Source organism: Malaya genurostris, chromosome 3 (assembly GCF_030247185.1).
Source record: "Malaya genurostris strain Urasoe2022 chromosome 3, Malgen_1.1, whole genome shotgun sequence".
NCBI classification, from domain to species: Eukaryota; Metazoa; Arthropoda; class Insecta; order Diptera; family Culicidae; genus Malaya; species Malaya genurostris.
In genome coordinates this window covers 4672151-4744239 of record NC_080572.1, presented here as the reverse complement: position 1 = coordinate 4744239, position 72089 = coordinate 4672151, and the positions used below count along the sequence as shown (strand labels likewise).

Genomic DNA, 72089 nt, shown 5'->3' with positions numbered 1-72089 from the left:
TCAATATTGTCTATAAAAAATTCGAAAACATCATGCTGTAAACAATGTTGCGGCTCGCGATTAAGGTTCGTTTCCAATAGTTACCCCATTTAAAATTCTAGAAGAGAGCAGCTTTGGTAGCAAGAATGGGTTGACTCAGCAAGCAGTGATGCGGTGGAAAGTGACTCAGTAGAAGAATTCACTATTACTCTGACCAACGAACGAAATTTTGGTTTATATAACTTTTACGTTTAAGTAAACTACATTCAAATCATTAAAAATATTTAGATGTATTGCGCCAAGTCACTCCTTACCTCTTCAACAAAAATTAGGGATAGGTTACTAATAATTGATTGTAAAAATGTATGCACCGGAAACATCTTATTTCTCATCAATATTTCGGAATGAGTTCTGCTTGATATTCGCCGTTGGTTATCGTCCAGTGGCAACACCGCATCCGTTCTTCGAGATGAGCCCGAGTCGAGCTATAAAAGAGGAAGAGGCGAAATTCTCTGATATAATTTTGACACTAGTATGGTTCGGAGCGTAGGGCAACGACGCGCGGGTGATTGAAGGATCAGCAAAAGTTACGATCGGGCTTTCTAAGTGTGGAGGTGGAATCACGGAGTGGTGGACTAAGGTCCTAGTGTCGCCGAAATAAGATCGGAAAAGTGAACGTTAGAGATCGACTTTAAGTGCGATTGTCCGATGTACGTTAAACTGTCTTTCACCTCCTAAATCAAACCCACTCTAAAGTGCATGTAGATACATAAAGTCAAAGTCCTGGGATTACATTCCTTTTGTGGAATTTGGCCTTTCTGTTTCAACAGACTTCGCAGCCGATTCTTAGTGTACAGAATCATTGCATGGCATGTAGATACATATATAGAATATAAAATATAGAAAATCTAGTGTCGCGAGTCGTTAAAGTTAAGACTGTCCGTCAACATACAGTCCCCGTTCTGACCAACATATTTTGAACTCACCATAAGGTGTTCCGTGCCATCGGTGCAAGTGCGAGTGCTAGTGACGGAGACAGCCTCAAGGGAAAAGGACCGCGGTCATTGGTTGGTCCGGCAAATGAACGGTGCGACAGCCATAGCACGTGTTCACTCATCAAGGTATGTCTCTTTCGCCATCTTTCTCGCTCGGAGTGTTCGTGCTCGGGATCGTCAACAGTAGTTGTTCGGGTATCGTCGAAGGCGCCCAACCGTCCGACGGCCGCAACGTGTATGCATGCCAATGTTTTGTTACCTTTTGCGCAAATATAAAGTTTGTTGTACATGAATTTCCAATATACATACGACTTATTTTACTATGGGGCGCCTTTTCAAAATTTACCCTCTGAGAGAGTGATAAGTTTTTGATCGTGAATATCTCCTGTTGTATCTAATGGATCAACATAATTCTTGCTACATGCCATCGGAAGTATGACCACAATTTTATGATAAAATTTTCGGTTGTGTGACATAATCTCAAATGGTACAAAATTATTAAATTTTTCTGAAATGTTTGGTATAAACGAGTATCAAAGAGGATAATTCATAAGGCGCGTTTGCCTTTCTCGTATTTTGAAAGCTCATAGCTCAGTGATCTGTGGAAGGAACGTTGAAAATAGCCTCATTTAAGTTAATGCAGCTACTCTGAACGTACGAGACACCGTCAGCACGATGGCACCGAAAACCGGTAGAAAGGCAGCCAAAAAGTCCAGCAAGGGCCATTCAAAGCACTTTTCATTGCTAAAGATCATCCTAAAGAACTAGTTGAATTTTGTCGCTTTCCTACCATTTTCTGAGTAACTGTTGCCGAAACAAGACACAACCATCTCAGATCTTGTTGATTGTGACATTTCAAGGCGTTTTTTAGTGTCACAGATAGTCATTAAAAGTTAATTAAACTTTCAATATTTCCTTCTTCTTCGTCTTTTCTGGTTGGCGTCACCTCACTTGAGATGACGCGGAATTGATGGCACAGCAACTAAGGCTAAATTGCCAGTTAATTTTCGTTTATAGTCCAATGGACTTTCTTTTCACTTGACTACAAGCGAAAATCTCGTTGTGTGGCTGGATCGAATCGTCAAAGTGCGACTGAAAATCCTTTTTTTCTTGCGAAATACTCGAATTTTCTCCGGACTAACACGATGCACCGTGCTCACCTGTTGAGAGTTTCACTGGAAGTGTTCAATATTTCCTACCACCAGGGATGCCAGGTCATTTTTTTCAAAAATCTGTGATCAAACCCAAAACCTGTCTGTGAAAATCTGTGACCGTTTTTCGTACCCCAATAGCAGTTCAAAATCAATTTGGTGAGCAAAAAAAAAGTCTCACTACCAACACGCTCTGTACCTTTTTCCTCAAACCGCTCTGTACTTTTTTGGGGCTAAACTGTTCTCCTTTTCCAAAATCTGTTAAAATCTGTAATTTATTCAAGAATCTGTGAAAATCTGTGATCATTTTCAGAAAACTGTGAAAATCTGTGTCATTTTTAAAATCTGTGCAGAAAATTCAAAACAAACACAGATTAATCTGTTAACCTGACATCCCTGCCTACCACAAGATTCATCAAGATGGAAGTTAAAATAATTTGCACCGTCACTAACACTAACACTAACACTAACATTCAATTACGAACGGCAATGCGAAAGCGGAAGTCATGATGTTGAACACATCTTTATACTAGTATGGGGTCGTGTGAAAATATGCCATGCGAAACTGGGTTACCATATATACAGATTAATCTTTATAATAATAATAATAATAATAATAATAATAATAATAATAATAATAATAATAATAATAATAATAATAATAATAATAATAATAATAATAATAATAATAATAATAATAATAATAATAATAATAATAATAATAATAATAATAATAATAATAATAATAATAATAATAATAATAATAATAATAATAATAATTATTATTATTATTATTATTATTATTATTATTATTATTATTATTATTATTATTATTATTATTATTATTATTATTATATTTATTAAAATTACTCTTGCATACCAAAGATCGTCGATACATTTGAGACCAGGCCATTGAAATTGTCTCGTACTGAAATTTCGAGAAGAATCAGATATCTTCGAACTTCATAGCTTCAATAAAAATAAACTACAAATTTTTCGTGCCTAGCCTCCTATATTAGCAAATTAAAAAGAAATTGTTTCAAGTTTGGAATATATAGTTGTAGAATAGTAGCTGTTGCTTCAAACTCTAGTAGTGAAAAAGGGGAAAGCTTGCACAAATCACACAATCAATCAACTAACTTATATTCAGAAAAGTGATGGGAGCGTGCCAGTTTTTTCGCATTTACGGCATCCGGTTATGTCTCTGACACTACCCACCCGCCTTTTTTTAACAAAATTTATTACAAACTATAACATTAGACGTTATTATAAAGTGTTTTCTTTTGCTTTAACAAATAAAATAATATGATTAGCTTTCAAAGTGATCCGTCTAATTACTTGGATCAAAAGACAATTTGTAAAACTTTTGAGTTTCGGGTAAGTGGTATTTCGTTGATCGTTCCCCTATTGCCCTGAGAGTTTTATACAGATTCAATGAGATCTAAACTAACTAGTAAGCTAGAGTGTAAAAAGATTTTATTACACGGTTTAAAATTAAAAATGATGTAAAAATCGCAACAAAATTTCTTTTTGACTCAAACTAGTTGAAATGTCTAAATAAACTTTTAGTTAATTTAATTATCATGTTATGAGGGAGGAAAATATTACGAAGAATTCTGCTGCAATGTAAATGAGAATATAAGTATTATGAGAAAGGCATGAGGTGTAGGTAGATTAAAAACAAGTTTTTCTTTTTTTACTTTCTATTTCAGTTCGGTTAAAGTACTGAACTTTAACCTTGTATGCTTTACATATATTTTGAGGAAGTTTGTTCTTGATAGGATATTTGTTATCTGTGATAGAACGAGGTCGATAGTGTTCTTTTTGCCTTCTGCAACACAACAGGAAACATTCGCTACGGTTAACAACGACGTCAAGAACAACGAAAGCAAGCAACAATGTCAATGAATCGATAAACGAAGGCATGTTTAGCGAACCAAAAGGAAACGGGTATCGAAGATTGCAGCGAAAGATCATGAAAATTAAATCGGAGATTCAATGAACATGCCCTCAATTCGAAACCAAATTTAAAAAGAGTCACAAACATATTCAGTTATTTTTTACTATGAATACAAATTTGCTCAATCTATTTTCCAAGTAATTCAGTTTGTTTTTGTGCACAACAAATACTAAGTAATATTCCTTGAGTAATCTTTGAATAAAGGGTGATTTTTAAAGAGGTACAAGATTTGATTTAAAAAAAAATCGAATGGAATCGATAGAACAATCAATATAATCTGTCAAAAACAGTGTTGCAAAAAAAAAATACCAACATAAAATCACCCTTTATTTGCATATTTAATTTTAAAACCATTTTCTCATTCCTAATAAAATTAACTTCCTATGATGTATCGTCCGGGTCGGAGGTTCAGAATATAATGCGCTGGTCTTACAAGCCAGATATCGCATGTTCGAGTTCTGACATTTTAGCATGTAATGCAGTACCTTTACTGCTTTGCTTTTTATGTATGAAAGCTCATAATCGGGATTGAAATGTTATATGAATTTTTATTCAGTCTGTTCAAGCAGACTTCCACAAATGCTTTTTAATTTAATTTTAATTTATGAGCAGAATAAATAAAAATAAAAAGTATAAAGTTGGATCGTATGGATACAATTGCCAAGAAATGATTTGGACACAAATTTTCTTATTGGTTTGACTAACATAATGAACTATTACTAGGTTAGTATAGAAAATTGACTTTTCATATAGTGGCAACAATATTAGGAAAAATAAAAAATCTGCGTCATCAGGGCGCTTTCGCATTTTGCGAAAGTGATTTAGAATGAGTCCAAGTTTCATAAAGCAATTGGACGGGATTCATTTTACTTTAATAAGGCTTGTTCGCGAAAAAACCTGGACGCCGTTAAATACGTGTTTCTCTGGAAGTACCTTACTCTCGCGTGAAATATTTCGCAGATTGATGAACATATCTGTTCATTGTGTGAAATCGATTTGGTGTCGAAAGAAGAGGAACTGCGAAAAACTATAGTGTGCGGCCGCAATGAAAATCAATCAGCAAGAAAACATGCAACAAAAAGCTTGAGTTTCTTGCAAGTACTGCTAATGTTCTAGAATCTTTCGATACACGGTGGACAACAGCCAGGAAGGCTGAGAGCGGAACATAAACGGATCTCAGGAACCATCAGAAGGACGCGAAGGTAAAGAAAATAATGTAGACCAGATCTTTCGGTACGTTATGTGGTTAGAAAAAAAAATGTCTTCAACTTTCGTGCCAACTAACAAGCACCGGAAAGGAAGTCGCTGAAGGTGAAAACTGTACCGAACCGTGATGATAAACCGAATATGACTGCTAGAACTGGGCGCACAAGTTTTACCGCTTTAACGAAGTTTTCCTGCGTTATAATGGACGATAAAACTTATGTGATGGAAGACTTTAAGTAGTTTCCCGTAATATGTTTTTATACTGTCATGCAACGGAACGAAGTAGAGGAGCACTTCAGGACGAAGAAAAAGACCAAGTTATTTGGTTAGACAGGCAATGTGCAGCTATGGTCGAGCAATCCAAAGCTTCATCACTACCGGAACAGTAAACAAGAAAATATATCGTGCAGAATGCCTAAAGAAGCGATTGTTATCATTCCTACGCAGCCTTGACTCTCCCTCGCCAAACCTTGTCACTACGCTAAAGATGTTTTGGAAGGGAGCGTGTAAGTCGTTTCGCCGAATGCCATTTCGCCGAAAGTCGTTTCGCCGAAAGGGTCATTTCGCCGAAAGGGTCATTTCGCCGAAAGGGTCATTTCACCGAAAGGGTATTATCTCATGCATGTTATGTCTTCTGTATAACTGATGTGGCGCAGCCACATAACCGAAGCCAAGATGGCTCGGTGGCACAAAGCCGCCGAGCCGTCGCCAGCTGAGTCGGCCGCCGACCCGCCGTCGGAAGCGGCGGTCCCTTGCATACAAACCTGTAACCGCCTTGTTTGCCCAGTCTACTCAAAGCTAGGTTTCTTTGCTGTAGTTAGGTCCGAACGAGCGGTAGCGAGGTCGGACAGCACATGAACCAAAACGATGTGACGTAGCTGCATTATATATTTTTTTCATTTTCACTTAACAAACGGAAAATACTACCTACATTTGCCTGGTAGATACACCTATACAATTGCTTTGATGCTTAGTAGCTAATAGTCAACAAGTTTTCTTGGGAACTACAATGATAGGTCAACAAAAAAGAGCGTTAACGCTCTCATCTTTCGTTTGTCTTTAATTTAAATCAATTCTAATCACGAGTTCAAGACGTTTTCAGGATTCGGTGAAATGACCCTTTCGGCGAAATGGCATTCGGCGAAGTGACCCTTTCGGCGAAATGTCTTTCGGCGAAATGGCTTTCGGCGAAATGACCCTGATCCGTTTTGGAATGGTATAAGTGAATCGAGTCCATGTTGCACCGAAAGAGTCAAATTTTTCTCACTGTCCGAAGTTGCGACCTATCGAGCGGTATTGGGCTCTCGTGAAGAGAGAACTCTATAAACAATAAGCTACAACTATAGAAAAATGGACTCTTGGACAAAAGTAGCTAAATCGGTTGGAGAGAAGCAATCAACTAACTATCAGCAAATTCTTTTCATTCCAAATTTAATCTGTCCAAATTTTGTCGCGAACTAGCCTTGCCTCGTTCGACACAGTTAACAGAAAAATCCGCTTACGGTTGGAACGTCAGAAACAGAGAACAATATAGTACAATAAGACGATTTTATAAGCAAGTCTGACGAACAAAATGAACCGTGGCAACTTTAAATCTCTGTGACAACCATAAATTCATCTGTACTGTCTATTGTACGACATAATGAACCGATATTATTTTTCGTCGACAAAATAATTTCCTTATTTTACCTAGACGTATTTGTTTTCAACATTCAACTTCGAAATCAGTATACAAATAAGAATACAAAAAAAAAAGAGATTGCCAATTAACAGGAAAAGGCACTACTTTCGTTTTATGACTATTCGATACTTACATTGTAGCTGATACTGATGCCTGGTAGAGACAAAAGAATCATGTTCATGATGTCGATTTTATTCTCTCCAAATCGACTTGCAACACGATGTTGGTCATGGTTTCCAAGCTGAAATGGTTCGACATGTCGTTTTGAATGTACTTAATTTTACATGAGCTACATACCACCCAATTAGCTACTGCTCCATCGTTGGGCATGTGGTTTATCCAGTATTTAATTGCATTCTCAATATCCTGTGTGGATGAATCTTTTCCCAAATCGGTGATAAACCTGAAGTTGAATGGAATATGCGAACCAGGCACAGTTGCATTCCCGTAGTACTTCATCACAATGTCGATGTTCGAGTATGACTCAGTCATTATGATTCTGGCGTCTCCGCCATTGTCTTTTTGAAAGTTATCTACAACGGCACGCCATTGATATACCATGTCAAAAGTTTCGTTGCGGTCTTGTGTATAAACATGAATAGTGTACCCAGGGTCGTTCGGATCATTAGTGTTGCCACTTATGGGTTCATCTATATAGTTCCCTTCGGCATTTTTATCGATCTCAAACAAAGTCGGAACTGCATCGATCCGATAACCGTCGACTCCTTTTTTCAACCAGAATCGCATAACGTCCTTCATTTGTTCTACGACCTTCGGATTGCGATAGTTCAAATCCGGTTGTTTGACTGAAAACTGGTGCAAATAAAATTCCTTTCGTTTTTCACTCCACTGCCAGGCACTTCCACGGAATAGACTAACCCAATTATTTGGTGGAAGTGGTTTCGAAGGATTAACTGGATTAACTTTTCCCGGATGCCACACATAAAAATCTTCGAATCCTTCTTGGCGACGTTCCGATTTTTTGAACCACTCATTCTCATCACTTGAGTGATTGGGAACAAAATCTAAAATGACCTTCAATCCCAGTTTTTTAGACTCGCCAATCAAAGTGTCAAAATCGGCCATCGTTCCATATTCCGGCTGAATATCATAGTAATCAGATATGTCATAACCAAAATCAGCCATAGGAGATTTGAATATTGGGGACATCCAAAATCCGCTGATGCCGAGTTTTTGCAAATATGGTAACTTCTGTATGATTCCTCGAAGATCTCCGATTCCGTCACCATCACTATCTTTGAATGATCGTGGATAGATTTGATAGAAGGCTGCGGTTTTCCACCAGGTATTATCCGGGGGTGGATTTCGCTTCAGAATTGCAAGAGCGCTCCTGATATCTTGGAATGGTCTTCTAGTGTGAACTAACCCGATTAACAACGGAAAAAATATGATCGTAAAGACTCGATTTCTTGCTAACATTATGATCGCACTGTACGGCAGTACTCGATGAACTGATCTTCGTTTACTGTTTTGTGAGCTCGGTTGCCGTCAACTATCGGAAAATCGAGCGATTACAGGATTATCATATTACACTTTGCTCCATTCGTTTAGCTCCAGTACTGTGTAGCTATTTATTCTACCTCCATGATTTGCAGTGAATCAACAGAATTGTTTGAAAACAGTCTCATTTGCCACTAACGCGATAAGATCTATTTTTGGTTACAAAGAATGAACTTCATGTATCTCGCGACCGGCTTTATTCATTGTAGACAAAATTAGTTACTTGACTGACAATTTCGAGAAGAATTGATAGATTCATTATTGACTCTGCAAAACTATATAATAGAAAAAACCGTTAACTTTTCTTAATAAATAAGTTAGAGTTGTTTTCAATAATTTGGTTCTTGAAATTTCTTAGACGGTAGCCAATTCAACTTATTCATAAATGCTGTTTCTTTCAAGGTCTTTATTGTTACTTAGTGAAACCGATTAATTCTTTATATCTCATAAACGGATTATATTATGTTAATATTTTTTATCATGGTATCATTTAGGAAAAAAGCTTAAAAAATCCGTAAATTTCAGAATTTTTTTTAACTTTGATAAAAATTTTCAGGAGATCTTAACATGTATCAAGGAAAAAACGCATCGATAATTTTCTTCTATGCTTAATTTCGTCAAAAAAATCTATTTCGATATTTACTTACGATTTGATGAATAAAAGACTTTCAAGCAATTGAAAATCTACAGTAGCTTATAAAATCCATCTTCAAGTTCATAGAAAGTTCGGTTTTAGCTCCGTCTATTGCACATTCAAGTGTAACTGTTTACTTGAAATACAACAGTAAACCAGTTTACTTGAGTTAAATTATTTTATTATTTCTTTGATTACTTTTGGTTAACAACAGTGATTTTTTTTTCTTTCGATTATTACCTACATATACTTGACAGTAGGGATGTTATCGCAAATTTTGAATTTAGTTTTTAGCCTTTATGTTTTTAAGTTTCCTAATAATTGACTTAATTTCATTAAAATTCGCCTCAATAATGTCATCTTGTAATAACACTTGAGTTGAATCATATTTCAGTGAGACTTCATTTTCAATAGGACTCACAACGTTCAAATTAAAATTGTGGACATTCTCGAACTGCTGAGTAAGTTTTGGAGCTTTTTCGCCATTTGTAAGAAGTATTTGATTTCCTTCCTTGAGAGTAGGAATTGGTTTCTGAGGTTTCTTAAGAACCTTAGATAGTTTCCAGAAAGGTTTAGAATAAGGTTTAATTTGTTCAACTTCTTTTAGGGAGTAAATCTATGTTTAATTTTTTTTTGTAAATCCTTAACTATGTTTTTCATAGCAGGATCACGAGAACGTTGATATTGTCGTCGACGAACATTCTTCAACCGAATGAGCAGTTGAAGATTGTCATCGATGATAGGAGAATTTAATTTAGTTTGAGCTTTGGGAACTGAAAGATTCCTAGCTTCGATAATGTAATGATTCAAATTACCTATTGCTGTGTCGATGTTCGCAGAGTTTTCTAAAACAATTTCATGATCCACATGATTTTCAATGTGAGATCTGTAATCCATCCAATTAGCACTTATTGGATTAATTATAGCTTCGTTGGAAAGTCTGAATGTTACAGGAAGATGATCTGAGTCAAAGTCAGCATGGGTAATCGGTTCACTACAAATGTGACTTTGATCTGTTAGAACCAGATCAATAGTAGAGGGGTTTTTCACGGAAGAAAAACAAGTCGGATTACTGGGATGAAGAACTGGAAGTAACCAGCTGAGAGTTGATTATGAAGTATTTTACCATTGCTGTTATTTTGCCTACAATTCCACTGAAATGAGACTGTTACTTCCGGAAAAAAAGTAGAAAGCTCAGTTCGGAATGCTTTGAAGTCGGAAATCATCACCGTCACTGGAGGCATAGATTGTTGTTGCTTCCCAGAACGACAAGCGTCCATTTTGGGAATTTTCTTCTATGTCGCTACAATCGGATTCAGGTAGAATCTCGTAATTATTATTATCTTGTGTCTTTTATTTTTACATTCGGATACTATAAGATCGTGAATGTTATTAGAAAAATGTTGAATAACAGATTGTGATTTATTCCGTATTGAATTATTTTTAGCCTTAGGCTTGTTGCCTTTCCGGTTGGACGCAGACATTTTCGAAATGAATGAAATTTGAAATTAAGTTAATGTTAACAGATCGGCTGAAAAGTTCGTATCGTTTCTATGAGAGGGCGCCACTAGAATTAAATCCATACTATTTTCAGTTAGTACCAACCTTCAAAAGATACGTGTATAAATTTGACAGCTGTCTGATTATTAGTTTGTAAGATATTGCATTTTGAGTGAAGCTACTTTTGTTATTGTGAAAAAAATGGAAAAAAAGGAATTTCGTGTGTTGATGAAACACTACTTTTTGATGAAAAAAAGTGCCGCCGATACCAAAAAATGGCTTGATGAGTGTTATCCAGACTCTGCACCGGGCGAAGCAACAATTCGTAAGTGGTTTGCAAAATTTCGTACTGGTCATATGAGCACCGAAGACGATGAACGCAGTGGACGTCCAAAAGAGGCTGTTACCGATGAAAACGTGAAAAAAATAAAAAAAAAATGATTTTCAATGACCGTAAAGTGAAGTTGATCGAGATAGCTGACACTCTAAAGATATCAAAGGAACGTGTTGGACATATTATTCACGAATATTTGGATATGAGAAAGCTTTGTGCAAAATGGGTGCCGCGTGAGCTCACAATCGATCAAAAACAACAACGAATTGATGATTCTGAGCAGTGTTTGGAGCTGTTATATCGAAATAAAACCGATTTTTTTCGTCGATATATAACAATGGACGAAACATGGCCCCATCACTTCACTCCGGAGTCCAATCGACAGTCAGCTGAGTGGACTGCACGCGATGAACCGAACCCAAAGCGTGGAAAGACTCAACAATCGGCCGGTAAGGTTATGGCGTCTGTATTTTGGTATTCGCATGGTATAATTTTCATCGACTACCTTGAAAAGGGAAAAACCATCAACAGTGACTATTATATAGCGTTATTAGAGCGTTTGAAAGACGAAATTTAAAAAAAAACGGCCTCATTTGAAGAAGAAAAAAGTTATGTTTCATCAAGACAATGCACCGTGTCACAAGTCGATGAAAACCATGCTGAAATTGAACGAATTGGGCTTCGAATTGCTCCCTCATCCACCGTATTCTCCAGATTTGGCCCCCAATGACTTTTTCCTGTTCTCAGACCTCAAGAGAATGCTCGCTGGTAAAAAATTTAGAAGCAATGAAGAGGTTATCGCTGAAACTAAGGCCGATTTTGAGGCAAAGGACAAATCGTACTACAAAAATGGTATCGAAAAGTTGGAAGATCGCTATAATCGCTGTATCGCCTCTGATGGCAATTATGTTGAATAATGAAAACGAATTTTGGCAAAAAAATGTGTGTTTCTATTAAACGATACGAACTTTTCAGCCAAACTGTTAGTCTTCTGGAAGAAGACTTTTTTTGGAGTTTGGAAAAGTCTTGATAAAGACTGATTTTGTGGTAGTCTTAATAGAGACTGATTAGTTCGAAGAATAGTTTTTTTATAACAATTTTTATTCATTTATTTTAAGCTTTACGTGGCCGATTGACCCATGTTTTTTTACACAATATTATTTTTTTATTGATGGACTTTCTTCTAGGCGGAGAGGAGCTTCCATTTCCTTCTAGCGAAAATTGGAGGTCACTTTGTCCTTAGCTCATATCATCCATTGCTACATCGTTGGAGTTGTGAGTGGCTTCCGTTTCCTTGTTTTCATCGCCGTCTTGGGTTCATTAGTAGTTGCTGTAGATGCGCTTTGTACATTGATTGAAGTTGATAGTTGATTAGATGGATTGAAACAGGAGCACTGCATTCACTAGTTTTCGTTGTTGAGCGGTTGTCCTTGTTTTTGTTTGAAGATGTCCTTTTCGCAGTTTCAGTGCAAGGTCGAAGAATAGTTCTTTGAATAGCTAGCCTTAAAAAAGGCTGATTAATTTCTTAGTCTTGAAAAAGACTGATTATATTAGAATATCACTCTTTGTATAGCCTTGAGAAAGGCTGACTAATTGTTAGTCTTTAAAAAGACTGTTAGTGATTCAGGTAGCCTTGAAAAAGACTGAAGCCTTGAATCAGTGAAACTCAAGGTAGCCAGAAAAAAATTCCAGGAGCCAAGAGCTATACGAGTGCGGTGCGAACGACTGTTCAACACCGACATGAAAGTTTTAATCTGGAGAATCTGAGCTCAGTATATTTTCATATGTTTCGGTACCAAAACAATGCTTTGTACTTCATTATTACTTCAATTACAAATTATAGCAAGCAATAATCAACTAAAAACACTTAGCTTCTTCCACATTCAAAACAAAACCAACCGCTGCCGGTGATACTGATTATTGCACCAATTATTTCAAAGTCACTTGGTTTTGCCAATTTCAACCAATCATGAGTTGGTTCTATCTTGCTCTTGGTGGAAATTGGTTGCTCCAGAACGAGAATGTCCAGAAGGTTTACTTTCAACGGCGTCAACGAAACTTGTCTGTTAGCAGCTGTAACCTGAGCTTTATTTCTTCACGTTTCGTCTTCGGCTCGTCAGAGCTTAAAGCAGCTTAAATTGAACTGCCTTCTACGACTAGCACTTCAATTCAAACCGCTAAACAGAAGCATTGTTTACACTATTTATGAAACATTGTAATACAGACCGATGTGCATTTCTGACGTAAACGAGGGACGTTAAAGTTATGCACTGATGAGCCAAATGCGAAACGAGGAAAAATCGAGACATAAAATGTGCTTATTGTAAAAACCTAAAAACCCATAAATGCTCAAATCCTGTGGCTAGCATGCATTCAGTATTTGCATTATTGATCAACTTACAAGAGATGAGCTTTCCGATTACTGATTTAGAGTTAGTAGATTGTTTGTGCTCCTAAGAAGTAACTTTACTACTCAATATAAATGTATATTGATTACCTGGGGTTAGTTCAATATATGTAAATAAAACTATAATAACTTAAATGTAATTTATTCATATATTCAATGGCAATGTTTGTGTACATGTAACTTAATGCAAAAAGAACATTTTTATTACTACCATCAGAACTATAATTTTACTGAGAATTAAAGCTGATCCAGCACTAATCAAAACTAGACCCTCATACGGTAGTAATTCCACATTTTCTGAACTCACAGAGTCTCTGCAAAAAATACAAATCAATTATAAGGCCAAGTTATCATAATAAGTTTCCATCAATACCCTTCAGATCTTTTGGACGAAACACTAGCCACTTCGACGCGAAGCTGATTCACGGATGAAACTGAAAAGCTTTGGAACAGATTTTGAACGTTTACTTTCTCTTGCTGGTTAGCTAGATTAACCAATGTGACATAAATCGTGGGCTTAGATGAGCTCACGGGTCCAGAACGTAAAATCGCAAACACGTTATCTCCCAGCGTGCCAGTTCCATATTCAACATTATGGAAATCATCCTTATCGCGTAGTTCCATAAGTCGTTTAAACACTTTGATGTGGCTTTTGGTAGCATTTAATTCACTCTCCACATTGACTGTAGTGTACTTCGGATTTATAGGAAGCCAAGAGGAGGAGCCAGTCGTAAAACCTGCCATTGTTCCGTTGTTCCAATGAAACGGAGTACGTGCGGGATCTCTGGTATACGTTTGGTAATCATCTGGAGAGGTTTGACAGGCGGCCGGATCTTTGGTCTCCGCCCAAGTTAGTTCGTAGTCTGTCATACCGATTTCCTCGCCTTGGTAAGTAACCGTTGCACCCGGCAGCGATAATTCGACCAGTTCCATCAGATCAACCATGTGTTCTCCTCCCATTCGAGATGCTACGCGTCGTTTGTCGTGATTTCCGAGCTACAGAAAAAACAAGAAATGTATATGGTGAACATGTATTCATAAACGTATATATATATATATATGTATTGTATTATATTATGTTATGTTGTATTATATTATACTATATGTATTGTATTATAGTATATAATATTGTATTATATTGTATGATATTATAATGAGTTATATTATTTGATTTTAATTATATAATACTGCTGCTGTTATATCATCGCGGAGGTACGGAATGTAGGCATCTTTGTTCGTCCAACCACTATAGTCAACATATTGATAAGAGATAGCTTATGTCACTATAATTGTCAGTTTTAGCGCATGAGTTGACTAGCGGAGGGAGATGAAGGATGATAACGGAAACCCTTCTATAGTATGGTATATTGTATTATATTATATTATATTATACTATGTTATATTATATTATGTTATATTATATTATATTGTATTATGTTATACTATATGTAATGTATTATATTAAATAATATTGTATTATATTATATTATATTATAATGAGTTATATTATTTGATTTTACTTATATAATAATGTTGCTGTCATTACTTCGAGGAGATACGGAATGTAGGCATCTTTTCTTCGGACAAACACTATAGTCAACATATCGATAAGAGATAGCAGTTTTTACTATAATTGTCAGTTTTCGAACATGAGTGGCTAGCGGAACGGAGATGATGGATGATGACGGAACCCTTCTATAGGATAATATATTGTAGTATATATGTTATATTATGTGATATTATATGGCTCTATGTTATATTTTATTATGTTATATTGTATGACGATTTGTGGTATTGTATTATATTAAATGATATTATATTATGTCTTATTATTTTACTATATTGTACTTCGTCACAAATATTATATTATTTTATTACAATGGTGAGGGGCAGGGAGTGCATCAGGGTATCTTACAAGTGAATGACTGGATGATGGAGTGGATTGCCAACCTGAGTCACATGGGAGAAACTTCGTGTTTCTCCCTGAAGGTCTGAAATGAGTAAGACGCGCCCTTCTAACAAACAAACCATCAGGCGGGTTTAAGCTGGTACAGCGAAAATCTTTATTATATGGCTGGATGTTATTGCTGGAAGGCGCCGGGTCCAAATAACCCATTTTGGCCTTCTTAACAGTAATAATATGAAAGCTATCTGATAATTAAATTCGGATCTACTGTAAGTCTACCCGCATACATTGGTAATGCCTTGAACTGATGGTGGCTTCACATATACATACATACATACATACATGTATTCATAAACGTAATTAAACTTACAACCCAGTTTGGTATGTGACCTACAGGTACAGTATTCAACCATGAATCAATAACGGTTTTAAAATCAGCTGCTTTGGAATTCTGGTCCAAGCGCATAATTAGCTGGAAGTTGAACGGCATTTGCGAACCTTGACGTTTGTTTTGATCTTGGAAATAAGTACTAACAATATCCAGACCTGACCATGCCTCGGTCATAAGAACTCGCGTGTCCCCGCCGTTCTTTTTTTTGTATTCATCCATAAGCTCGCGCCACTGGTATACCATATCAACGGTTTCTGGTAAATCCTGTGTGTAAATGTGATTGAGATATTCTGGTCGTAATGGATCATCTGAATTTCCCGATACAGGTTCGTCGTTTAGGTTGGGATTCTCAAACAACCATGGAACTGCATCTATGCGAAAACCGTCAACTCCCTTATCCAACCAAAAGTTAAGAACGTTTTTCATTTCGGTAACCACCTGGGGATTACGATAGTTGAGATCTGGCTGTTTATAATGGAACTGGTGCAGATAGTACTGCTTCCGTGTTTCACTCCATCGCCAGGCACTGCCACGAAAGGCTTCTACCTGAAATGACAATGTTGTTTTGATAGAATAGCTTAATTTTTTCAACAGCAACAAAGTCTGACAGACGGTGGATTGGTCAATGTGGAGCTTCTAACTTTTTAGCTACTGGCTCCAATCAACTGGATGCAATTTAGTCATTCATGAATGAAGTTACATTACGAGTTGTTCTATCTGTTTGTATACATAATTGAATATTTATGAGGACGAAAGATTTCTTACTATCTCAAGCTCTACAAAACAATTTAATTGTTTCACTGTACATTATTTATTCACAAGCGCTTCAACCGTACGTTACAACTCTCATTCATCTTTTTTAATTTAGATCGTCTTCTTCACTCTGGCAGAAAGTCACCATTAATTTAGCTTGAGTTTCATCAAAGTCACTAAACTATGTACTATCTAGTCGAAGCTTTGAACCATTTATGACAATAAATATTTTATGTTATTCCTAATACGAATTTATACACACTGTTTCATCATACTGAGCTGGTTTCAAACAAAGTACGGAATTTGTACTGGTCTGACAAGAATAATTTCACTCTTCAAATAAGGTTTTTACATGGAGTTCACCAAACATATCGATTTAACTATCTTATTCTTCAACAACCCTTGATGATAATTATTTTAAATAGTCTGTTTGTTTCATCGATCTTCATATCAGCAACCTTTCATTAAGCATAAAAAAAACTTTAAATTTTCTTGTCACAGTTTTTCACTTACCCAATTATTCGGTGGATCGTTTCGATTTGGATCACCACCCGGTTTTCCGCTATGCCATACGTAATAATCCTCGTACCCTGACACATTGCGCTCACTGTTTTTGAACCATTCGTGCTCATCACTTGAATGATTGGGAACGAAATCTAGAACTAGTTTCAATCCAAGCTCGTTCTTTTTCTTAACCATATTGTCGAAGTCCGCCATCGTACCGTACTCTGGCTGTATAGCCCGGAAATCGGAAATGTCATAACCGAAATCGGCCATCGGACTCTTATAAATGGGTGACAACCAGAAAGCCTTGATTCCGATAGATTTAAGATAGGGCAGCTTTTCAGTTATTCCGTTGAGATCGCCGATGCCATCACCATTGCTGTCCTTGTAGGAGCGCGGATAAATTTGATAAAACCCGGCTTTCTCCCACCAATCACTAACCCTCAGTTGAGATAGATTTGCACCGAATGCATACTGAATATGCACCATGCACATCAAAATAAACACACAGGAAATATTGTGATTGCTTTGCGGTTTTTTCATTGTCTCTCGTATGGTCATTACCTGTCACACCTGAACAAATCGCTTGTACCGGACTATCTAAACTGCCAGTGGAAAATGTGATGAGAATATATATGGCTTGCGACAGTAGTAATCTAATCATTGAATCAATCAGGCATAATTCAGTATTGTTTACATAGAGATTCAATATTTTATCGAGTCAACATGTGTACCTTCGAGATTGTTCTTTCTTTTTAAAAACTCCTGCGAAGATTGCGAATAACAAATAAATGTGTAATTAGATTGTGGCTAATCCGTGAAATGTTTTCTTAAAGTCAATGAACAAAACATTTAAAGCCCTTCTATAGCTGTCCCAAAATACCGTAACTGCCTGCCGTAAACGTTGTAAAATTGAACATCACCGGCGAAAATTGCAAAATCGAGTTCATACCCATCCCAGAGTTCATCGAGTTCATCCCAGAATTTGATTTTTTTTTAACTTAATTTCTATATCTGTTGTTTGGATTGTTATGCATAAAATGTTCTTCGATCCACTTCTGGATACTTTCATCTAACAATTATCATCAAATATATTTCAATTTGAGAAAGAAGATTATGCAGGGGAACGGGTTTTGTGCGATGGGTAAGTCGATGCCTTTCAAGATGCCCACCTGGGATCGATTCCCAACCCCGCACATAGGACCAGAAAACTTTTCTGGCCCGAGAAGGTGAATGACCACAATGTTAAAACCTCTATAATCGAAACAAAAAAAAAAGATTATGTTGAAAATGCTTTTAGTATGATTAATCAAAGATATTCTTGATTGTAATAATTTCGAAATTTTACCTCTGTAAAATAGAAATATTTCATTGAACAAACTCATTAAGATGATGGTACTTTGCAATGTTCAAATACCAAGTTCTTATTGGCTGTGTGGTAGGAAGCGAATTGATTGAACTCGTCATTATGGCTGAAAAGCATTGTATTCAGCTAGTTGTTTATCCATAACAAATATTTCAAATGGTTCTCATTTGCAGAGGGATTTGCTTCGTTTACTTCCCGTTTTGATTATTATAGTGTAAGCGTAAAACTTTCCCTTAATTCTTTAGTACAAATCAAAAGTTGATTGTTTTTTATTAACTTTTTGTTATGAGAAAAGCTATTACTATTTTTACTTTTTTCATAAATATAAAAAATAGGCATAGATTTCGCTCAAACTTTAGAAAAAAATTATGAAGCCCGGAGGGCCGAGTGTTATATACCAATCGATTCAGCTCGATGAACTGAGCAAATGTCCGCGTGTGTTTCGGTATGCGTGTTGTCAACAAAGAGGTTGAAATCTCAGAGATGACTGGACCGATTTTGATCAAACTAGTCGCAAATGAAAGGTATCCCTGTCATCCTGAATGCTATTGAATGATTTTGAGATCAGATGTTTACTTTTTGAGTTATAAGAAGTTTCAAGTCAAATTTTTTTGTCAATATCTGTCACAATCGATCTTTAAAATAGAATATGTTTTTAGACTTAGATTCCGCATGGTAATAGCTATCCAGCAAGCCATAGATTGTTAAAATCCGTCAATTTTTAACGGAGATATTTATATTTTTGTGTAAACGACTTTTCGCCTTATTCCAGTAGTAAGAGTGTTACGCGCTTGTTGATAAAGCGATGTTTCGTAGCAAAGTGAAACACGATTTTCAATACTGTTTTATGTAATTGTTTGTTAGAACCTAAAAGACCAAGCACCCTTTTTCATGACGTTTCGATTTTAGCACGGTTCGTTTTTGGCAACATAAATTTCAGTATTTTTAAAAGCAAAACAATTTCAAATTTATATTGATTTATACTGCTTGCAACAATAATTACTGGAAGAACACAATTTCTTACACCCTTATACCATTCGAAGAAGTTCGTCGAGATAAGCAGTGTATGAGAAACAATTTCATTATTTTTCTCGGAGATGACCTAACTGATTTCCACAAACTTTGATTCATATGAACAGTCCTATGCTCCCATATAAGGTTTCTGAATTTCATTCGTATCCAACTTCTGGTTCCGAAACAACAGAAAGATATATATTATGAAATTAAAATAATGTAACTCATTTTGCTAGTAGATGACTGATCCGATTTCGTCCATCGAACATTCAAATAAAAGGTCTTAAGGTCTGCTAAAAACTGCTTGTTTTTTTTAATCAGATCCGACTTCCGGTTCAAGAGATACAGGGTGATTAGTGTAAAAAATTCACATAAATTTATCGGGTTCACAGATTTTGAGAGTCGACGACCAAATAAATTTATTTCAGTTTTACCGGTATTCAGTTTTCGTTTCTGGAAGGTACCCAAAAATTTATTTGGAATGCACTACGATGTCTCTAAGGCTATACTGATTTTTAAACATTTCGAATCTAATGAAATGGTTTACAATCCATTAGGCGAACTTATCTGACGTCGGCTACACCGATTTTTGAATTCCGTGGCCGAAAGTATCGAAAATAAAGAAGCTAAAAGAAGGCCAAGGCAAATATCATAAACAAAAACTCAAATTAAAATAAACTTATGGTCCCATACATTTTTTTCCGATTCCGACTTCTAATTTTGAAATTATAAATTCATGGACATACGAACTATTTTTGGTTATGTTGGTCTCTGAATACCGTTCATGGAAGTATCATATATAATGACAAAAACTTTAAAAAGGAATTCTCTTCTACAACTCATGGAGAGCTTAATCGATTGTCATGCATTTAGATCGAAATGAATAATTTTATGGTTTCATACAATTTCTATCTTCGATTCGTCTTACATCGAAGAACATTCACGCAAAAAACATATGCGGATTGAAAAAAGGGTACTATCTCACTGCTAGGTGGATTAAGCATGTTTTGTATGAACAAACGAACAGTTTCTTCTACAAAAAAAATTATTTGCTCTTGTTGTATTATATTATTGAAATTTGTATTCTAGATTTTCTAACTATATTCCGAATTCAAATAAAAAGCCAATTTATTTAGTGAAAGGCTATAGCAGGATAAGCATGTGAAATCTGCCCCCACAGGGAATTCATATTGTTATACCACATTCGATAGGTCATAGAATGGAAACAATTTTCTCAAAGTTTCAACCCTTTAATTGCCATATTGACGATGCTAGGGTGGTTCTTTTGATTTTTATTTTATTTGATTCTCGAAAAAACCTGGCTTGGAAGGCCAGTGTCATATGTACTGAATCGCCATTCGGGACAAACCCGGGAATTCACATGAGTGCGAGTCAAAGGTTTGGTTATACTGAATTCGAACTATTACAAAAATATGCTAACAAGATATATCAATCATACGCTTACAGATATTTGAGATAGTTTTCTAGTTTTAGTTGAGCGTTTTTATTTGCTCTCAAAACTTATCAAACTTATGTATTTCTTTAAAACAAATCATCTATTGAATTTGTACTGTTCGATTGAAATAAAGTACAACATTCAATTTAACTCGCTAGAACTAAGAAAACTTCTCTCAAACTGTACTGTAGATTTTTTTGTTATCACTGAAAAACAATATGCACCTTTCCGTTTGTGGACCTTATTTTGGGGGCGAAAAAACTACGATAATCGATCAAATTTTAATCGCATATTCACGAGCGCGCGGATACACCTTTGTTTTAATTTATAATAACAATTTAAAAAGCAAACATACCTTCGACAAGCTTGTTAACCTCCTTTCTAAATGCCGATAAAAGTTTAACTAAAAATATGAAGAACAAATTTGGATAAAACAGATTAAACTGTTACGTACGATTACTCTTGCTCTCTGTAATTCAATCGCTAAAGTTTTCTATATAGTATTCACTGCTTCGGTAACGTAAATTTCAAAATTCAAGTAAAAGTAAAGCTCTGCCAAAGGGGCTATTCCCCAACATATTACGCCTTACAAGTACTTAGTATTTCTTCACAATAGAAAGGCGCATTGCTTCCTGCAAATGGCCTGTAATGATTGCATTATCTTATGTAAAATTCTGTAAAATTACTTCAAAAGACTGTATTGAATTAAAATGCAACAGACGAAAATGATACAAAAAATCCTTAATAATTGAATATCGGATATCTATTGATACTGATATTGGATATCTCAGAAAACTGTATTTGAACCGAACAGAACTAACATTTTTATTGACAGATAGCTTGGTTTTTATATCTTCGGTGGAGCAAATATGTAGGTACTGTACACAAAACCTATTTCAATCCACCTAGTGGTGTAATGATGCCTTTCTCATATCAATCATATTCTCATATTCAATACTGTGGCATTTTCCGAAATAATTTTCTTCAATTTTTGAATGAAACCAAAAATATTGTTTGTGCATCAAGAAGTATAGCCTATAGAATGAAACAGTTCTCAGATCTGTTAGGTCATCTCTGAGAAGACGAAGGGAGTTTCTCTATTGCATATACTTCCGGGAACCGGCATAATCGAAGTTGTTTCGTATGACCATCAACTAACATGACGTTCACACTCCAAATCAAATTTTTATGTATATTTTACATATTTTTTATGTAAATAAATTTCTCTTTATAAAATAGTTTTTCACCGAGGGTACCAAGGATATTTTATACGAGTTTCGCATCGTACAATAAACGATGGTGTAAATGTTTGTTACATCCGGAAAAAAAAGTTTTTTTTTATAGGAGCATGAAACCTTTCATTTGAACCTAAGATTGAGAATATTGGTTCTACCATTTGGGAGTAAATTGAGTGAGATCCTTTTTACTTTACTCTATAGAAAGGTAATAGAATTGCTGCGAAAACCGACCTTTGATCGGAGCTTTTGATACCACTCGAGACAGCTTGACGAGTTCGGAAAATGACTGTCTGTGTGTGTGAAATATGAATTAAGTTTGAAAATCACTTACGTTCTCTGAGATATAATGGCTAAACCGATTTTCACAAACTCGGGTTCAATTGAAAGGTCTTGTGGTCTCATACAAAATTCCTGAATATTATTTGGATCCGACTTCCGGTTCCGGTGTTATGGGGTAAAATGTGCAAAAAAATGAAAATATGTGTTCTAACTTTTCTCATAGATGGCGCGACCGATTTTCACTAACTTAGGTTCAAATGAAAGGTCCTGTGGTTCCATACGTAATTCCTGAATTTCATCTGAATCCGACTTCCGGACCCGGAAATATAGGGTAAAGTGTGTTAAAACTTTTATACCATCACTGAAAAGGGCGAAAAATCGTTAAAAAAATCTAAATCGACCTCAAATCTTCTCCAATTGATAGTTTTAATCAGAAGACGGTCAAACAAACCGATTTCGGTTATTCTTTTAAGAATCGAAGAAAATTATTTTGAAGAACACCACAGTATTATATATGATAGTATGATTGATACTGAATAATCAATGGAAGAGAGCAAAAACAGAATGAGGATTGAGGATGATGGACAAGCTGTAGACCCACCCACGCTAGACGAAATACGAAAAGCGGTTAGACAGCTTAAAAATGGAAAGGAGGCTGGGAAGGACGGCATCCCGGCTGAATTTCTCAAAGTCGAAATCGAGCGGCTGTACTACGCACTCCACCAAGTAATTGCAATGATCTGGGAAGGAGAGGAAATGCCTTCGGACTGGCTGGATGGTATCATATGCCCTGTCTACAAAAGGGCCACCGACTTAATTGTAAAAACTATCGAGGCATAACACTCCTCAATACCGCCTACAAGGTACATTCTAGAGTTCTGTTCGGAAGACTGCGTTTATTGGCAGAATCCTTTGTCGGCGAATACCACTGCGGTTTCGAGAAGGACGTTCAACGAGGGACCAGATGTTCACCTTACGACAAATTCTCGATAAGTTTCGGGAGTACAACTTGAGAACTCATCATCTGTTTGTAGATTTTAAAGCTGCGTACGACTCATTGAATCGTAACGAATTGTGGCAGATCATGTTAGAACATGGCTTTCCGACAAAGCTAATTAAACTGATTCGTGCGACGCTCAATGAATCGAAATCAAGCGTCAAGATAGCTGGTGTGACATCCGATGCTTTCGTGACGTTAGATGGATTGAAGCAGGGCGACGCCTCTCAAATCTGTTGTTCAATATAGTGCTCGAAGGTGCCATACGAAGATCCGGCGTGCAAAGAAACGGTACCATCATCAATAAGTCTCACATGCTTCTTGGTTTTGCGGATGACATTGATATTATTGGTGTGGATCGTAGTGCTGTGGAAGAGGCTTTTGTGCCCTTCTAGAAAGAAGCTGCGAAAATAGGGCTGATGATAAACTCTATTAAGACTAAGTACATGGTGGTTAGTAGAGAAAGAGGCAGCCCTAACGGTGTAGGATCCGAGGTGGAGATAGATGAGGTACACTACGAGGTTGTTGACGAGTTCATATATCTTGGAACATTAGTGACATGCGATAATGATATTAGCCGCGAGATAAAAAGGCGTGTTGCAGCTGCTAATAGGGCTTTCTACGGGCTCCGTAACCAGCTGAAGACTCGTAGCTTACACACACGCACCAAACTTGCTCTATACAAGTCATTGATACTACCTCTTGTTCTATACGGCCACGAAGCATGGTCGTTGAAGAAAACAGATGTCCGAGTACTCGGCGTCTTTGAGAGAAAAATACTATACTCAATACTCGGCGGCAAAGAAGAGAATGGAGAATGGCGCAGACGCATGAACCATGAGCTGTACCAAGTATACAAAGATGCGAACATTGGAAGGCTTATAAAACACGGCATTCTACAGTGGGCTGGACATGTAGCAAGAATGCCGGAAGAGAGAATGGCCTATGGTGATGTTCAGCAGAGAACCTGGGAGAGGTCGTCGACTGCAGGGTAGAACAGGCACTCGCTGGCTGTGCGCAATCGAAGAGGATACACGCGCAGCGGGAGTACAGAGCGACTGGAAAACGGCGGCTCAAGATCGAGTATCCTGGAAATCTACAATTCGTTCGGTCATGTTCCGAAGACGGGATGTGCAACATTAACACTCAAACGCTCGGGTTGGGATTTTCATCGATTTGTATTTGGGAACAGTTCTGGAAAAATCTGAAATGTGCAAGATTTACTAAAACGCATCAATTTTAATAAACTAATCATTTGGCCAACCATCCCAGAGGGTACTGGAACCGGTTACAAAACTTCTGAAAGACTTTTTTGAAAAGATGCAAAAATGTTATCAGGAAATACAAATTCTATGTTAGAATACGAAATAATCTGGGATGGTTGACCAAATGATTAGTTTATTCAAATTGATGCGTTTTAGTAAATCTTGCACATTTCAGATTGTTCCAGAACTGTTCCCATATACATTTTTAGTTTTTAGATATAATACCCCAAATGGCAAAACCGACTTACTCCAAGGCGATCTGGAATAACACCGGTGTTTTTGGACCATATCAACACCGATTAAGGCAGAATGAAATTAAAGAATACCCGGTTTTTCTGACACCAAATGCATCAAGATCGGTCAAATATTCAGTAGTTACAAATTTTTGAAAAAAAATCGATGAAAATCCCAACCCGAGTGTTTAAGAGTTAAAAGAAAGTAAAGTAAGTAAGTATGATTGATACGAGAACTGAGGTTTTTAGTATATGACTACTATCTCCGATCATTAATCGAAACCGGTAACCAGGATATCCGATATTGGTTTGTTTGGCCGTCTACTGATAATGACTTGCGATTGGAGTAGTTTTGAGGCCAGTTTAAAATTTATATTTCGCCGCTTTAAATGATGGTATAACATTTTAAACACACTTTACTCTATAATTATGGAACCAGAAGTCGGATCCGAATGAAATTTAGAAATATTGTATGGTTCCACAAGACTTTTCATTTGAACCAAAGTTTGTGAAAATCAATTAAACAATCGCTGAGCAAATTGATTGGCTACTATTTCCGGTTGTGGATCGAATTTCATATGTAATGCAGCATGTGGTAATGTTGAATAATTCGGTTCTCATCAAGACTGATTGTCACATGTACCGTGGTATGAATGTAACAGTTACTGGTTTTAGAAGGGATGATGCAGTTTCAAATTCCTCATGATAGAGTTTTTTGTTATGTTTTTGAAAAGTTTTATATTACAAAACATTCTTATGTCTCAAATTTTGTGCCTTAAGTTTAATGCCACAAAAATATTTTTAATAATACTGTCATAATCAGAATTTTACTGAGAATTAAAGCTGATCCAGCACTAATCAAAACTAGACCCTCATACGGTAGTAAGTCCACATTTTCTGAACTCACAGAGTCTCTGCAAAAAATACAAATCAATTATAAGGCCAAGTTATCATAATAAGTTTCCATCTATACCCTTCAGATTTTTTGGACGAAACACTAGCCACTTCGACGCGAAGCTGATTCACGGATGAAACTGAAAAGCTTTGGAACAGATTTTGAACGTTTACTTTCTCTTGCTGGTTAGCTAGATTAACCAATGTGACATAAATCGTGGGCTTAGATGAGCTCACGGGTCCAGAACGTAAAATCGCAAACACGTTATCTCCCAGCGTGCCAGTTCCATATTCAACATTATGGAAATCATCCTTATCGCGTAGTTCCATAAGTCGTTTAAACACTTTGATGTGGCTTTTGGTAGCATTTAATTCACTCTCCACATTGACTGTAGTGTACTTTGGATTTATAGGAAGCCAAGAGGAGGAGCCAGTCGTAAAACCTGCCATTGTTCCGTTGTTCCAATGAAACGGAGTACGTGCGGGATCTCTGGTATACGTTTGATAATCATCTGGAGAGGTTTGACAGGCGGCCGGATCTTTGGTTTCCGCCCAAGTTAGTTCGTAGTCTGTCATACCGATTTCCTCGCCTTGATAAGTAACCGTTGCACCCGGCAGCGATAATTCGACCAGTTCCATCAGATCAGCCATTTGCTCTCCTCCCATTCGAGATGCTACGCGTCGTCGGTCGTGATTGCCAAGCTGAGAAGAACAATAATCAAATAATGCAGAATACATTTTCATTGTCAAGATTTAACTTACAACCCAGTTTGGAGTGTGTCCTGGAGGAACGATATTCAACCATGAATCAATGACAGTTTTAAACTTGGCTGCTTTTGAGTTTTGGTCCAAGTGTATTATAAGTTGAAAATTGAACGGCATTTGCGAACCTTGACGTTTGTTCTGATCTTGGAAATAAGTACTAACAACACTTAGGCTTGAATATGATTCCGTCATCAGTACTCGTGTATCTCCGCCGTTTCTTTTCTTGAAGTCGTCCATCAACTCACGCCACTGGTACACCATATCAACTGTTTCTGGTAAATCTTGCGTGTAGATATGGGTTAGGTAGTCTGTATTCAATGAATCGTTTGAGTTTCCCGATATGGGTTCATCAAGGAAGTTCGGATCTTCAAACAAACACGGTACTGCGTCTACGCGAAAACCGTCAACTCCCTTGGCCAGCCAAAAACTAAGAACGTTTTTCATCTCGGTAACCACCTTGGGATTTCTATAGTTAAGATCAGGTTGCTTGTAGTGAAACTGATGCAAATAATACTGCTTTCGTGTCTCACTCCATCGCCAGGCACTGCCTCGAAAAGCTTCAACCTTAAAAGAGTTAATTGATCAGTTGTTCAACCTACAGTGGATTCGGCCATGATACAATTTTAGTTGAAGAACTTGTTGTAAGAATTGAATGTGATTTAGTTTCAATTTCGAACATTTACATATTTGTTTAAAGTATCACGTTCTTATTTAGTCACAAACTTTTCTTAAATTTTTATACATTTTCAATATAAAACAAATAAATGTTTTACAGATTGGAAACAAAATTAATATGGTAATGATTTGGTTATCAATATAAGCTAACTCGCAATAAGAACAAACAGTTTACCGTTTTCTTCAAATTTTAGTTCCAACTTTTTTAATTAACTCCGTAAACCTCAGTATGAGTGAAATCCGATACAGTCGACTCAATATACCGCTTACGACCAAAATTATAAAGCGTAGTGCAGAATAAGAACATTTTGAGATGAGCAAAAGGGATTCCTCCCCAGAATTCTGTCTAGTGTGTTGCGCATACCTTTAAAAATTATCAGAAATCTTTTCACTACTGTATGCCTTGCGAGAAAGAGTTCAAGACAACATCTGACGAACAGCCTCAAAGTTAAACCAGGTTTAAAATGAACGGTAACAAATAAGCAAACATAAAACTTGGTTCCAATTCTCTAGACCAGTACTTCTCAAACTTTTGCCTTTCTCATATAGAAAGGTTATGCAATCACTTGAAAAACCGACTAGTAAAAATTGCGGACCCTTTTGGAAACATAATAGATATGCGCGGACCCCTACGTCTATTAAATTTGTTCATTAGAAATATATTTACATTCTATTTCCAAAATTGCATAGTATCAACGGGAAATTACACATTAATTCAACATAACGTTTTTATATTGGCAAAAACCATTATTATGTTTGAGATCAACAGAGCATTATTGTGTTTGAGACCAACAGAGAACAGACATCCATGTAGAGATACCAATGTGTGTAAGAAATTTAACAGTAGTTTGGTAAAGTGATCACCAAGTAGCAATTTACCTATAGAGGCGCTTCGAACTGTCCAGCAAACTCTCATGGGCTTTTGCTTTCGACCATACAAAGGTAAGTCATGCGTACGCAACGGTGATGGAATGCCCGTTCTTTGTTACTAAGCGTTCAAAAAAGGTGGAAATGAATATACCACCATTGTAACTACGTAATCCATTAACGTTCAAGCTTCCACATTCACATTTCGTAACGTAAATTTGTAATTAATACTTTTCAAAAATAAAAAGATTCAAATAAAATTTTTCCTCATAATAATTGTTCACCTACCCAGTTATTCGGAGGATCATTTCGATTTGGATCACCACCCGGTTTTCCGCTATGCCATACGTAATAATCCTCGTACCCTGACACATTGCGCTCACTGTTTTTGAACCATTCGTGCTCATCACTTGAATGATTGGGAACGAAATCTAGAATTAGTTTCAATCCAAGCTCGTTCTTTTTCTTAACCATATTGTCGAAGTCCGCCATCGTACCGTACTCTGGCTGTATAGCACGGAAATCGGAAATGTCGTAACCGAAATCGGCCATCGGACTCTTATAAATGGGTGACAACCAGAATGCCTTGATTCCGATAGATTTAAGATAGGGCAGCTTTTCAGTTATTCCGTTGAGATCGCCAATGCCATCGCCGTTGCTGTCCTTGAAGGAGCGGGGATAAATTTGATAAAATCCGGCTTTCTCCCACCAATCACTAACACTTAGTTTAGTCAAATTTGCACTAAATGAATACTGGATGTGTAGGCATATTAAAATAACTGTGCAAAGATGCCGGTAATTGATTACTGAATTGGTCATTGTTCTCGTAAAATTATTATTTTGTGCTTCTCTTGACCGAATCGCTGGTACCAGACTATCTAAACTGCCAGTGGAAGATATAGTGAGGTTATATATAACTTTTTTCCAGTAGTTATTGTCGTATAATCATTGAATCAATCAGTAGTGCTTGAATATTCTGTTTACAAAAAAAACTAATATATCATTAAATCAACACGAGCAGTACGCCTATGCACTTTAGTGACACCCTCGAAGGAAACCGCATCGTTCCGAAAGCAATTGTTTTCCCCACTATGCCCATCAAATCTTCTGATAACGAAATTCATAGTGTAGAAATGTCGGGTTCTCGATAGTTTTACTCATTACACAAAGGAAGTAAACAAACACTTCAAATAAGTATTTGATCGAGTTTCCTTGCGTCGGTAGCTGCCAGGTTAAGATTAAAAACAAACATACCTAACGATTGTATGCGATAGTTCATATCGAAGCAAATTAGTATTCTATTGAGAAAGTTCACTTGGATATTCAATGGACAAAAGTTCTAACACTAAATTTTTTTCAACACTAGCTTCTTTCGGATAACCGTTTTGCCTTTTTCATTTATTTTATTCATGTTGGCGCAATTTCAAACAATAATGCGTCTTTCAATCTTACGCCTGATTAGATTGTCCGTTGTCATCAGTGAATCACATTACCATAGATTTAACAATTGTTGAGCTGATTATTACTGATATGACTGCAAGGGGTGGATCACTTCTGATATATTTAATATATTAACAAAATTAAATAGTATGAACTCTGAATTACGGTTTCTTTTAGTTGCATGTACCACTTCAATGCGTGTGTCGCATTGGCCTTAAATTAACTGCACAATTACTCTTTTCACAATCAAAGTTAATGTGAAAACGGAAATTGTCATTTTTGCGAAATAGCTATATATTAAATGTGAATTTTCAAAGTGATCTTCCACTCGCCGAACTATGCAGGCGAGATGGTACAACAAATGGTTTCTCAAAAGGTAAAAGCATTCAGATTTACGTAGTATAAGAATCCCATGCTAGAAAAAATAAGTAATAATAATGATAGGTTCGAAACTTTCACTTTTTATCCTGTAAGATTTGGTTTGCGTTTGGTAAAGATTTGATGATGATATTTGTTAAGAGACTAGAATATATTGTTTATTTAGAAATTAATGTCAGTGAAGGCTTTGAAATAAAGTTCACATTTTGAGAGTCACAACTATTCATTCATAAGCACATTACTGATAGACTGAAACATTGTTGTTAACCTAAGGATCAGCTCACTTTATCAAAACATTACACTTCTCCCACGTAACGTTGAGTCCGGTAATTAGATCCTTAAATTCATGGTTCATACACTCCAAATAAAGTGTGAATAGTAATGCATATTTAGTAATTTAGTCGAAAAGTTTCATAAACAACTCTTCGAATGCAGTTTTTTTTCTTCAAAAAAAAATGAGTACCGGGCGTGTTATGTATCCAAAGTGGTAACCTTAAATAATATTAAAGATTTTATCTCATTCCAATCTAACATCAATCCAAGTAATTAAAAATTCCACAGTATCAGAAAAAAATCCACTTTCGACAACTTAAAACTTTTGACAACATATGAAATATTTATAACAGAGTATGTAAATGAACTACGAACCGTTTCCAGTTTTTATAGAAACACTATAAATTGACATTTCTGGTTGGTAAACGATTGGACAATGCGCAATTCAGGCCCCAATGTGATTCTTAGCTCTTGTCCAGTAACTCCTATCCCTACCTCCCCGCGGTGCCGGCTGTGGTGCGAGTAACCATAGGAAAGATCGGGTAACCAACCCCGGTGGGACCTGGGTCGTATGCTGACAGGGAAGGGGGGGGCTTGCTTTCTCTTTACAGAGAGCAAGCCTACACGAGCGTCTGTTCCCCATGTTGGGGCGGCTCTAAACAGCGTCTGTTCTCCATGTTAGGAGCGGCTGATTACCGTCTTTGTGTCAGTGTGGGACTTTAAACAGTGCTGACACGATGGCCCTCCGGCTAGACAGGAGGTCGGTGCAGGCCTAACAAGCCGCCCGGAAAACATATGTTACGTACGATCAAGAAGAAAATACGACTCGGAATAATCGGCAAAGACCTACGCAACGAACAAAGGACTACGATTGGAAGCTTGGCACATGGAACTGCAAATCGCTTGGCTTCCCAGGATACGACCGAAAGCTGCATGATGAGCTTCAAATCCGCGGCTTTGATGTCGTAGCACTGCAGGAACTTTGTTGGACGGGACAGAAGGTGTGGAAAAGTGGGCATCGAGCGGCTACCTTCTACCAGAGCTGTGGCACAACCAACGTTCTAGGAACGGGATTTGTAGTGTTGGGCAAGATGCGCCAGCGCGTGATTGGGTGGCAGCCAATCAGTGATAGAATGTGCGTATTGAAGATCAAGGGCCGTTTCTTCAATTACAGCATCATCAACGTGCACTGCCCACATGAGACGAAACCCGATGACGAGAAGGAAGCATTTTACGCGCAGCTGGAATGAACCTACGGCAGCTGACCACGGCGGGATGTAAAACTTGTCATCGGCGACATGAATGCTCAGGTAGGCCGGGAGGCAATGTACAGGCCTGTCATCGGGCTGGAGATCCTGCACGAGGTAACAAACGACAACGGCCAACGATGCGTGAACTTTGCAGTCTCCCGAGGAATGGTAGTTCGAAGCACCTTCTTCCCCCCCAAAAATATCCACAAAGCCACCTGGAGATCACCTGATCAACATACGGAAAATCAAATCGATCACGTTCTCATCGACGGGCGATTCTTCTCCGACGTCATCAATGTCCGCACCTACCGCAGTGGCAACATCGATTCTGACCACTACCTTGTTGCAGTTTGTATACGCTCAAAACTATCGACGGTGCACAACACTCGTCGCACAGGAATGCCGGGATTCAATCTCGAGCAGCTACGTAGCGTTCGTACTGCAGAGGAATACGCGCAACAACTGGAGCAAGTACGTACCAACGGAAGAGCAGCTTGGCGCGGCGACTATTGAAGACGGCTGAAGGAATATAAGATTCGCCGTGAGTAGCAGTGCTTCAACCGTACTAGGTACAAGGTTATCGAATCGAGGAAATGACTGGTTTGACTGCGAATGTCAGCAACGTGGTCGAAGAAAAGAATGCAACAAGGGCGAGGATGCTGCAACACCGCACTAGAGCGAACGAGGAACGATTCAGACAGGCACGGAACATACAGAACACGGTTTTCCGGAGGAAAAAGCGCCACCAGGAAGACCAAGATCGCGAAGCGATGGAACTGCTGTACCGCGCATATGATACACGGAAATTCTATGAGAAGTTGAACCGCTCACGTAGAGGCTTCACGCCACAGGCCGAAATGTGCAGAGACACCAGTGGTAACCTTCTCACGAACGAACGTAGAGTGATCGACAGGTGGAAGCAGTACTATGACGAGCGTCTGAATGGCGAATCACAGGATACAGAGAACGACACAGGAATCAATGTGGGTGCACGCTCAGCCGACGACAGATCCCCAGCACCTGATCTGACGGAGATAAGTGAGGAGATCGGCAAGCTGAGGAACAACAAAGCCGCGGGCAATGACCAGTTACCAGGCGAGCTGCTGCACGGATGATTTCTAAGATTTGGGAGGAGGAGATTCTACCGCAGGAATGGATGGATGGAGTGGTATGTCCCGTCTACAAAAAGGGTGATAAGCTAGATTGTAGCAATTACCGCACAATCACATTGCTCAACGCCGCCTACAAGGTACTCTCCCAAATCCTTTGCTGTCGTCTATCACCAATAGCTAAGAAATTCATAGGGCCGTACCAAGCGGGATTTACTGGAGCCCGCGCCTCTACAGATCACATATTCGCGATAAGACAAGTACTACAGAAGTGTCGTGAATACAACGTACCCACGCATCACCTATTCATTGACTTCAAAGCGGCATACGACACAATCGATCGAGAACAGCTATGGCAGATCATGCACGAATACGGTTTCCCGGATAAACTGACGCGATTGGTCAAAGCAACGATGGATAGAGTGATGTGCTACGTCCGAATATCTGGGACGCTCTCGAGTCCCTTCGAATCTCGGAGAGGGCTACGTCAAGGTGATGGACTTTCTTGTATCTTGTGCGATATTGCCCTGGAAGGTGTGATTCGAAGAGCGAGGATCGACACGAGTGGCACAATCTTCCGAAAGTCCGTACAACTTTTTGGCTTCGCTGACGATATTGATATTGTGACACGTAACCTTGAGAAGATGACGGAAACCTACATCGGACTGAAAGCTGAAGCTAGGCGTATCGGACTGGCCATAAATGCGTCGAAAACAAAATACACGAGAGGAAGAGGATCTAGAGAAGAAACACTACGCCTCCCACCACGAATATTGATAGACGGTGACGATATCGAGGTGGTTAACGAGTTTGTGTATAAGGGCTCACTGGTGATCGCCGAAAATGATACCAGCAGAGAAATACACAGACGTATTTTGGCAGGGAATCGAGCGTACTTTGGACTCAGAAAAACTCATCGATCGAGAAAAGTACGCCACCGCACGAAATTGACCATCTACAAAACGCTTATTAGACCGGTTGTTTTCTATAGCCACGAGACCTGGACTATGTTGGCAGAGGACCAACGCGCCCTCAGTGTTTTCGAAAGAAAGGTACTGAGGACCATCTATGGCGGAGTGCAGATGGAAGACGTAACGTGGAGACGGCGTATGAATCACGAATTGCAACTGCTGCTTAGAGAACCACCTATTGTACGGACAGCTAAAGTTTGATGTCTACGATGGGCTGGGCATGTCATAAGGATGTCGGACGACAGCCCAGTGAAAATGGTTCTTGAATCTAATCCGACTGGTGCAAGAAGAAGAGGAGCGCAGCGAGCAAGGTGGATCGATCAAGTGGAGATCTCAGAAGCATCCGTGCCTTGAGTGGCTGGCGACGAGCAGCCATGGACCGAGTTGTGTGGAGACGTATTCTTGATACAGCAAAGGACACCCCAGGCCTATAGCTGTTAGGTAAGGTAAGGTAAGTATAAATTGAAATCTTTACTGTATCAATTTTTTCGTCTTCATATAACCCGGTCCATGGCTACTCGTCGCCAGCCACTCAAAGTACGGATGCTTTGTAGATCGCCTTCACTTGATTGATCCACCTTGTCCAACATTCTAATGGCATGCATAGTATATCGTTGCCGGAGAGCTCGGATCGGTCGGATCGGCCCAGTGCGGGTCAACCTCTATACCTTGCAGACGTTGCTTCTTCTATTTGTGAACGGTCCTTATCACGACTTCCAGTTTCATGTAAAGCAATACTACCTTCATAGGGGTCTGTCGCTGACGATGTCCAGCCAGCGACTGGCACCATTAAAGAAGGTGACAAGCGATTATAAATACACTCTCCTACTCAATGTTTGATCGGAGAAATAGGTATAAAGCGAGAAGACTAGTGTTTGATGGACAGAGAAGATGTTTGGAAGTAAGGTATCGGTCGGGTGACGGGATGTAGACCATGTTGGATGTACGTGCTACTGTGTCTGACTGGCGTTTTAGGGTGACTAAAACAAGATTCAGAGTGGCGAAATGGTAGCGCGTATGCACGGAATGCGTAAGAACGCAGGTTCGAGTCCTGTCTCTGAGCGTATCTTTTTCCAATAAATCATCTTTCCTGTTAGTTTTTCATTCATTTGGCTTCTCCAATATATGTTTCCTCTCAGTCCATTTGAAATTATTTCTGGTTATCTCACACTGTTGACCATTTCATTCAATCATAAAAATGTATTTTAAAAAAATTGTGTTTATGCGTTTAGTACAATTCGAGATATTCACGATAGAACCTTTCTTGCACGGTGCGAAATTTTAAAAGGCGCCCCAACGTAAATCTTATCAATTTAAATTTTGTTTGAAGTGCGATAAAATTACATTAAAAATCAATATTGTATAAGTTCAAAAGAGTGGGTTATATGCAATAACTCATTTGAAACGTGAAAATTACTTAAATTCCGTCAAACAAGTCAAACAAGTTGGCTTTACATCCTATTGATGAAATGTATTTATACAATGATTTAATGTGATTTAAATTATATCTAATTTGTCCAGGCTTTTTGGCAACACGTTTTCATAAAAGCTGTAAGAATATGGTCATTGTATTTTTCATCTTATTTTTAGAGCATTCGATAATTGAACAAAATAAGTTTTATAATTGAGAGTAACTGTTTGGGTGTAAATAATCTTTCTCTTCGCATTTTGTAGAAGCGTCTATAGGAAAAGCGGCGTCTATAGACACGATTTGAAAGAAATAGGACATTGAAAGCAAACTGGTAAGATGGGCAAATGGAAATTTTTAAACATAACTGAATAACATAAACTAAATACACGTCGATTGATTGTCATCTGCAATGGATCGGAAGCTGTTTGTTACGTTTGAATTCATTTGATGGAAACATTGCAATGAGGTGGTGTTGGTCAATGAAACATGGTTTACTCTGGATGCAAAAGAGGATATCTGAATTCAATTGAATTACTAATTCCTTGAGTTTTGGAATAAAGTTATTTGCACATATAAACAAAACCATAATACATTTTGGCGTTAGCTGAAATGAAAAAAGGTGAAAGGTGAATTGACAATCTCCCAATAAACAACTCCAACCGAAAAGTAAGTTTATCAGAACAGAATATTGAATCGGTCTTAAAAAGTTGCAAAATTTTAGGAATAAGCATATCGACCTAATAGAGATTATTTAGAATAAAATAAAACCAAAAAATTGAAAAAAACAAAAACATTTTTATCATTCCCACTATACTCCATCTAAACTAACAATTTTTGGTCGCGAAAGTTTAAATTAAATGTTCTAGAATCCAAAAATGAAAATATTTTGAACAAACGTCAGCTTTCTCAACCGCTCAGGTGCACCTTAATAGTGCATCCGATATCAACCTGCAAACATCAAATACTCATCGAAAACCCCACTAGGTTGAATGTACACGGTAAAGTAATTTTATCGCGTTGTTGTCGCGTGGCAAACATATATTTTCGTTTGAGTATTGGCGTGCCATCGACTATAAAAGACCCCCTTACGACACTAATCAAATGCAGTCAATGTCGTATGCTTATTGTGGATATAGTTCAACCATGTTGAGAATTCTCGTGCTTAGTGTGGTTCTAGTGATCGGAGAGATTATCGCAGATGAACATTGGTGGCAGCATGCCAACTTTTATCAGATCTATCCACGATCGTTCAAGGATAGTGACGGAGACGGTGTTGGCGATCTTCGCGGAATACAAGAAAAAGTGAGTTACCTCAAACAGGAATTGGGCATCGATGCAATCTGGCTATCTCCGATATTCAAATCTCCGATGGCGGATTTTGGGTACGATATTTCAAATTTTTTGGATATTCATGACGAGTTCGGTACGATTGCCGATCTGGAAAGCCTGGCAGAGGAATGCAAACGACAGAATCTTAAGCTCATCTTAGACTTTGTGCCGAATCACAGCAGTGATGAGCATGAATTTTTCAAAAAGTCAGAACGGAAAGAAGCAGGATACGAGGATTATTACGTTTGGCACCCTGGCAAAACTTTATCCAACGGAACACGTGTACCTCCATCGAACTGGATTAGTGTATTTCGCGGAAGCGCATGGCAATGGAGTTCAATAAGAAATGAATATTATCTTCATCAGTTTCTTGTTAAACAACCTGATTTGAACTACCGCAGCACAAAAGTTGTGAATGACATGAAAGAAGTTCTGCGTTTTTGGCTTAGCAAAGGCGTCAGTGGATTCAGGATTGATGCATTACCATATCTTTTTGAGGTCAAAGCTGAGAATGGACAATACCAAGATGAAGTAAGGAGTGATAAAACAGATGATCCCGACAATCCTGAATATCTTGTGCACACGTTGACCCAAAATCTTGAAGAAACTTTCGATATGTCATTTCAATGGCGACAGGTGCTAGATGAGTTTAAAATGGAGCATGACTTAGATGATCTTGTTCTTATGATTGAAGCCTACACCCCGTTACAAAATATTATCAGATTATACGGTGAAAATGGAAGGGAAGGAGCGCAAGTTCCTTTCAATTTTGAAGTACTCTCTAATACGTTCAAAGATAGTACAGCGAAGAACTTTCATGATAATATCAAGCGTTTCTTAGATGTACTACCGACGAACCGTTTCGCGAATTGGGTTGTAAGTATCACAATTTTACACTATGTCAATGATATATCAGTCTTTGATGGTTTACGTACTTCTAGCTTGGTAACCACGATAATAAACGCGTGTCCAGTCGACTGGGAGTACCGCGTACTGATCTGTACGCCATAGCACTTAACACTTTACCAGGAATATCCGTCACATACAACGGAGATGAGCTTGGTATGGAGGATGTCTATATTCCTTGGAGCCAAACCATCGATCCAGCCGCATGTAACTCCAATCCCAAAGATTTTATGCTGTATACCCGCGATCCTGTAAGAACTCCGTTCCAGTGGGATGATAGCATCAGTGCTGGGTTTTCAACCAACCCAAAAACTTGGCTTCCGGTTTCTCCTTACTACAAACAGAATAATTACAAACTACAGAAGTCTGCTCCTCGCAGTCACGTAAAGATTTTCAAATCGCTGGTCAGACTACGAAAGCAGCCCACTCTCAGAGAAGGTTCATTTGATATGAAACTGGTGAACGAAAATTTAATTGTTTACAAACGTGAACTACAAGATGTTAGTACCATAGTAGTTATCCTGAATTTTCATAAATCGTCCCAAACGGTTTATCTATCTCAGATTTATGAAGGGCTTCCCCTGGAATTTGAAATCATTACATCGTCTTTGCAAACAAACTATGTGGACGGGTGAGTGATTTCGATGTTTTATATATGCATATAGCTTTGAAGAAATATTTCTATTTGCAGTACAATTTTGGATCGGGATGAAATTATGCTGCCAGCCGATGCAGCCATTGTTCTAGAAGGAAATGTAAAGAATGGCGTGTGATAGATGGGTAGCATGACTACAGTGCCACAAGATCGCGAGAGAGAGATTGCTCAATATAAATATAAATATAAATCCAAGGAAAATGCATATTGCTAACATTTACCTAATAATTATCATTAAGTTGTAGTTTAGACTCTCAATTACATTTTACGAATAAACTATTCTAATTGAAATGATATCTAAAGTCTTCATTTGGCTCAATTTCTTTTACGTGTCGCCTTCGGCTTATTAATGCATTAGCTGATTATGTTGGACTGCGACCTTGCGGATCATTGCTGTTTGTTACGCACTTGTTTTTGCACCGAAGTGCAATGTCTTTTTGTTGTCGTGCCGAGAGAAACTAAACTAATTGATTCGTTTATTTTGTTGGCGAGATATGAAAAGAAATTTAACCAAGGATTTGTGGATTACCACAGATATTCAAATAAAGAAACAATGAGCTCAACGCATGAAAGTAAATAAACATAATTTCACTGTAACCCGTCACCTTTTCCATTAAGTTGATTTATAGGAACAGATGTTTCAATAAATGAAAAAGTCGATTTTACAAATGGATAAGATTGTCATTTTTAAAATAAGTTTTTAATAACGGACAGACGGTAATAGAAGACTTATTTTAATCGCTATTTTAAGTTTGATCAGTATCGAACCAGGAAAACGTATTGAAAAAATGACATGCGAATACAATTATGTAATGAAAACTACCAAAAAGTTACCGCAGAGACGGGACTCGAACTCGTAGCTAGTTCCAATCCAGGGAAATCATTTTGCCAATTAATCTACACTGCATGTGTAAACACATGAAGAAACAGTCTAATTGACTAGAAGAACCGAGCATGCTTCGCTCCTCCGTCAACAACCGCTTACGCATCGTATCGCAAGTCTTTCTTCACTCTCTGCTTTGCCGTCAGACGCTGATTTGAGATTTAGTTTTTGTCTCGTTTGGCTGCGTGTGGGGGATGCCCTTTTCGCGGTTTTCATTGCATAGTTTTCTTCGCATGACATTTTTTCCAATGTGTTTTCTTCAAGTCGGCTGTACGTCTCAACCAGACTAAAAAACAAGTCATGGATTGTGTCATTTGTTGTAAACAACCCATTTTTCTTATGTAAACAAACATATTATTCATAGTTGCTCTTTCTCGTTTTTTCGACTGTTCAATACATTGATTCTATTTGTTCTGCTTCTCCTAGAAACAGTAATGTTTGCATCTCCATAGACTGTTAAGGCTTGACTAGTTCGTTATTCGTATCTTCGCTGAAGTGTCAATCGCTGTTTAGGGATGGAAAAGAAAAATAACTATTGGTCTAATGATGCCTTTCTCATATATCTCACATTCTCATTTATAAATGTGTGGTATTCTTCAAAATAATTTTCTTTGGCTTTCTTCACTTTCCTTCAAAGTGAAACAGTACTCCGGCCAGTTAGGCCATTTCTGAGGAAACGAAAAGAGTTCCACTATTGCAGGTTGGTTCGAGAAAAGTGACTGGGTTCATTTTTGAGTGTATGGCTACAGTCTCCGGTCGTTAATCGAAAACCGGGAACAAGAAAAGCCAAATTAATGTTTTGCCATCTACTGACAATGGCTACCGATGGGAATAGTTTTTTTTAGAAATTATTTTAAAAATTTTTTAAAATTTTTTTTTATTATTTTATTTTCGGTGCTTCCGGAATTAGAAACCGAGATCCCGCATAGCCGGAATCGATTTGTTCTATTCACAATGACTATCGATTGGAATAGTTTCGAGGCCTATTAGATTTTTTTTACGAGTTCGCCGCTTTATGTGACGGTAACAAATTTTTAACACACTTCACCCTGTTATTCCGGAATCGGAAAAAGGATAAAAATATAATCAGAAACTTTGTTAGGGACGATTGTACCTTTAATTTGCACCTATGTTGGTGCGAGTCGGTTCAGCCGTCTTTGAGAAAAGGTAGTGCACTTATTTTCATTTTTTTGTGCATATTTCCCTGTAGTTCCGGAATCCGAAGTCGGATTCGAATAAAATTAAGAAATTCTGTGTGGGTTTACAAAACCCTTCATTTGAATCTAAGTTCATCAAAATCGGTTCAGCCATCTCCGAGAAAAGTGAGTGCAAAAAAATGTTACACGCATACATATACACACATACAGACATTTGCGTACTCGACGAACTGAGTCGAATTGTGAGACTCGGCCCTTCGTGCCTCTGTTCAAAAATCGGTTTTCACAGTGATTGCATAACCTTTCTATATAAGAAAGGAAAAAAACAGGTTTATGAGGCTTTATTGTATTATGCATTACGGTTATGATTTATTTCGATTGTATTTCATTCACCGTCACCCTAAATGTATGTAAATAATAAATTAGGTGCTGCTCTCGAACGTGTAACACAAAGGATCAACGTTAAGCTCTACCAAACTTCGACGCTTATGCAATTTGCTCACACAATAATTGAAAGAAAATAATCTTATTCGGAACAATCTTGCCTATAGTTGGCACACTCTCTTATAGAATTCTTAAACCAGCTATTCCAGAACAATCCCTCCTAGCCTTTTCTGAACTCACTGATCTCGCTCAATCTATTCTAAACTATCTCAGCTGCTCATACCCAGTAAATCCGAACATCGGACGCATCGTGCACGAAAGCTTTCGATTGCGTTTCGAGCTTATAGGGGTAGATGGGGTAAAACGCACCCCCTAACGAAATGTAGCTATATCTTAACTATAGAGAATAACCAGGAAGAGTTTCATGCATGACTATCTTCCGTAATCATTATTTCTCTAAATTACGTACAAATACTCGCTGAATGCATTGAAAAATAAATGAAATATCTTATTTTCCAAAACCCTTAAAAAGTGTGTATCGAAATATATGCGGGACATGACGCCCGATCGTGGAAAACATGAAAAATACACATTTTAAATTACGCGAAGTGACGATTATCTGAACATAGAGGCAGGATGATCTTAAGCAACGGGTAAATATCCATCAAAACAACGGATTTAAGCTCATGACAATCACGGGACAATATGCACCCTCATAAAGCATCTTCTTCTTATTTAAAGAAAGCTTTTGACTTTTCGTTGATGAAATATTTGCCAGGTGGAAGATTGTTCACTATTATTCATTAAATTGATAACTTATGCATAATTTTTGTAAGCAAATTCTTGAGCATTTTGCCTCACACAATTCGGGTCGTTTTGCCCCCAAAAATATGAGACGATGTATTTGACGATTTTTCTATAAAATTGCAAATACATCGTCTGTATTAGAACTAATTTTAGAAACCCGAATGATTGGCAAAGAAGTTCACTGGTTACATAATCAAAATCATCTTCCTCATCCTAGAAAATTACTATGGAACAAACATAAAAAATTACTTATAACATAGACATAATTGTTTTTTTTTTTAATTATTTCCTTATATGATTGAACTATCGCTACCAAAATTTTATAGTAATCTGTTGTTATGGCGGACATTCAGTTTCATTGAAATTTCAGTGAAAAAAATTGGTAACTTTTGAGAAAAGCAAAAGGTGCATTATGCCTCGGGGGTACGTTTTACCCCATCTTCCCCTATAGTATATCGGTAGAACAAAAGAGTGATGATATACCAAAGCAGAGAGCCGTTGTCTGATACACAGGGGATGGGATATATCGGGGTTGGATTTCCAACCCCGAACATAGGGCCAGAGTTTTGCTGGCCCTAAGAGGCGAATAACCTTAAGGTTAAAGCCTCTATGATCGAAACAAAAGAATGTTTAACACTCTTTCACACCCTATTGGAGAGACATCGGCTCGAAAATGCCTTGTTTGATATTCCTTCGTTCTGTTTCTCTAGCGATACATAATGTAAACATAAAGCTTTTTTAGGTCAACGCGGTCGATGCAAACGGTGCAGAATTGTCCGATGACGGGCCGATCGGCCCCATATCGTGCTCAATCGGTCCGATAATCGGGCCGATGATCGGACTTATGCGGGTCGACAAATTTCACTGGGTAGTTTCCCCTAAACTCTTTCAAGCCTACTAAGCTCACACAATCAACTCTAAACTTTATTCAGCACGCTATTTATTATTTTAAATCAGACAAAGTTTAGAGTGATTACCCCCAAGAGTTTCTCCAGCGATGGTTTATTAGCCATATATTTACTATTCGTCGGTATAAAGAAGTAATTAACACCTCTAACGCAATCTCATTGTGTTTGTGGACGTTTCAACATACGATTCACTGACACTAATACATTATTTTGAAAATGGAGTCGGAAGAATTGCTTGTTGTTGTTGTAAAATTTGCCAAAAAAGAGTAAATTGTATTTTGAAATGCTTCTGGATTCGGCTGATCGTAAGCGGCAAGCAAATCGACAACTTTGAATCCCAGCAGAACGCGAAACCCGAGCCTGTCCATCCGAAATGTGGCTAGAAGATGAAAAAGTCTTTCGTTCGAAAAGTTTAGAAAACAAGATATATGTCGCTCAAGGTGAACAAAATTCCAAACAGGAATGAGAAACAGCAAACCAGTTTGAAATCATATGAATAAATATCGAATCAAATCAAATCAAATCGAATTCCTGGTCTTCAGTTTTATAACGCATCCCATCGTGACAAGGTTGACGATCATTTCAAGGTAAAGAAGTTCCCAAAAAAGCATATAGTTTGGCAGGTTATTTGTAGTTGTGGTTAGAACAACGGCATCTTCATAACTAATGGTACGATTAACAAAGAAGTTTAGATTTACGAGTGTTTTCAAAGACGACTACTATCTTTCATTCACGAGTTCTGTGCTGCTTTGGCCTGATTTGGAGTTTTGCTATTAATGTGAAGCGGCTCTGGAATGATAAGCAGAAAACAACATTGTATCAAAAGACTGTATTCCTTCGAACATCACAGAACTTCATCCAATCAAAAGAAAGATAAGATGAAAGTTGTGTCATTAACATTTCGTATCGCTGTAACAGTACTAGTAAAATTGTCACACGATGGACAAAGTCCGTCGTAAGTATGTCAGACGACGACCCGGTTGGGATGGTTCTTTAGGGCGACCCTAAAGGTATATGAGGACGGGCGCACAGCAAGCACGGCAGATCGACCAACATGGCATTGTAATCCGTTCATTAAATGCTAAGTAATCAGCAAGAAGAAATGTGATAACTTAATCCATAAGGCGACTATTTGCTCATGAAACGAAATACTATCACAACATGAAAGGGTTACAAGAAAACTATTGATTTAGCTATAGCTAAACAAGCAGAAAAAGTAATACTACATAGTCAAACAAAAGGTTTGCACGTTTTTAGCTCGATTTTGTTCGTCTTTTGATTACGACATGGTACAGTTCAGGAAATATTTTCAAGGCGATCTATGCAATTTGTCATACTAACCGATGCACTATGTTCTGGTACAAATAGAAGTAGTTGTTAATTCTAAAGACGTATGCCAGTATATCTATGTATAGTCATAAGGAAATATCAACCTCAACAATGTGACAATACAATAGTAAGACTGAATGAAAGTAATAATGTCTTATATTCGTTAAAAAGCAAACGACTTGCTTGTATTCGGATGAACAGTGATTTTCAAAATGTTTAATATCGGTTTAACCGTGCACACAGTAACACTTGATTACATTGATTTGTTAATTGATTGAAATACAACAGCTGTGATGCATATCAAACTGATAACGAACTGTTAACACTAGTAAATATCAGCTATTGATCAATAATAAAGAGATAGGAAGTACAGTAAAGGTAAGTTATCTGTTTATCAATTGTATCATATAGAAACTGCTCACGATAACAGTCAGTAAATATCGTAATTGATCCTACAACAATTTCATTGTTACCTTCGATGTTGTTGAATTTCTAAGTATAAAAGACGAACACTTTTGATTATAAGCAGAGGTTAGTTAATAGCTGTCAGGTTGTTGTAGCAGTTATTTTCCAAATAATATGAGAATTTTCGTGTTTAGTGTGGTTGTAGTGATCGGAGAGATTCTCGCAGATGAACATTGGTGGCAGCATGCCAACTTTTATCAGATCTATCCACGATCGTTCAAGGATAGTGACGGAGACGGTGTTGGCGATCTTCGCGGAATACAAGAAAAAGTGAACTACCTCAAACAGGAATTGGGCATCGATGCAGTCTGGCTGTCACCAATATTCAAATCTCCTATGGCGGATTTTGGGTACGATATTTCTAATTTTTTGGATATTCATGACGAGTTCGGTACGATTGCCGATCTGGAAAGCCTGGCAGAGGAATGCAAACGACAGAATCTTAAGCTCATCTTAGACTTTGTGCCGAATCACAGCAGTGATGAGCATGAATTTTTCAAAAAGTCAGAACGGAAAGAAGCAGGATACGAGGATTATTACGTTTGGCACCCTGGCAAAGTTTTATCCAACGGAACACGTGTACCCCCATCAAACTGGATTAGCGAATTTCGCGGAAGTGCATGGCAGTGGAGTACAACTAGAAAGGAATATTATCTTCATCAGTTTCTTGCCAAACAACCTGATTTGAATTACCGCAACGAAAAAGTTATAAATGACATGAAAAATGTTCTACGCTTTTGGCTTGATAAGGGTGTAAGTGGGTTTAGAATTGATGCCGTGCCATATCTTTTCGAGGCAAAATCTGTAAATGGAGTTTACCTAGATGAGGAAAAGAGTGGCGAAACTGATGATCCTGACAACCCGAAATATCTTGTGCATACGTTAACTCAAAATCTCGATGAAACTTTTGATATGGTTTTCCAATGGCGTGCCGTACTAGATGAATATAAAGCGGCCCATGGTGGAGATGATCTAGTTTTTATGGTAGAGGCATACACACTAGAGATGGTCGGGTATCGGGTATTTTACCCGAAACCCGACCCGTACCCGTACCCGACGGGTTTTTGGTCGGGCACGGGTAAAAAATTTTATTTTCAATCGGGTACGGGTCGGGTACGGGTAAAAAATTTTACTGCTCACTCGGGTACGGGTCGGGTACGGGTAAAAAAATTTATCGCTCACTCGGGTACGGGTCGGGTACGGGTAAATTTTTTTTTCGGATCGATTACCCGTCCATTTGTACTTCACATAAATATGTTTACACGTTGACGAGATTTTTTCATTGCAAAACAGTTCTTCCGAAAAATAATCAATTTGATTCAAGGGGTTTTGACATTCCCGCCTAGGACCAGACCTGTCAAACGGCATCTTTTTCCAGAAAAAAACATTTTTTTCTTCATGAGAAGTTATGTGAATATTTCCCGCCCTACTTTGTTTATAACATATTTAATAAGACACACTGCCTTAGCTCTATGATGTTGCGGTCGGAATCTATTTTTCACGTAGGATTTAATGGACTGCCATTTTAAAGCTGTTTAATGCACAATCCAGTAAAAATTATTTGATTCATATACTGCCCATACTCGCATATCAGTCTCATATCGATTTTCGCCAATTTTGAGTTAGCTTGAGGAATGGAGCCTTTCCTCAATAAACTCTCAGAAATTGCAATGAAAGTTGAGGGTTTGTTCAGTAAAATATAAAAAAATATCAACTCATTTCTGTGTCCCATATGCTAAAGTACCCGCATATCAGTCCCATTCAGTGCAAAATTTCAATAATTTCATTTGTTGCAATATTGGAACAGCAAAGGTGTATTACCGATATTTCATGTAATAACACCAAGATTTAGCATTAGGGAGCAAAGCAAAGTCTTGGCATTACATTCCTTTCGTGGAATTTGGCCTTTCTGTTTCAACAGACTTCGCAGCCGATTCTTAGTGTACAGAATCATTGCATGGCTAGTAATATGAATCCTACTGACACTAAGAATCCTTCCAGGTCGGGGTTCGAACATACGACAGCTGGCTTGTAAGACCAGCGTCCTATGCATTGAACCGCCAACCCGGGACCAGCATTAGGGAGCACAATAAATAAAAAAAATCGAAAATAAACTTTTGATCGTCTTTTTCTCAACATGCCGATTTCCCATATGGGACTGATATGCAAGTATGGGCAGTATATAAAATGTAGTGTAGTACTCATATCACATTCAGATACCAGAAAACTGTTATTTTAAATATTGGTTAGAGACTTTCAAAATTTTCATAAAAATCATTGGGATTCTTACCATAAAAACATGGACATTTATTTCAGAAAATCTGCATAGAAGTTCTTATTATTCTGCACTTCTGGGTGGTGTCACCTCACTTTAAATGACACCGATTGATGGCACAGCAAGTTGGGCTATATTGCTAGTTAATTTTCGTTTCTTTTCACTGGACTACAAGTGAAAATCTCGATGCGTGACAACGTGGAGTCGCAAAAGTAAGGGTGAAAATCTTTTCTCGTGAAATACTCAAATTTTCACCGTGTTCACTCGTTGAGGGTTCCACCGGTTCAATGGCTGTAAAAACCACCAGCTACCGATAACATCGTGGGTGTGGGTTTGTGAGGTTTACAAAACGGGCATAGTTGACAGATTAATTTAAATCAAAATCATAATTAATTTTGCTTTATAGTAAAAAATTGTAACCAAAAAAATTTCCTACGAATGTTCAAACTACTTACACTTGAAGAACTCACTGTTCACCATGTTCAAAATTGAATTTTTCACACCGGGAATACACGTACATTGTTTGATTCTTTGGTCGAACTGATAACACACTATTCATTTTAGGGGATGTTCGCATAACATTCATTTTCGTCACGTATAATATTCAATTTGACATTTGGAACTATTTTACGTGATTTTTCAAGTGATTCGAATGTGAATTTTTATTTGTGTGTCAAGATAATGAGCACGCTTACTTATAGTTCTAAAGAATTGGATCAAAAGTCGCACTGTTTCGTAAAAACCATACCTACCCAAAATTGAGTACAACGGGTATTACGACATATTGGGTAAATATGCTTTTTGAAAAATTTGAGTAGATATTACTCGCTTTTGTTGACATTTGTAAATGAGTATAAAGTACCAAAGACATTGGAAATCTACAGGGTCCGCCATCTAACATTTATTTTTGAACTAGCGGTTATTTCGACATTGGTAACCTAAATGTCACTTCTGATTTGACAGAAACTTAGTTGTATCCTTCCGCTGAACGAAAATGGTTGTGTATACGCTTGAGGACCGCGTGAAAATAGTGCAGTTTTACTTTCAAAATCATGGTAATGTTGCGGAATGTGTGCAAAAAAATCATCTTCTCGGATGAGGCACACTTTCATCTCGGCGGGTATGTTAATAAGCAAAATTGTCGCATCTGGGGACGGAAAACCCGCACGTCATCATGGAGAAGCCGATCTCAGAGAGTGACGGTTTGGTGCGGATTTTTGTCTGGCGGCATCATTGGGCCTTTTTTCTTAGAAAATGAGGCAGGAGCCGCCGCCACGGTCAATGGCGAGCGGTACCGCGTCATCATTAGCGATTGGTTCTTCCCGTTACTAGAAGAGGTAGACTTGGACACCTTTTGATTCCAACAAGACGGCGCTCCGTGCCACACAGCCAACGCTACGATCGATCATCTGTGCACAGTCTTCGGAGATCGAATTATCAGTCGAAATTCGGATGTCGTTTGGCCGCTTCGGAGCTGTGATTTGACACCGTTAGACTATTATCTTTGAGCGGCTGTCAAAGATAAGTGTTATGTGGACAAGCCAGAGACAATTCAAGCCTTGAAGGATAACATTCGTGCATCCATAGCTGAAATAAAGCTGCATACAATCGAAAATGTATTAAAAAGCTGGACCGACCGTATGGCGTACTGCAAGGCCAGCCGAGGCAGCCATTTGAATGAAATTATATTCCACAATTACCCGGAAGGATTGTACTTTAATATGAAAAAAAAAATTTTTGAATTCGGATGAACCGTTTGTTTTTTTATGCATGTTTAAAACAAAGTTACATTACATTATTCATGCTTCACAGTGTATTTATATGTTTAAAAGTAAACAAGCATTTTAATGTATTTTTCTTACCAACTAGAGCCTGATACGGCTCGATATCTAAAACACATTTTTTTCCATACTGAATTTTGGTAAAATTTTTACTACTCATTCGGGTCGGGTACGGGTACAGGTAATTTTTAATCGGGTACGGGTCGGGTACGGGTAAAATTTTTTATTTTTTTTTCGGGTGCGGGTCGGGTACGGGTAATTTTTATTTATTATTGATCGGGTACGGGTCGGGTACGGGTAATTTTTTAAATTTTCAATCGGGTACGGGTCGGGTACGGGTAAATTTTTTTGCTGATCACTCGGGTACGGGTCGGGTTCGGGTATAAGAATTTCTATACCCGACCATCTCTAATACACACCACTAATCAATATTATCAGGTTCTATGGTGAAAACGGGAAGGAAGGTGCACAAATTCCTTTCAATTTTGAAGTACTCTCTAATACGTTCAAAGATAGTACTGGTAAAGATTTTTACGAAAATATAAAGCGGTTCTTAGATTTACTGCCGCCGAACCGTTTTGCAAATTGGGTTGTGAGTATCCGCAAATAATCCTACATTATGAAAAGTTTTCAATGATTCTATTTTTAGCTTGGTAACCACGATAGAAAACGTGTGGCCAGTCGATTAGGGATTTCGCGCACAGATCTATACAATATAGTGCTGAACACTTTACCAGGAATAGCCGTTACATACAACGGAGAAGAGCTCGGTATGGAGGATGTCTATATCCCTTGAAGCCAAACCATCGATCCAGCCGCATGTAATTCCAATCCCAAAGATTTTATGCTGTACACCCGCGATCCTGTTAGAACTCCGTTCCAGTGGGATGATAGCGTCAGTGCTGGTTTTTCAACCAATCCAAAAACTTGGCTTCCGGTTTCTCCGTATTATAAACAGAATAATTACAAGCTGCAAAAGTCTGCTCCTCGCAGTCACGTAAAAATTTTCAAAACTCTTGCCAGACTCAGAAAACAGAAAACTCTCAGAGAAGGCTCGTTTGATATGAAATTAGTCGATGAGAATTTAATTGTTTATAAACGTGAACTGATTGGAGTTAGCACGATTATAAAGGGTGATTTTTTAAGAGCTTGAGAACTTTTTTAAACAATAAAACGCATAAAATTTGCAAAATCTCATCGGTTCTTTATTTTAAACGTTAGATTGGTACATGACATTTACTTTTTGAAGATAATTTCATTTAAATGTTGACCGCGGCTGCGTCTTAGGTGGTCCATTCGGAAAATCCGCTTTTTTATCGACAAATTTTGTTCAGCGATGAGGCTCATTTCTGGTTGAATGGCTACGTAAATAAGCAAAATTGCCGCATTTGGAGTGAAGAGCAACCAGAAGCCGTTCAAGAACTGCCCATGCATCCCGAAAAATGCACTGTTTGGTGTGGTTTGTACGCTGGTGGAATCATTGGACCGTATTTTTTCAAAGATGCTGTTGGACGCAACGTTACAGTGAATGGCGATCGCTATCGTTCGATGCTAACAAACTTTTTGTTATTTTTACGTTTCGTCTTTGACTCATCAGTGCAGAGCAGTTCAAATTGAACTGCTTAGTGCTAAACTCGGCAGTTCAATTTGAACCGCTAAGCAGACGTAAAGTTTCTGCTATTTACAGAACACTTTTTGTTTTGCAACGAAGTGCAATGTCTTTTCTGACGTGCCGAACGAAAGGAAACTTTTTGTTGCCAAAAATGGAAGAACTGAACTTGGTTGACATGTGGTTTCAACAAGATGGCGCTACATGCCACACAGCTCGCGATTCTATGGCCATTTTGAGGGAAAACTTCGGAGAACAATTCATCTCAAGAAATGGACCGGTAAGTTGGCCACCAAGATCATGCGATTTGACGCCTTTAGACTATTTTTTGTGGGGCTACGTCAAGTCTAAAGTCTACAGAAATAAGCCAGTAACTATTCCAGCTTTGGAAGACAACATTTCCGAAGAAATTCGGGCTATTCCGGCCGAAATGCTCGAAAAAGTTGCCCAAAATTGGACTTTCCGAATGGACCACCTAAGACGCAGCCGCGGTCAACATTTAAATGAAATTATCTTCAAAAAGTAAATGTCATGTACCAATCTAACGTTTAAAATAAAGAACCGATGAGATTTTGCAAATTTTATGCGTTTTATTGTTTAAAAAAGTTCTCAAGCTCTTAAAAAATCACCCTTTAGTTGTTTTAAACTTCCATAAGTCAACGCAAAGCGTTAACTTATCTCATGTTTACACCGGGTTGCCGATGGAATTTGAAATCATTACATCTTCATTACAGACTAACTACGTTGACGGGTAAGTGATTCATAATTTTTGGATGCGTCCAAAATTATATCAGGAATCTTTTAGCTCCATATTATATCGCGATCTGGTTACACTTCCAGCCGATGCAGCCATTGTTCTTGAAGGAAACATGAAAGAAGTCGTATAAGTTGATATAGTTGCTCGTTAATATTAGTCTCACAAATTATAAACACTACAAGCATTCATATCTGTTTTGAACTTTGTCTTCATCTTCCTTATTAGTGAATAAATTGCGAAAAATTAGTTAAAACCCCTGTTTTAATTCACCTGTAATAATGCCTTTCTCATATCAATCATTCTATTTATCATATATAATACTGTGGTTTTCTACAAAATAATTTTCTTGGATTCTTGAAGGAATAACCGGAATCGCTTTGTTTGGCCGTCTACTGATGATGACTAATGAGTTTTGATGTCGATTCAGAATTCTTTTTAAGTAATTTGTTTCGCTCCTTTAAGTGATGGTATAATTTTTTTTTTATAGAATAAGACTATTGATTTGAATTTTAGTTTGAAAAAATCGGTCACGCCATCTTTGAGATAAATTAGTACGCTTATTTCCGCTCTTTTCCACTTATTTTATTTTACCCCATAACACCAGAACCGGAAGTCCTATCGAAACAAAATTCAGGAATTTTGTATGGGATCAAGACACCATTCAGTTGAATCTATGCTTGTGAAAATCAGTTCAGCATTCTCTGAGAAAAGTTGGTACACTTATTTTATACCTATCAGTTTGTAATTCCGGAGCCGGTAGTCGTATCTGGATGAAACTTGGTAGGATTATATGGGGTTGTAAGACCTTTCATTTGAACCTAAGCTTGTGAAAATTGGATGAGCGGTCTCTGAAAAAATCGATGAGACGTTTTTAGTTCATTTTGCATATTTTACCTCGTAACTTCCGAACCGGAAGTCAGACCCAGGTAAAATTCAATAGCAACCTATGGGAGAGACCTTTAATTTGAATCCAGATTTGTGAAAATCGGTTCAGTCATCACCGAGATAATCGAGTGCACATTTTTGTTACATACACACATATATACATACACACACACATTTGCTCAGTTCGTTGAGCTGAGTCGAATGGTATATGACATGGTATATGGCCCTCGGTTAAAAAGTCGGTTTTTACAGTGATTGCATAATCTTTCTATAGGAACGACTGAATTCAAAAGTCGGATAGTTGCAACTTTGTTTGGAGAACCCGTTTAAGTATTTTTTTATGCAAATCCGGATAAAAACATTGAGAGCAAAAACCGGACTTGGATTTTTCAAAATCAACATCATCGTTTAAAAACATCTTTTTTTCAAGAACCGGACAGCAAAACTTTGAATGCAAAAACCGAACAAAAACTTAACCGGTTCTTCCAAAACAAATGTATGCATCCGGTTTTAGCTTTCAAAGTTTTTACCGACTTTCGCTGTGGACGAAGCATGGTTTGCCTGTTTGTTACGAGCAATTTGATCTACACTCCGAAAAAAATTGAATTTTACAGGTGACTTAATCCGTCATACGATGTAATTCATAAAGACCTAATTTGTCAAATGACGGAAAATTTTATTTGTAATGACTTAATCTTAGATGAGCTTGAATTTCACTGGTTTCGACTGTGACTTGCGTTCTGCTAGCAGGTGCGACTGTATGAATGCTTCCCACGGCGGCACATCCCCGGGTTCAATGCATAGGGCACTTGTCTTAAAAACCAGTTGTCGTATGTTCGAGCTTCGACTGGAAGGATTCGTAGTGTCAGTAGAATCGTAGCCATGCAATGGTTCTGCACACTCTGAATCGGCTGGGAAGTCTGTTGAAACAGAAGGTCAAATTCCACTGCAGGAATGTAATACCAAGGCTGTTTTACATCGAAACAGACGCAATATAAATTTTTACATGTTGGTAGATGTAATATTGTGTCATCACCGAAGAAATTACGTAATGTTTAATTTTACGTCAAGCGTAAATTTCATTTTTTCTAAGATTGCATAATAATTTTGAGTTTTTCAACGAATACAGGCGTTCAGAGATAAAAAATGCGAAACTTCAATTATTGATTGAATTTAAAAGACAAATGTAATATCTTAAGAAAATTCAAGATGTCAAATAAATTGTCAAGCAATATCATTTCATTTATATGTGAATACTTTGACGTGATACGCGTATCATTTCGGTATGTCAAGTGACATCATCGCCAATGTAAATATGGTATTAGGTCACGCGCGAACAAGTTACTTACAACACTCTTACCAGCTACCTAATTTTGTATGTATGTATGTATGTGTGAAGCCACCATCAGTTCAAGGCATTACCAATGTATGCGGGTAGACTTACAGTAGATCCGATTTTGATTATCAGATAGCTTTCAAATAATTGCTGTTAAGAAGGCCAAAATGAGTTTTGAGGACCCGGCGCCTTCTAGCAAGAACATCCGGCCATATAATAAAGAATTTCGCTGTACCAGCTTAAACTCGCCTGATGGTGTGTTTGTTAGAAGGGTGCGTCTTACTCATTTTAGACCTTCAGGGATAAACACAAAGCTTCCCCCGCGTGACTCAGGTTGGCAATCCACTCCATCATCCAGTCATTCACTTGTAAGATACCCTGATGCACTCCCTGCTCCTCCCCGTTGTCGATATACTTGAGCATAATACAATATAATATAATATAATATAATATAATATAATATAATATAATATAATATAATATAATATAATATAATATAATATGATATAATATGAAATAATATAAAAAATATAATATAATAAAATACAATATAATATATCTCAATTCAGTAATAGCCGTTCAACCGAGAAGGTTGTGTATAGAAGCGTACAGTTTAATAACGCTGGTTGGTTTACACGCGTTAAATACGACAACGGTTGAACTACAGGTAGAGACCTGTTGGCAGCAGCCGTTAAAACGTATAGTCGTGCTGCATAAGAGAGCCCTAGTGCTGGGCCAAGCTGGTGAAGGAAACAACAAAGGGCGTTTCCCAAACTCTACCCAGGCCGCAATATACAGCCACAAGTGCTGAGCAGGAGAGTGCAAAGGCACATCGAAGAGAAAGAGTGCAAAGGCACATAGAAGCAGGAGAGTGCAAAGGCACACCGGTGCGAAGGCACTTCGGTGCAGAAGCATATCGGTGCGGAGCACAAGGAAGAAGGAGACAAGACAACTCGGTCTTTCCACTGCCATACAACACGCAGGTATACACCGGTGACCTGCGCTGGTTACAGCTGGCGAAGACGAAAGCAAATCGGAATTCGAGTGGTGCTGGATGTCAGGTAGCAGTAGCATCACATCATATTCTATCGCTACAGTGAGCTTCAGCATTGTATCAACGTCCAGATACATCCAACAAGAACATCTAGAGCAACGAGGATCTACACGGCAGTGCAACGGAGATAGACAACAATTTCAAGGTAGAAGTTTTTTCTTTTCCTTTTGATTGAGTACTGTGTAGTGTTGGTTTCAAATTTTATTTTAAAGTTTAGTTAAAAATTTTAATGTAATGGATGAATCCATCTCCTTTGTCCCTAGCCTTCCTCGCGGGAATGGGCCCGGCCTCTTTTGGGACCTTTTTCTTTTTGGCGACCTTCACCCATGGATTCTCGCCGGGTTCGCTTACATGGCTCGGATCCGGGGTTCGAGTGCCGAGGTTTGGGTTGAGCCCCTCGCCACGTTCCTTCGCCCCATCAATTCCGCCATGGTCTTTGCTCCTTTTGGCCTTGGGAGTCAGGCGTTTACTGCCTGGAGAATCCCTGGCGCGTTTCCGGCGCTGTTTATTCCGCTCAATCGTGAGCCGGAGCGCATAGTCGACCGCCTCCTGTTTTTTGTCGGTATCGAAGATGAAGGGCTCTGTTTGAGAACACTTCTCCGACTTTCCGCCACCCTCTAGCCGCACTATCAACGCCTCTTGGTCCCTTTTAGCTACGTTCACGGCCTTACGTAGCTTCAGCAAGTTCGCCTTCAGCTCCTTGCTGATGTTGGATTTCTCCTGCGCGAATTCAATAATCGCGTCGAGCTGTTCTATGACCGCTGTCATACTCGGCTTGATTATTTCCTTCGCTCGCTCCTGGGACTCAGGCTGGTTCACTGGTTTGACGTGGACATTGCTGTCGCTCGTCTCCTCAGCTACTGCTTCGCTCTCCTTTCTCACACCCGTTCTGGATGGAGACCTCCTCAAACCCCCTCTTGCGAAAGGGTTTACCTCCTCACTCGACGCCGATGTTGATGGTGTTGAACTCATGATTTTATATGGGTCCCCCTTATGGCTGCCGTCAAACCCAGCCGAAAGTAGTCGCTATCATGATCCCATGGTTACCTATGCGGTGCAGTGAGGCCATGCGAGGGTTGGCTTTACGCTCAGAGCCGGATCAGCGCAAATCAGGAAAAGGGCATCTGAACCTACTTCCACCCAGTCATCCCAACCAGGTGGCTGAAGGTGAGACGGCGTGCCATAAGGCCTGCCACGGTTTTATGGGACGGAAGGCAGCTGCGGCATTAGCCTACTCGCCATTTCAAGCCGGTTCCACCCTGCTTTACTGAAGGAGTAGAATACCGCAGCTGTCAGCCCTAGTTTCTCTATATATTCCGATCTACCGTGTCGTATCCATGGATGGTGTGGTAGCCAGTATACCATAGTTAGGACCTCACTGGCGTTAGTCCTAACGTGCCGAGTCGGCACTCCCGTTGGGCTTGTGCACTTTGAGCGGCACACGATCGCTTTGGTAGGACTTGCTTGCGGATACATGCAGCTTTTTGTAGAGGATTAGCAGAGCCCACTGCCAAACCCCACCGCATCCTAGGCAAGCCCTACAACTCGCAGTTGCCGGGGGAGGGGTCGTCAAGCCCTTAGACATAGTCCCTGCTGCCCCATATGCTTGAGGGTGTGGAAATACTGGAGTGCAAACAACTGTACTCAGTAGTTCATGAAGAGGAAAAAAAAGTTTATCGCCCATCAGACTCGTTTCGAGTGACATTTGCCGGGTCTGCGTTGCCGTCCCATGTCTATGTCGATAAAATTCGCCTCCCTGTTCGGCTTTTTGTTCCAAATGTAATGAATTGTACGAACTGCAAAAAATTCGGCCACACAGCTACTTACTGTAGTAATAAACCAAAATGTATTAAGTGTGAAGGGCCTCATAAAGATAATGATTGCAACAAGGAAATTGAAAAATGTATTTATTGTGGGAATAGTCCTCATGATGATATTTCAGTATGCACTGCATTTAAAGTGCACAAAGACAAAATTAAGCTTTCTTTAAAAGCACGGTCTAAGCGCACATATGCAGAAATGCTTAAAACGGTCATTGATGTCCCTCCTTTGGAAACCGAAAACGGGTTTTCAAATCTAGAGGAACCAGAGGACTCTGACTCTGACGAAAATAGTGAAGGTAATTCGTTTATCACTACCCAAGGGTCAGTTAAGAGAAAGAAGTCTTCCTCCAAATTACCAAAAAAGACACCTAAAATTTCATCTTCAAAAAAAGATCCCCGTGTTAAACAAAAAAAGTCAAAACCAAAGACTGTGCCTCCTGGTTTGTCAAATTCACAAACCAATCCAGGATCTAGTACAGAAAAAGATAATAATCCAGTGGGCTCCATTTCACAGCCACCAACAGGATTACTGAAGTTTTCGGAAATTGTTGAATGGATTTTCTCAGCATTCAATATATCTGAACCCTTAAAGACCCTCATAATGGCATTCCTTCCAATAGCTAGAACCTTTTTGAAGCAGTTATCAGCTCAATGGCCAATTGTCTCAGGTTTTGTATCTTTTGATGGATAATTTATCACCCGTCGCAAATGATACAATCACTGTCCTGCAGTGGAATTGTCGAAGCATCATGCCAAAACTTGATTCATTTAAAATATTATTGCATAGTCAAAAATGTGATGTATTTGCTTTATGCGAAACATGGCTTACTTCAAACATAGCTTTAAATTTTAATGATTTTAACATTATACGTCTCGATAGAGACTCTCCGTATGGTGGAGTGCTTTTGGGAATTAAGAAATGCTATTCCTTTTATAGATTAAACATCCCTTCAACTTCTAGTATAGAAGTTGTTGCTTGCCAAATAAACATTAAAGGCAAAGATATTTGCATAGCTTCGGTTTATATTCCTCCAAAAGCACAAGTTGGACAGCAACAGCTTAATGAAATGGTTGAAGCCCTTCCTGCACCACGATTGATTCTGGGGGATTTAAATTCGCACGGTATTATGTGGGGTTCCGTTTACAATGATAGCAGATCATCTTTAATACAAAACATTTGTGACAATTTTAGCATGACGGTATTAAATATGGGTAGCATGACACAGATCCCAAGACCTCCGGCACGCCCAAGTGCATTAGATCTATCTCTTTGCTCAACATCAATTCGACTAGATTGCACCTGGAAAATACTGCCTGATTTACACGGTAGCGATCATTTACCAATCATCATCTCAATTAGCAGTAGCAATTGCATTGCTACTTCCGCTAGTATTCCATATGATTTGACAAAAAATATCGACTGGATTAAATACCAAAGTAGTATCTCTAGTATTTTGAATTCAATGGAAGAGCTCCCTCCACTTGAAGAATATGACTTCCTCATTTGTTCGATTCTGGAGGCAGCAGAACAATCCCAAACTAAACGCTTTCTTGGGCCAACGACTAACAGAAGGCCTCCCAACCCCTGGTGGGACAAAGAGTGCTCAGAGGCTAAACTCGCAAAACAAAATGCTTGCAAGACGTTTCTAAAACGGGGAGGAGGAACTCCTCAGAATTTTGAAAAACTTATGGTTTTAGAAACCAAGTACAAGAGCATACTTCGAGCCAAAAAATGTAGCTATTGGAGACATTTTGTCGAAGGTTTGTCAAGAGATACCTCAATGAGCACTCTTTGGAACACGGCCAGACGAATGAGGAATCGTAACGTGGGCAATGAGAGTGATGAATACTCGAACCGATGGATATTTGACTTTGCTAGGAAAGTTTGCCCAGATTCTGTTCCTACGCAGAGCATTATACGGGAATCTCCTCCAAATAATGGTTTTATTAATAACCCATTTTCAATGATGGAATTTTCTATAGCACTCTTGTCTTGTAACAATAACGCTCCAGGGTTGGACAGAATTAAATTCAACTTGGTGAAGAATCTGCCCAACCTCGCAAAAAGACGTTTGTTGGAATTGTTCAACAAGTTTCTTGAGCAAAATATTGTTCCACCTGACTGGAGACAAGTGAAAGTTATCGCCATTCAAAAACCGGGGAAACCAGCTTCCAATCACAACTCATATAGACCCATTGCGATGTTGTCCTGCATCAGAAAATTGTTCGAAAAAATTATTCTACGACGTCTCGACACTTGGGTCGAGACGAACGGTTTGTTGTCAGATACTCAGTTTGGCTTCCGTAGAAATAAAGGGACGAATGATTGCCTTGCATTACTTTCGTCTGACATCCAAATTGCCTTCGCTCAAAAGCAACAAATGGCATCTGTATTTTTAGACATTAAAGGAGCATTTGATTCAGTTTCCATTGATGTTCTTTCAGACAAGCTTCACCAAAATGGACTCCCAGCGGTTATAAATAATTATTTGCACAACCTTTTGTCAGAGAAACACATGCATTTTTCACATGGCATCAGAAATAGTTACATGGGTCTCCCGCAAGGCTCATGCCTCAGTCCGCTCCTCTATAATTTTTACGTAAATGACATTGACAGCTGTCTAGTAACCCCATGTACACTAAGACAATTGGCAGATGATGGCGTGGTTTCAGTTACTGGACCCAAAGCTATTGATCTGCATAAACCATTGCAAGATACCTTAGATAACTTGTCCGATTGGGCTGTTCATCTTGGTATCGAATTCTCTGCGGAGAAAACAGAGTTAGTCGTCTTTTCAAGAAAGCATGATCCCGCGCAGCTTCAGCTCCATATGATGGGAAAAATGATCCAACAGGTTTTAACTTTTAAATACCTCGGGGTGTGGTTCGATTCCAAATGCACGTGGGGAGGACACATTAGGTTTCTGATAACAAAATGCCAACAAAGAGTAAATTTTCTTCGAACAATAACAGGATCTTGGTGGGGTGCTCATCCGGAAGATCTAATAAAATTGTATCAGACAACGATACTTTCAGTGATGGAATATGGATGCGTTTGCTTTCGTTCCGCTGCAAACTCTCATATTATCAAACTGGAGCGAATTCAGTATCGTTGTTTGCGAATTGCTTTAGGGTGCATGCATTCGACACATACAATGAGTCTTGAAGTTCTGGCGGGAGTTCTTCCATTAAAAGATCGATTTTGGGAGCTTTCATCACGCCTGCTAATAAGATGTGAGGTGCTGAATCCCATGGTAATTAATAATTTCGAACGACTAGTCGAGCTTCGATCTCAAACAAAATTCATGACAGTATATTTTAACCATATGTCACAGGAAATCAACCCTTCAAGATATATTCCTATCCGTGTCAGCCTCCTAAATGTCCCTGACTCAACTTTATTTTTCGATACATCCATGCAGCGCGAAGTGCGTGGAATCCCGGATCATCTACGTTCGACGGAAATCCCAAAAATATTTTCAAGTAAGTTCAGGCATATTGACTCTGAGAAAATGTTTTACACGGACGGATCGCGAATTGAAGAAGCGACAGGGTTTGGTATGTTCAACAATAATGTTTCGGCCTCATTTAGGCTTCAAGAACCTGCATCTGTTTATATAGCAGAGTTAGCAGCAGTTCATTATAGTTTGAGTGTAATCGTCACATTATCTCCAAACCATTATTTCCTCTTCACAGATAGTCTGAGTGCAATTGAAGCCATTCGCTCAAACATGACTGGCAAGACTGAACCGTTTTTCCTGGGCAAAATAAAACAGTGCCTGAACGACATATTGAACAATAATTATCTAATCACTATAGTCTGGGTCCCGGCTCATTGCTCCATTCCTGGCTTTGAAAGAGCCGATATTTTAGCCAAACGTGGTGCTATTGAGGGTGAAATTTATGAGAGACCAATTGCTTTCAACGAATTCTATAGCTCGTCTCGCCAAAGAACACTTGCCAGCTGGCAAGCTTCTTGGGATAAAGATGATCTGGGTCGGTGGATGCACTCAATTATTCCGAAAATATCGACAAAGGCATGGTTCAGGGGACTGGATGTGAGTAGAGATTTCATTCGTGTGATGTCCAGACTCATGTCCAATCACTACACGTTAGATGCACATCTCCTTCGAATTGGGCTCTCCGAGACTAATCATTGTGCTTGTGGCGAAGGTTATCGAGATATTGATCATGTCGTTTGGACATGCGTGGAGTATCGTGATGTCAGATCTCAACTAATAAATTCTTTGCGTACCCAAGGTAGACTATCCAATATCCCAGTTCGAGACATTCTTGCTTGTCGTGACCTTTCATACATGAAACTTATTTATCATTTCATAAAGAAAACTGGAGTTTCAATTTAATAAAGGCCCCTTTCAAGACTTAGTTCTGATCCCAGCTGCGTCCATGAGTTCAACCAATAGCTAAATTAGAATAAAAATAATGTAATGATACAAACAAACTCGAAACAGTTTATGAAATTATTAACAAAATGTCTGAAAATAACAGCTTATTTTATAATTTATAGAAGTTAATCGTTTGGTTCAAATAATATTTCCGAGTAGATTTCATAATTAATGACGAGTTACCTAAGATGATATTTAAGTAATAAGAGAATATGTTTTAATAAATGCAAAACGTTGTGACTATGTTAGAATTAAATTAGGATAAGAATATTATGTAAAAGTGATGCTACGGCGAAGAAAAACTTATGTAAACTGCCTTAAGAAATAAACGTATTTATGAAAAAAAAAAAATATAATATATCACATCCAAGCTAGTAAAAACTTTTTTAAAAAGCTGTGTAAAGCATACAAGTGAAAATCCATTAAAAATCACCGTTGCACACGACTTTGGACGTATGAATGTCTGTTGGATATCTGTTCTCTGTGATATAACATAATAAAAAATAATATTATATAATATAAGATGATATAACACAGCATAATATAATATAATTTAGCAAAATATAACATAATACAATATAACACAATACTTATACTTATAATATAATATAATATAATACAATATAATATGATATAATGCAATGTACCAGCTACTTAATTTTGGGTAGAAACCTACCCAAAATCAACTAAAAGGCATCACCACATTTTTAGGTAACCTCAATATTTAGGTAAATGTAAGATTACCCAAAGTGTTGTCATGGTAAAATTGGCAATGTTTGGTTTTACGTTCACGTCAAAGTTAGAGTAGATAACGACCTAATTTTGGGTGGCTCATAGAAAAGCTTGACAATGAACGATTTCTTCTAAAAAAATAAGTAAACTCGATTTTCTGTGAACAAACTTTTTAGAACTTTGAATCGTTTTATAGCGATTTCTGTCAGGCTTACTGTCTAGCAGCAATCCTTTTCTGGAATGTTTTATGTGAGACCAAGGATGCCAGGTGAAATTTTCAAAATCTTTGGTCGAACCAAACATTAATCTGCACAAATCCACATTTCCTATAACATGTTTGTTGCTCAGAAAGATATCACCACTCGTTCCAGCGACAGAGGCCTAACTGGATGGCGTGAATACGAATAAAACAGACATGCTTTTTGTTGAACCTTTGATTATGTATGGAGCAATATCAAATACATTCCAATTTATTATACCGATCTAAGCAGACGTCTTTTCTATTCTACCTGGTTTTGGGCCTGACGAAATGTCATAAAAACGGTTCATACCGCGGTAGAGCGGTCCCCGGTGAGGAGAATATTTCAGAAGCGGTGCATGATTCGACCATTTCCGGTATGGCGATTCCAAATGGAGAAGCGCAATGAGCGACAAGTTCCCGTTGCCAGGCGGAAACGTGAAACTACCTTTGGTGCAGCGACTACTTGTCCAAGAAAATTACAGTTCCAGGGCTTTCGCGATAAAGATGATCATGATCCGGAAAGGTACGTGGACTGCTATTAGGGAAGAAAACCCGTCAGATGAGCTATCGAAACGGACGCTGGCTACCTCGTCCAGAATGCGGCAACTGCTAGAGAAGCATGGGACAGCCTGAAGGCGTTGTCTGGCGAGCAAAAATTTTCCTAGATGCCAAGTGGCCGGACGATTCAATGCGAAGCGATTCTAATAGGGCATTTTATGGACAGTCGAAAACAAAGAATAAATCGTCTAAACCGTATAAGACACACAACAAGTGGTACAAGTGCTACAAGTGCAAACAAGCTGGTCATTACGCATCTGAATGTCATTAACCGAGAATCCATGTTTTACAAAATCAGAAGCGACCAGATCATCGACATTCAAAGAAGCTCGATAGGCACGCCGCATTCATGCCTTAGCTAAATTCTCATTTCACATTACAGGGTAACGACTCCCTATTTCATCTGAGCTCCTATTTCCATCTCATCCCATCACCTCGTCACTTTGAACATGAATATTATTCAACAACCTACCTGAACCAAACTGTAAAATGTTTAAAATAATGATAAAAGCTATTGTCACACTTTCCCATTGAAAGAAATGGTTTTATATTCTTCGGTGATCGTTTTTTCATTTTCAATTTAGGACACATTTTCGTCTCAAGATTTGGAGTTCGTCATGTTTAATCGATTCGTCTCAAAACATGATCACTATTCCGCACAATTACACTACCATTAAATGCTGGATGACTTCATAATTAGTAATGTTCACTTGCCACTTGTTTAATTAACGATTAAAAACTTCAAAAATTACCCGACAAGCAATAAAAGTCATCAAAAATATGAGATGAAAGTTTATCACTTAGTTCACTTCATTGCGCTTGGTTTTCATATCATTTGGTTTCACAAAGTTGCCAATTTATCTCATAATGTTACAAAACAAAAATTGTTTTTCTTCTTCAAATTATCATCAAAAAGTATGTTTTTGGTATCCATGACATTAGTTCAATTACATTATTGATATTAATATTTCAATACAACTGTTTCGGCTTCGAACATTACCAGAAAGAGCGTGTTAAATACTAATGAAATAACCATTGTGGGAAATCTAGTAGCTCTGGTTTCATTCCGCTATACGTCAACATAACGCTGTGAAGTGTGTGTGTGTGTTTCATCGGCTGTGCACAGAGATGCCAGATATTTTCATAGAAAATATGTACTACTTTGCATAAAAAGTCTATATCTGCTCTATCTGTTTTCACTAATAAAATGATGTTATAAGATAGTTCTTTATATCTCCGTCAGTCGTTTTTTGTCAATAACAATATATATATATATATATATATATATATATATATATATATATATATATATATATATATATATATATATATATATATATATATATATACATATATATATATATATATATATATATATATATATATATATATATATATATATATATATATATATATATATATATATATATATATATATATTTATATTTATATATATATATATATATATATATATATATATATATATATATATATATATATATATATATATATATATATATATATATATATATATATATATATATATATATATAGTCAAATTAGTTCAAAATTTAATTATAAATGTTTGTCAGTGTTCATAATCAATTATCTGCATAAAAGATTTTCACTTCAACATGTGATTTGTCCATTGAATAATAAACTTTTAAAAATCACTGCAACAAATACTAATTGATACTCAGAGTAAAAAGTCTAATTTTTTACTTCTCACTTTTTATGAACCTATATTAAATTTAGGAAATCTGTATAAAAACTGTACTTTGATTTATATCAGCAAATGCAAAAATCTATACAATACAGAAAAATCTGTATAAATGGCATCTCTGGTTCTGCATTTTATTTCAAGAAGGGCTAATGCCTAAATAGTAACAATTCCTTTTTTTTTATTTGAAGTTCACCAAATTAACAGTAACAATCACACAGTAAAATTTAAAATTTAATGCGAAAGGTGACAGAAACGACCGTAAAATTTTTAAACGTTGAAATGATTTCAAACTGCTTCTAAAAATATCGTGTGTTGTCTCATAGTTGGCATTAGGCCGTTTTTAAAGAAAAATTCTGACATTTTGAACCTTAGAGTGTAATAGTGGAATATTTTGTTTTGATTGCTGTCGCCTTTGCTAATTTATAGGATGAATAAAGGACCAATGATAGGATGGAAAAAAATCCATTTAGATGGAATTAGGAACAGAGTAGTGAATACAAGTGTTTTTAGCTGTTTTATGAATATTAGTTAAATTTTCAAGAAATGTGAATCAATTCTCAGCGTGGAGCAAGGCGAATGAAGCAGTAATATGAAATAGTTATAGTGATTTTAGTGGCTAAATGGAGGCGACGTCTTTACAAATGAGATGAAATAGGGAGCCCTTACCCTATGATATTCTAATATATTTGCACTATTGGCATTTCCAATGATAGTTAGATGGTGAATCAATATCATGTCAAAAATATATTATAATCATATGAAACAAAAAACTATTTTCAAAATTATTTTCATATAGCGAATGGAATTTCCAGACTTAATCAAATTTATTAGAGCGCCTTATAACAACTACTAGATAATTACACAACATACATATGGACAATCTTTGAAGTGTATATTGTATTCAATTCGAAGTTATATAGATAGGTTCATGTAGAATACATGGATTTTTTAATTACATTTATATATAATGTTTAATGGAGGTCCTTCCAGTTCCATATACTAGTAATGTATAGATCAAATGATTATTATTCAATTGAATCACTTGATGACAATGACCTTATTATATGTGGGGGAATCAAAAGCTGTAATAAAATATAGTTATATTATTATCAAAACTTTATTGTCACTGTTTATTTCATATCGTTTCATGCAAAAAAGAACGCTTAAAAATGATTAACACTTCAACACGTACTACACTACTTCTACTGTTATCAAATGAATCAGAAAAAATACGAATAGCTGATCATTGCGCTGTTCTTTCAGGATCCGAGCTATACTAGGTAATGGTCAATTCCGTTTGGGATCGCCTTCTGGTTTTTGCAGCGAAGAAGTGTAACCAAAGATAAATAATAAAGACATGTATGTGCTTACAAACATTTAGAAAAAATCTGGTTCGTTCCCGGTACTTTCTAAATTGACCGCACTCACCGCTTGGTGGAGCGCGAGATTAATTGCATTGTTATCATTCCGACCAAAGTGTGCCATGAGTAGAACATAATTGAATGTCAACATTGTCACTCATTTCGCTACCGTATAACGAGTTGTTGGTAAAAATGGGAAAACTCTGTTGTATTGAAAATTGTCGGAGAAAATCTCCACTCGTATCGTTATTTAAATTTCCGAAGCAAACAGAGAGGTAATGATATAAATTTTTGTTTTGTATACCTTATAATAACGTACAAACAATATAAATAATTCATCTAGACTTCAAGATTGGATTAAGTTTTGCGGAATCATTGGAAAAGAAAAGAATGGCTCAGGAATCCAAGTAGAGCATCGGCGAATTTGCTCTGTACATTTCAAGCCTTCAATGTTTCGAGATCCAATGAATACATCGAAAAGGTAATTATTTTTATTGTTTAGATTAACACAAACTTCATTATTTTTTCATATACTCCATGCAGCTTAAAATCGAAGAATGGGCATCCAAAGTAAGCAACCAGGTCATCAAAAGAGCAAGATCGGAACACGCAAATCACCTAACTATAAAAACATCCAGATTCGAGCATTGAAGCAAACATCATATTCACACGATCCAGTTACAAATGTAAAGCAAAACGGAATTGAAGTTTGAAGTAATAGAATTGATAATAATATTGGCCCTAGTTCTTCGAGTGACAACAATCCACAACCTGACACGAAAGATTACAAATTAAATGAGATGGAAAAATGTGTAACAATGCAATAAAATTTGGTCTCCAAATTCCCAGAGCGAAAAACAGTTCATGTCGAGCAGAGGTGGTTTAATAGTTTCAGCTACAATTGTGCAAATTTAACGAATATTTTTTTCAGGGATTGTCTCACGTTATCTCTTGATACATTCTAAGTACATACGATGAATTTAAAATCGAATTGCAGTACATTTTTATTCAGTACATTGTACTTCCTTAATGTAACTGCTACAATGCTGCTGCTAATCTGCTGTAAACTGTCCTCTCGCGGTTAATTTAAGTACACGAGAGATCATGGTATTAAACGATTACTTTAAAACAAACAAAATATTAAGTGTAACATAAAATCTGAATATATACAAATGAGCTAACGAATCGAAAGGGTTCTCACCGTTTGACATTTGCATTATGAATGTGATGATGGGGACCCAGCAGTGCAACCAATTTATCACCATTGATGCCAGTTTCACGGAGGACCGTAGATGTGCGCCAAAAAAGGTCATGACTGTCATGTCTGGAAATTCGTTTGTGGTGTAACCCCGTAACTATCAAATAAAAAATCAAATCATCTTACTAGTCAGACAGTAATGAAAAAATGAAACATAGCCTATTGTTATTTTATGATCTGTAAAGATATATCCTTGCTGGAGGTTAAAAAAAACTGACGCCCCTGCGACTATAAATATTTTTATAATGTAGAAATTCCAAGAAAACTTACCTGGAGCAACTGATGAATATCGATGACACACAACTATAGGTAGTATGATTCGCGACCATTCTTATGTGAAAACAAACCCCGAATGTAGCTAAGGGTCCTATTCAAATGATATACATAAGAAATCGCAGACTACTCTATCTTGAGTTTATCTTTGATTGCCAGCCATCTGACACCGGTATGTGAGCACCAGCTATTCGAAAGTACACCGATTACGTTGAGCCCCAAACACTGCGATGTTTTGATACTCATCGCGACTCTCAAATTGTGAAAATTACCTGCACTTGATGTCCCAAAACACTGTTTAGCCAAACCAACAAGTTATTGTGAGATAGTCGACCCAAAGTTCACTAATTTTCGTGCTCTAAACGAGGTAAACCGTAAAACGATTGCATTACTGATTGTTTGTTTACGCTGCAATCAGCTAATTTTGAAGTTCCGATTTTGATCTCATCAAGATGGCGTCGTGACAGGAGGCCGTTGATTGCACTACTACATCTACAAATATTACTACCCTTCGGTCATCATCTTGGATCTAGTCGTTGTTTCTTGTATCACACCCCTCGTGGATTACGGCACTCACTGTCAATTGTCAATGAGTCACCTCATGCCTGACACTCAATTCAGTGGAAATGTCAATTTACAGTTGGCTACTCGAAGCGTTCACGTTCATGAGTGTGTGTTGCGTACGGTGGAGATAACTTTTCCTTTTTTCATCACGCTCTGGGTACTGCGTTCCGTCTAACTCAGTAGTAAGATTTTTCTTCGTGAAAATAGCCCAAGTTGTGAATAAATACTCATAAGACTAAGTTCAGAAAACGGACCCGTCTGTGCCAGGGTAGAATTCTTAGGTGGTACGATGGAAAAGTGTTTTTGCTAAGGCACAACATCGACGAACAGCGGAAGCCAGATAAATGGTCTGCAGATAAACTAGGCGCAGCAAATGTGAAAAACTAGCGAAGGCAGAGAATAAAGGTGTGCTATATGATACCAGGTCGTTTATAGATGAATAGTATCGCGGAAGATGTCATTGTTGCAAGGTAACTTTAAGAAATATTGAAATATATTCCAGAGTTGATAGATTTCGTTTCAATAATCATTCTGACATCTATTTTTATGGGTTTAATTGTGTTAGATCCGGCGTGAGAAATGCAAAATTTTATCTAAAAAAAAGTATCCTAAAATTTATACGGAATTAATCATTAATCATAAATATTTAGCGTCTAGATATAAAACTAACAAGAAAATTTTTGCAAAAATCGCTTAAAGAAACTCCCCAGTTGCCCGACATGAAATTCGCCTTTGATTGATTCATATCTCGAAAGACTAATGATTTTTTTCACGTCTCTCTCCTCTGTTTTCTATTCTAGAGTTGTAGAATTTCGACCATTCTGATTAACCTTTGAAGCCCCGTACGTACTAGATGCTTGTTTCTAAAGTGCTAATCAACTTCGGTGCAAGTACCGACTAATCTAATCAACGTTCGTGTACCAGTGAGTTCTGCGACAGGCAACAGCACAATGTGGAACACTGTTAGTGAAGACGAGCAACAGTAGGGAGGGAAGTCTCTCCGATATGCTTGTTTCGGATATAGGAATCCCCAAATATCTTATCAGTTGTAGGAATGGCAAATCAGTGACGACGCTTTTTGCCTTCATCACCGATGAGTATTAACTGTGCAGTACGCGCTAATCGTGTGGTAGCGACAGTCGAATAATTATAACGTGAATGTGTGTGTTCAGTGAATGAAGACTGTGCTTCTCTTCAGAATAATTGTGTTACAAAATTTACGAAACCTTTTGTTCTTGTTACTCCGTAAAATATACCAAAAGGGTTGAGCGTCGAGATATCGGTGAATCACCACACTCAATCATGGTAAAAACATGCCCGCAACGATGATCACCATTGTCGAATGTCTGGCGATCGGAATACTCATTTTTTGGTGTGGCAAATGGGTTGTGCACGCAATGGCCATTACTTATGGCAAACTGAAATTGCACAAAAAGACTAATTCTGCGACGCAGCCACATGAAACGCCATATCCTTCGGTTTCCATCCTGAAGCCCCTCATGGGCGTCGATCCAAACCTGTCCAGTAATTTGGAAACATTTTTCCTAATGGATTACCCGAGGTACGAACTACTGTTCTGTATAGAATCGTCGGATGACCCAGCGATTGACGTTGTCAATCGCTTAAGAGACAAATATCCAAACACTGAGACATCGCTTCTGTTAGGAGGATCAAATGTTGGCGTAAACCCAAAAGTGAATAATCTCTCCCCAGGTTACCTGGTTGCGAAATACGAGTTAATTATGATATCAGACGCCGGAATTCGAATGAAAACTGATACGCTAACAGATATGGTAAATCACATGACCGATCAAGTGGGCCTTGTTCATCAAATGCCATTCGTTTGTGATCGGGAAGGATTTGCTGCTGCTTTCGAAAAAATCTATTTTGGAACGGTCCAATCGAGGATATACCTCTGTGCCGATTTGCTCGGAATCAACTGCCACACAGGAATGTCCTGTCTAATGAGGAAAGATGTTCTCGACGAACTCGGCGGAATTCAAACGTTTGGTTGCTATCTAGCGGAAGATTTCTTTTTGGCCAAAGCCTTCCACGACGCCGGTTGGAAGCTCACCATTAGTAGCCAGCCAGCATGGCAAAATTCTGGCATTTGTGATATTAGCAGCTTTCAAGCGCGGCTTACTCGATGGGCTAAACTGCGCGTGGCAATGGTTCCCACGACTATTTTACTTGAACCTATGTCGGAATGCATCATAGTCGGGATGTTTGCCTGCTGGGCAGCCAAAATACTGCTCCGATGGAATCCACTGGTGTTCTTTCTTATTCATACCTTGTTCTGGTTTCTCTCCGACTGGGTGCTGCTGTCAATCATTCAGAACGGATCGCTTCCGTTCAACAAGTTTACATTCTTCGTCGGCTGGGCGTTTCGAGAACTAAGCGGGCCGTATTTATTTTTTAACGCTCTTTGGAATCCTGCTATCAGATGGCGAACGAGAGTTTACAAACTAGCGTGGGGTGGAGTAGCGTACGAACTTACTTCCCAAATCCATTCGTAGCTGATCAGCACACAAAATAGATGCTCATCATCTATTCTTTCTGTATCTGTTGGTGTCTTTTGTATAAAGTTTATTTAAACAAAAATATCTGTATATTTTCTAAACTTTTGCTAGAAAAGTTCGCTTTAGAAAGTAAGAACATAGATTTAAAAAAAATTATTTGCTTTGGCTCGTGTTCATCTTTTTTTTTTGTAAATATTTATTGACAGCAACCATTGGCAAAATGGAACAAGTTTCTCTACATTTTAGTAGTAAATCGATGATAAACAAAAACAACGTGGAACGGCAAATAAAAACGAGTCCTAGTAAAAGTAAATAGTTCGTCTCGAAAGAAATCCCTCGATTCAATTGTGCTTTAATTACGCTTTACCTCCGTGCTAGCTGCGTTTTTAGGAAATTGTTGCTAGATACAGTAAGACGTTCCGAAACGACTAGTAGCTCGAATTACGAATGCTTCTGTTCGTTATTTAATTACCGTACGCGTATCTTATCTGAATGTTACTATCTGTGGGCGTCTAAGACTCGTGCCAACATGACGCATATAGGAATGCAAGTGGCTACAACTTTTTCCAAAAGATTATGCAAATTATGCTACTAACAGTGAATAAACTGTATATTATTTTTTTGTACTTGTCTTTCTCAACACAAGGAAAATATATTCAACAAGATCGATTATTAACGACTATCATTACATTTATATTTGGTTCTCTCCACATTATTATGAAATTCTTACCAGCCTCCCTGCGAGTTAGTACTAGTTGCTATTAGCATAAAAAAAAAGAATTGAAATGCATGAAACCTAAAAGTGCAGCTTCAACGCTACCGATTATATAACAATTGAGTCACTCTTTTCATTGATAAGCGTTCGAAAATATTGATAATACTAAATTGATATTCTATGCGTTCTCCTGATAAGCGTCTAATGATTTCAAAAGTGGATTGCAAGTTTATTAGAAACCTAAGATATCAAAAAACATGTATTGTGGATTCACAGAACCAAATATATAAAATCATTGTAATGCGAAAAAATCTTATAAAATCAAAAATTAAAAACCGATATAAAAAACCTTTCTAAATCAGATGGTTGCGTGCCATTTCGCCGAAGGTCATTTCATCGAATGAGTCTTTTGCTGAAAGTCGTTTCGCCGAGAGGGACATTTTGCCGAAAAGGTAATTTCGAATACATCATATTATTAGTTAGAAAACTACAAATTCTGGCTATTTTCATATATAAAGGTTATACGATCACTGTGAAAACCGACATTTGAACCGAGGCCCGCAGGGCTGAATGTCATATAACATTCGACTCAGCTCGACGAACTGAGCAAACGTTTGTGTATGTATGTACAGTATGCGTCAGAAAATAATGATACTCAAACATTTTTAATTTCATTGGGACTTAGTATCTTTATTATCAACTTTAAACATAACCTGCATTAACATAACATGGTCGTAGAAGATTAAGCTTCCTCTTCACTCGATATGTCCGACATTTGCATTCATGACCGCTTCTAGACGACGCATGAAGCTTTTGCAGACTTTGGTATTATAAACTGATGACATTATGGAGGTTCGTAGACATTATGGAGCTTCATTACGGAGGTTCATAGAGATAAAATTCGAGTGAAGATGTTTACATACACGTGCTTCAATACTCGCCCATACACTGAAATTTCGAAGTCAGGCGAGCTAGGAGGCCACATTGGCTCTTTGGACAAAAATTGAGACATGTTGTCCCTCAACTACATTCGTGTTTTCTTCGCCATGTGGGCAGGGGTCCCGTCTTGCTGGAACGCAATATTTGCATACTTGCCGTAGGTAGATTTAATCCAAGGCAAAACATAATCCTTAAAAATTCCTAAGTACACATCTGTGTTCATTTTCAGGCCTTCTTGGATAAAAACGGGGTCCATTTGTTGGCCATCAGAAGCAACCAATCCAAACACCATCACCCTTGCTGGGTGCTTGGTCCGAAACGTGAATTTGATGTTATCAGGTACATCAGATGCTTTCTTCGACCTTATATACCGGTTGATGTGACTTTTGGACACGCTGTTGACAGTAAGCAGCTTCTCATCCGTAAAAAGAATGACGGTGGAACCTTTCACTAAGCAGTTTTTTGCTTCGCTCCATTCTAGCTGCTTTAATTCTGTTAATAATCAAGTGTCTTTTGACTCGAGCTCTAGATTTTCCTTTTGAGTCATATTTCACAATTCTTCTAACCGTTGCTTTTGCTATATTATTCTGCTTTCCTGTTTTTCTCATACTCCGAACGGGATTACGAGTTACTTCCATCTAAATGGATTGTATCAACCCATGTCGTTCTCACAAATCGCTTACGACTACTTCCAGGTTTTCTTGATACTGTTGGAAATCCAACTGACGCCTTGACACGAAATAGAGTAGCTCTTGAACTTTTTACAAGAGCCATGATATCTGAAATTGACTTCTGGACGTGAAGTAATCTAAGGAATTACAGGGCGATATGCACAAAAAAATGTGGAAATAATGTCACTCACTTTTCTCGAAGATGGCTGAAACGATGTTCACTATCTTACGTTCTACTGAAAGGTCTTTTTTTAAAGCCGGGGTAAAATAAATGGTATTAATAATAATAATAATAAGATTTTTTTTGCATAAGCTATCTCTTTATATTGGCAATTGTATTTCTCTAGTTTGCAAACCATAAGTGTCTATAACCAAAAAAATGATTAGCTGAATTTTATCCAAGTCCATATAGAGATTGAGAGAAACACGTCCATGGAGTAAAGAACTCATTGTGTGTGAGAATGCCGTTGCAAGTAGATAGTAACAACTTCTGGTAACATTTCTTTTGCCGGTTCGGATAGTAAATGGTAAAAGACCTTTATCACTACTTTCCGACATACCAGAGACTTAGGCAACTCGCATTGATCATTTGCCTAAGCCCGACTCCTCTGGTAGAAGGTAAAAGTTGAGTTACTAGAAGATTTCTGCTTGCTTAAATGACCCTCTGTCTCTGTCTTACCTTTCCATTCTATATATTCATATCCTTGAGTACTATCATTCTAAATTTTTCATTTCCTGTTTCTACAAAATGGTCTCTGGTTAGGTGAATATCGCAATATGAAAAAAGAAATATTGACTACTAGACTTAGTTATCAAAAAGAGCAAAAAAAGTATCCAATTATACTAAAACTATTCTAGGGTTAGCAAACGTGAAGGACCTTCTTACACGCAGGTTGAAGGAAGCAGGAAAAGACAAAAAGAGTACCCAGCACTTCCTGGGGCATCAAAAAACCCGAATGACCCCAATTCACAACCAGAAAATC

General features: G+C 37.8%; 6 protein-coding genes across 7 annotated transcripts in view; 3 read left to right on the top strand and 3 right to left on the bottom strand.

Annotated features, from left to right (window-relative positions):
* Nucleotides 1–8432, bottom strand: part of LOC131436085 (maltase A3-like) — a 10817-nt gene extending 2385 nt beyond the window's left edge. Inside the window, exons 1-2 of the mRNA XM_058604551.1 lie at nt 7270–8432; nt 7106–7213 (exon numbers count right to left, since the gene is read on the bottom strand). Of these exons, the coding sequence (XP_058460534.1) occupies nt 7106–7213; nt 7270–8412 (1251 nt within the window). The 5' untranslated portion in view covers nt 8413–8432. The remainder of the gene's footprint in view (nt 1–7105; nt 7214–7269) is intronic.
* Nucleotides 8433–13494: 5062 nt separating this feature from the next.
* On the bottom strand, nt 13495–17522 carry LOC131436492 (maltase A1-like). Its single transcript, XM_058605222.1, has 4 exons — nt 16932–17522; nt 15645–16211; nt 13742–14364; nt 13495–13682 (listed from the first exon to the last, which is right to left on the bottom strand). Exons 1-4 carry the CDS (start codon nt 17481–17483, stop codon nt 13550–13552), a joined length of 1875 nt encoding a protein of 624 aa, XP_058461205.1. The 5' UTR covers nt 17484–17522; the 3' UTR covers nt 13495–13549.
* A 7595-nt stretch (nt 17523–25117) lies between these two features.
* Nucleotides 25118–28854, bottom strand: LOC131436176 (maltase A1-like). Its single transcript, XM_058604723.1, has 4 exons — nt 28260–28854; nt 26427–26993; nt 25744–26366; nt 25118–25684 (listed from the first exon to the last, which is right to left on the bottom strand). Exons 1-4 carry the CDS (start codon nt 28788–28790, stop codon nt 25552–25554), a joined length of 1854 nt encoding a protein of 617 aa, XP_058460706.1. The 5' UTR covers nt 28791–28854; the 3' UTR covers nt 25118–25551.
* Nucleotides 28855–35900: 7046 nt separating this feature from the next.
* On the top strand, nt 35901–37987 carry LOC131436831 (probable maltase). The gene is made up of 3 exons (XM_058605760.1): nt 35901–37008; nt 37074–37669; nt 37730–37987. Exons 1-3 carry the CDS (start codon nt 35905–35907, stop codon nt 37809–37811), a joined length of 1782 nt encoding a protein of 593 aa, XP_058461743.1. The 5' UTR covers nt 35901–35904; the 3' UTR covers nt 37812–37987.
* Nucleotides 37988–43679: 5692 nt separating this feature from the next.
* Nucleotides 43680–50236, top strand: LOC131436214 (probable maltase). Its single transcript, XM_058604828.1, is given in 5 exon segments — nt 43680–44618; nt 48094–48274; nt 48332–48815; nt 49928–50042; nt 50097–50236. Coding segments are annotated over 5 exon segments (1740 nt in total). The 5' UTR covers nt 43680–43740; the 3' UTR covers nt 50179–50236.
* A 16111-nt stretch (nt 50237–66347) lies between these two features.
* LOC131437001 (ceramide glucosyltransferase) lies at nt 66348–69088 on the top strand. Of its 2 annotated transcripts, none has more exons than XM_058606024.1 (2): nt 66348–66667; nt 67063–69088. In XM_058606024.1, exon 2 carries the CDS (start codon nt 67576–67578, stop codon nt 68776–68778), a length of 1203 nt encoding a protein of 400 aa, XP_058462007.1. In that variant the 5' UTR covers nt 66348–66667; nt 67063–67575; the 3' UTR covers nt 68779–69088. The 2 variants fall into 2 exon arrangements, with proteins under 2 accessions (XP_058462007.1, XP_058462006.1); XM_058606023.1 differs by having other exon boundaries at nt 66348–66732.
* Nucleotides 69089–72089: the final 3001 nt, after the last annotated feature.

What these genes read in the sequence shown, in the direction of transcription:
- LOC131436492 (XM_058605222.1), bottom strand. Translation starts at nt 17,483, where the DNA reads ATGACCATACGAGAGACAATGAAAAAACCGCAAAGCAATCACAATATT. An exon ending in ACGATCCACCGAATAATTGG is followed by an intron (nt 16,212 to 16,931) that starts GTAAGTGAAAAA and finishes TTGTCATTTCAG; the next exon opens with GTAGAAGCCTTTCGTGGCAG. An exon ending in GTCACATACCAAACTGGGTT is followed by an intron (nt 14,365 to 15,644) that starts GTAAGTTTAATT and finishes TTTTTTCTGTAG; the next exon opens with CTCGGAAATCACGACAAACG.
- LOC131436176 (XM_058604723.1), bottom strand. Translation starts at nt 28,790, where the DNA reads ATGACCAATTCAGTAATCAATTACCGGCATCTTTGCACAGTTATTTTA. An exon ending in ATGATCCTCCGAATAACTGG is followed by an intron (nt 26,994 to 28,259) that starts GTAGGTGAACAA and finishes AACTCTTTTAAG; the next exon opens with GTTGAAGCTTTTCGAGGCAG. An exon ending in GACACACTCCAAACTGGGTT is followed by an intron (nt 26,367 to 26,426) that starts GTAAGTTAAATC and finishes TGTTCTTCTCAG; the next exon opens with CTTGGCAATCACGACCGACG.
- LOC131436831 (XM_058605760.1), top strand. Translation starts at nt 35,905, where the DNA reads ATGCAGTCAATGTCGTATGCTTATTGTGGATATAGTTCAACCATGTTG. An exon ending in ACCGTTTCGCGAATTGGGTT is followed by an intron (nt 37,009 to 37,073) that starts GTAAGTATCACA and finishes ACGTACTTCTAG; the next exon opens with CTTGGTAACCACGATAATAA. An exon ending in CAAACAAACTATGTGGACGG is followed by an intron (nt 37,670 to 37,729) that starts GTGAGTGATTTC and finishes TTCTATTTGCAG; the next exon opens with TACAATTTTGGATCGGGATG.
- LOC131437001 (XM_058606024.1), top strand. Translation starts at nt 67,576, where the DNA reads ATGCCCGCAACGATGATCACCATTGTCGAATGTCTGGCGATCGGAATA.